Source organism: Salvia splendens, chromosome 21, assembly GCF_004379255.2.
Source record: "Salvia splendens isolate huo1 chromosome 21, SspV2, whole genome shotgun sequence".
NCBI classification, from domain to species: domain Eukaryota; kingdom Viridiplantae; phylum Streptophyta; class Magnoliopsida; order Lamiales; family Lamiaceae; genus Salvia; species Salvia splendens.
The window spans coordinates 6215303-6287391 of NC_056052.1; the positions used below are offsets into that span (position 1 = coordinate 6215303).

General features: G+C 39.1%; 4 protein-coding genes across 5 annotated transcripts; 1 reads left to right on the forward strand and 3 right to left on the reverse strand.

The window, feature by feature from the left end:
• Positions 1-2806: 2806 nt before the first annotated feature.
• On the reverse strand, positions 2807-5141 carry LOC121783794. Of its 2 annotated transcripts, none has more exons than XM_042181975.1 (4): positions 4986-5141; positions 4089-4373; positions 3906-4013; positions 2807-3250 (listed from the first exon to the last, which is right to left on the reverse strand). In XM_042181975.1, exons 2-4 carry the CDS (start codon positions 4176-4178, stop codon positions 2945-2947), a joined length of 504 nt encoding a protein of 167 aa, XP_042037909.1. In that variant the 5' UTR covers positions 4179-4373; positions 4986-5141; the 3' UTR covers positions 2807-2944. The 2 variants fall into 2 exon arrangements, with proteins under 2 accessions (XP_042037909.1, XP_042037908.1); XM_042181974.1 differs by having other exon boundaries at positions 4865-5104.
• Positions 5142-23965: 18824 nt separating this feature from the next.
• On the reverse strand, positions 23966-25595 carry LOC121783760 (thymidine kinase a-like). Its single transcript, XM_042181939.1, has 4 exons — positions 25323-25595; positions 25063-25207; positions 24528-24649; positions 23966-24410 (listed from the first exon to the last, which is right to left on the reverse strand). The coding sequence occupies exons 1-4, from the start codon at positions 25433-25435 to the stop codon at positions 24146-24148; spliced, it is 645 nt and encodes a 214-aa protein (XP_042037873.1). The 5' UTR covers positions 25436-25595; the 3' UTR covers positions 23966-24145.
• Positions 25596-26204: 609 nt separating this feature from the next.
• On the reverse strand, positions 26205-36082 carry LOC121785572 (protein disulfide isomerase-like 2-3). The gene is made up of 9 exons (XM_042184030.1): positions 35882-36082; positions 29687-29845; positions 29036-29149; positions 28456-28613; positions 27638-27737; positions 27130-27306; positions 26867-27012; positions 26628-26774; positions 26205-26542 (listed from the first exon to the last, which is right to left on the reverse strand). The coding sequence occupies exons 1-9, from the start codon at positions 36002-36004 to the stop codon at positions 26368-26370; spliced, it is 1299 nt and encodes a 432-aa protein (XP_042039964.1). The 5' UTR covers positions 36005-36082; the 3' UTR covers positions 26205-26367.
• A 1075-nt stretch (positions 36083-37157) lies between these two features.
• Positions 37158-39835, forward strand: LOC121783431. The gene is made up of 5 exons (XM_042181502.1): positions 37158-37528; positions 37682-37754; positions 37947-38011; positions 38530-38636; positions 39455-39835. The coding sequence occupies exons 1-5, from the start codon at positions 37388-37390 to the stop codon at positions 39657-39659; spliced, it is 591 nt and encodes a 196-aa protein (XP_042037436.1). The 5' UTR covers positions 37158-37387; the 3' UTR covers positions 39660-39835.
• Positions 39836-72089: the final 32254 nt, after the last annotated feature.

Consider the following 72089-nt stretch of genomic DNA (forward strand, 5'->3'; position numbering starts at 1 on the left):
AACCACATAGTTATCAAAACAACTACCAACTCAATTTTAAATATGCAATATTTTTATGGCAAAACACATCCTTAAGTCCTTATACTTTGATTGTTTATTTCAATAGATCTTTGTACAATTTTTCCGTTTTAGTAAGTCCTTATACTTTTATATTCGATATATTACAATCCTTAGTTAACGAAACCGTTAACTTTTTCTTTATAAAATAAAATATCATATATTAATTACTTAAATATATTCCACCTAATATCCTAATTGGAAAATATCAACATCATAAATATAAAAATAAAAATACAAAAACAAAAAAATTAAAAATAAAACCTAAAATGACGCACAAAGAAATTTGTTATTTGATTATAAGAGTTGGAACTCATCAATGAAGAGTGATATATGCGTAGGTTATTTAATTGAAGTTTGAATATTTATTAATTTAATATTTGGTTCCAATGATATAAATCCGTGAAATTCTTTTAAAGTTTGGGAATTTTTTAGGTTTTGTTTTTGTCTTTTTTTATACTTATGTTGATATTTTCCAATTAGGATATTAGGTGGAATATATTTAAATAATTAATATATGATGTGTTATTTTATAACGGAAAAGTTAACGGCTCCGTTAAATAAGGATTGAAATATATCAAATATAAAAGTATAAGGACTTATTAAAACGGAAAAATTGTATAAGAATTTATTAAAAATCGCAGCTCATCTTCTTCCTCGCTGACACAGAATAAGCTGGAAAAAAAGCTGGAAAAAACACCCCATCCCCAATTAAAATACATCTACTTATGCTTGGGGACAACAAACAACAAATTCAACAACAAATCCGCATGTCCCCCAAAAACTCAAACCCTAAATACAAATCCAAATCAAACCTAATCAAAGCACTTTTAATTAAAGATTTTACCTTCAGGATAAGGATCTTGAGACGGCGGCGGTCGATTTTGAGACGCAGGTGGTGGTGGCGGTCGAGTATCAGTCGGGGGTCGGTGTGTTTTCACTCGGAGGAGGTGGATTTTCAGTGGAAGGACCAGCTTCATTTGCATCTTTCTCGTTCTCCTTCTCCTTGTTGTTCCCCTTCTCCATTTAGGGTTTCTTTGTTCGTTGGGCTAGGGTTTCTTCGTTTGGGCGATAAGAAAGGGTTAGTCAAGTACAAGGCTTCGTCGAGAACTACTCTAATCCCTCGTCCAGGAATGGGATTTGCCGGCGATCGAAGTGAGGGGGAGGGAGATGGAGTGTGATTCGTCGTGGGAGGGAGATGGGAGAGTGAGAAGACGATTCGTTTTTGGCTAAGTGTTAGGGAATTTATTTTAATTTAATTTTGTTATTTTAATTTCATTTGTTTTTAGTATATTTATTGTTAATATATTTGTTTTGTTTTGTTTTATTAGGAGTAATAAATTAGAATAATAAATAATGATATAATTAGTGAGTTAAAAATCATAATTAAGAGCTTTAATCGGTCAAAATTGGGTTAAACCCGTTGACCGTTATAAAATTAACGAAATTGTAAACGGATGACCAATTGTGATCCGATTTGAAATGTATAGGACCAAAAATTCAAAAGATAAAGTTTAGGACCAAAATCGTAAAATGACCATATGTTTAGGACCAGTTTTGGTCTTTACTAGATTAAATTAGTCACTGAGGTGGAATTGTGATGGATAGTCACGGAATATAATGTGATATTGACATTCCGGACATTGTCCAAATTACGTTGTAACATGACTCACATAGCCCAGCTTCTGAGAAAAAGCAATAGAACAGAAGATAATAAATTGAAAATATGAGCTCTCATTTTATTATATAAATTAATACCACTGAGTCTTAAATATGAGCTGTTAGAGCATTCACTATAAGAGGCCGATCTCCAAGCCCTGAGATCAGCCCTTATCGGCAAACCATTGCGGGCAACGGGCCGAAGAACGACCCTCGCTTATTTCCCCATTTTGGCTGATTGACCGGCCTTGGCCGATGGGTGATAGCCGATGATTGGCCCCCAATTGCAGAAGAAGGGCCGATCATCGGCCTCAACGCATGAATTTTTATATATTTTTATGATTTTATTCCATAATTTATACCCTATAGTTACCCCATCTCATCCTTTCCATTTCCAACACTAACATCTCCTCTTCTCTCAATTTCTCCATTTTTTTCTCTCTCTAAAAATATAAATGTCTTCCGGTAGCGATCCTGATGACCCGAGTGTACTGTATAATACACTAACTAAAATCGATATTTATTAAAGGCCGTCATTTGCGCATTGCGCATGGATTGAACTAGTTATCATAATAAAAAGGACATTGTATTCATTGGCATCGTGCGCAAGGTGATGATTTTTAAAATTGATAGATATGGTGTGCTATAGTTTTTTATTATGTCACTAAAAAAACGTTGATTTGCAAGTACTTTGAGCATATATGCTCGCAAAACGTCATTTTGCAAGCACTTTGCGAGTAGAAAGGCTGCTACCCATTTCGCTTGTCGCAAAATTTGCGAGAACAATAGCAAGCACATGCGGAAAACTTGCAAGAACATTGACTAGTGCTCGCAAAATGGCTTGCAAAATCTGGTGGCCGTTGCAAGAATTTTTTGCTCGCCTTCCTCAATGTTGTCGCAAATTCAACTTTGGCGAGCATTCTTGTGCTTGCAAAAATATTTCCATTTTCTGACTTCATTTTGCAAGCACCGCTGTGCTCGCTGTTCAGCATTTATTCAAAAATACTTTTTATTAAATATTTGTAATTTTTTTAAAAATTAATATTAGGATTTATTTTTTCAAATCACAATATGAAATAACTCAATTGAATGACGAAAATTCAAATTTTACATAGATACAAAATATTGTTTCACACTTCAATTCAATCAGAACACAAATTAAGTTCAAATACTACTAGCCACTTGCTCAGTGCTGAGGCAATTCAAATTTAGTTCCCAAAATATTATTTCACTCTTGAAATTGCTGACGGAGGACTTTTACTAGCTCCCGCAATTCTTTGATCTCTTGATGCAATGGCTGTACTTGTCGCTCGAGAAGCTCATCAACCTGCTCAGTGCTGAGGCCAGACGAGCCGGAAGATGCAGAGCCCGCAGCTGAGCTGGTAGCAAATGGAAAATACAAGCTTGTCGCTTGCCCAGCTCCAGGAACCTGTTTCCTTTTCTTAACCCTCCCAAAAAGCTCGAGAAAGATTGCATCGTAATCTGGATCTTCCCCTTCAGCACGCAACTCTTCAGCCCTTGCCAAAACTCTCTCCTTCAAACAAACGTACAATAGCAAGCAATTAGCAAAAGATAATGTCTGCATAGTCTGTCTATTTGTGTTTCCAATTATTTGGTTTGTAATACTATCATCTATCATATTCTATTATATTTTTATATCTTTGAAAACCTAAATAATCTCATATTGGATGTTGTTTCAGTTTCAACTCAGGTTTAGGCTTGTGATTCAGGTAGAAGCATGCTACTCACTCTTCTTCTTTGGAATTGTGAGAGTGTCTGGTTGTTAGGTTGAAAAGTTACAGAAGTTATTGCTTCTAGGTGTGGTAGCAGTCAGTAGTTTTATGTTGTTTACCATAGATCTAAACATAATACTATCCCAAAACATGAACTGCATACACCAAGCTCACATTCAAGCAAATCATTCCAATAAACAACTTTTAATTAGAAATACTTCACATACACGACTTAGCATCTAATGAACAATATGTTCTCATGTGATATATAGTTTATACAGTCAATATACATGAAACTCAAATCTTAATATGCTAAAACTCTCTCCTTCAAACAAACAAACAAACGTACAATAGCAAGCAATTAACAAAAGATAATAAGCTAAACATGTTTTATAATGTCAATAAAATTCACCTAAACTGAATCAGGAAAGAAGTAAAACTCAAACAGCAAATTACCTCAATTTCTTTGGCTTGTTGTGAACATAACTCGTATGAGTCCTTTAGCCTATGAGTGTTCAGAAATAGGTCCCAAAATGGAGGGAGATTTCCATGGTTCTCTTTAGCCTGCAAACAATTTTAATAAAAATTTAACAATAATTAAAAATATAAACAATTGAAACTGAAAAATACAATTCTTACCATTTTTTTGGCTGTCACATCAAATGCAACACAACAATTAGCATGTGTGCCAATAGCCTTCTCTTTCCCTGTCTGCGATTGTTCGAACATCTTTTGGAAGCCTTTATAGCATCAGTCGTATTCCAAGCTTTACAATAGTCATTCCACACTGCCTCAGGGAAGTAGGTTGGTTTCTTCTTTTTTCTTTCTCATCTTGCTGATATAATCTCCATACCTAACTTTGCATTTTCTTTTAAATGCATCTAACGCGAGATTTTGATCATATTTCTCGACGTTAGCATTTTTCTGCACAAATAATAAAAGAAAAAGAGTGTTAGAACAATATGGACATGCATCGTCCTGATAACTTAAATAACATAGGGTAAACTCATACAATATGGACATGCATCGTCCTGATAACTTAAATAACATAGGGTAAACTCATATATTGCTGTAGAGACATTCATAATACAAAAGGAATGTCTTAAATAACATGTCCAGATTGCATTGTAGGGAGTCTATTCAGACAATGAAACGGCATTAAATGATTTCAGAGAAGATCAATTCCACCATTCAGAAATACATAAATCAAACATGTTTCTGCATTCAGAGTGCTCAAGCTTTACATATTAAGAAATCATTTTACTTTCCAAGCTTTTTTGATACACTTTGTTTATACACTTCATTGTGAGTTTGAGTTGGTTCTAAACTTCTATTATCGATGTGCAAGCATACGGAATCAAAAAATTAAACAGAATCACGCTTCAAAAAATTAAAATAGAATCACAAAAACTCACGGATCTGCCGATGAAATCATGGAACTCGCGCTTCAAAATCAAAAAATTAAACAGAACTCCCGATGAAAACACTTGTGGATCTACCAAATCGAAGACGAAACAAACCGGAATAGAAAAGCACCTTAGATTTTGGCAACTATGCGGGATTCATGGTCGAGATTTAGGGTTTTTTGTTTAGATTAAGAGAATGGAGAAAAGCACCTTAGATTTTGGCAACTATGCGGGATTCATGGTCGAGATTTAGGGTTTTTTGTTTAGATTAAGAGAAGGGTTTTTTCTATTTTTGTACTAGAATAGAGTTATCATTCCTCGTTCGTTCTAGAGTTTTTTTTTTTTCCGGGTTTGGGAGAGATGCATGACCCTCATGCGTTTCTTTTTAATGAGACGCATGACCCTTATGCGTCTTTTATAGAGACGCATGAGGGTCAAGCGTCTCTCTTTTTTTTGTTTTTTTATTAGACGACGCACGTGGCTCATGCTTCTTAGGGAGAGACGCATGAGCCTTATGCGTCTCTACGTTGCTTAAATCATCACATTCATGCGTCTCTAGTGCATGAGGCTAGTGGCCTATCTTATATTTATTATTGTAAGAGAAAATCGATGTCTCGAGCCCACCGCTGCATGTCTCTGTCCAAAACGTGGACTTATGATCAATACAACTCCCTTCCCACTTTCCAATACAACTTTCCACGCTGCATGTCTCTGTCCAAAAAGTTTTTGTCCCCTCCCTTCCCACTTTCCACGCGCTCTCTCCCTCAATTTTCCCATTTCTCAATACTCTTTTTTTAACTACTCATTCCGTTTTGAGCATAAATTTTGGAATAAACGTGGACTTATGATCAATACAACGTAGCCACATGCGTCGTCTAATAAAAAATGAAAAAAAAAGAGAGACGCGTGACCCTCTTGCGTCTCTATGAAAGACGCATAAGGGTCATGCGTCTCATTAAAAAGAGACGCATGAGGGTCATGCTTCTCTCCCAAACCCGGAACAAAAAAAACTTTAGAACAAACGAGGAATCTAAGTTCTATTCTAGAACAAAAAAAAAGAAAAAACCCATTAAGAGAATGGAGAAAAAGAAGTGGAAGGAAATTAATGGAGAAAGAGTTGCGGAAGGGTTTTGTGTACTGATATAATTATTAATTTCACATATATTTACTCATATTTCTTCCAAATATATACGTTTACATGATTTCAAAAATCCTGCTCCACTCAGTCACACGAAATCATATAATGTCTATTTAATAACAATAAAATGACTTTATAAAGCTACCAATATTATTTAATTCAATGAAATTAAAAAAGAAAAGCACTAAAATGAGGCCAACCTGGATGGAAAATCATCATCATCATCATCATCATCATCATCATCATCATCATCATCATCATCATCATCATCATCATCATCATCATCATCATCATCATCCTATGGCCTCTCTAAAAATTGGAATCATTGTGCCACTAGAATCACAACGTGCAGGGTGTATGAATCGCTCATCATCAAAAATTTCATGAACTTCCACTTCATCTTCTTGAAAAGCCGCATGTTCTTCTGCTTCTTTCATAGTGGTGTAACTAGAATCAAATTTCTTTGCTCGAACTTTAAGCACTGCTCGTCAATTTTCCTTATCTTTTTTCTTGCTCGGAAAAGGTACAAAGTAAACTTGAGATGCTTGTTTGGCTAAGACGAAGGGATCATATTTCGGGTACTCCTTCAGTGTATTCACTTCTACAATTTTATACTTCGGATGAACAATTGTACCACCACGTGGATGCGGAGTCAGATCAAACCATCCACAATTGAACAAAACAACTTTCTTAATCGGTCTTGCACAATATTTCATCCTCGTCATAATTGTAATTCGATCCTCTGATACATACCCCACTATTGACGGTAGATTTACTCTTCCCATAAGAGTCTATGTGGAATTTATATCCATTGACTATACAAACATTATAGCTTGTGACCTCGGTCAACGGTCCTTGTGACAGATAGTACAAATGACTATCACTAGGCAAGTTGTTTTGGCCCTATATACCAAAAACTTGGTGCATAAATTACATTTTTTGACAATTAAAAACATATAAAACTAAATATTATAGAAACCTTACATATTCATTGAACCATAATGCATAGTGATTTTCTAATTGTTGCTCTATCTGCGGCAAAGTTATTCCCGGATACAGCTCGCGCAATTGCTCGATGAACATACTGCATTATTAAAAGAAATCAATAACTAAGTAATAAATATTTAATTCAATAATCGATTATTAATGAAATCAAACTTACTGCTCAAATTCCTTCGCTTCTTGAGTATTAAGCAATATGTAAGTATGCGCTGCTTTGTACTCGGCTTCTAACAAAAATCGTGTTCGTCCCTTCCCAACACATATGGTATCATATGTGAAAATCTGAAGCATATCTTTGGGGTGAGTAGATCCTCCCCCGTCGTCATGATGAGGGACATCTCTACCTCGGCAACGAACTGACTCGAAGTAATGTGGGCAAAAATGAGATGCTTCCTCGGTCAAATACGCATTACATATTGATGCTTCTACAGCAGCATTGTTCTTTATATTTAACTTCAGTTTGCGCATGTACCGTTCAAATGGATACATCCATCGAAAATGCATTGGTCCAGCGATCAATGCCTCATATGCTAAGTGGACTAGAAGATGCTCCATTGAGTCAAAGAAAGACGGGAGGAATATCATCTCAAGCTTGCACAAGGTAACTACAATCTACTCACTGTATTTTGTCATATCAACCTCCCGTATCACTGTGGCAGTAAGATCTCTGAAAAAATTGCTCAACTCTGTCAAAGGTTCCCATACAGTGTGTGGGAGTAACTCACGAAGTCCAATCGGTAGCAATCGTTGCATAAACACGTGACAGTCGTGGCTTTTCATACCGTACAACTTGTGTTTCTTCATATCAATGCATCTTGATAAGTTAGAAACATAACCATCTGAGAATTTCAAAATGTTGAGCCACTTGAGCAATAAATTCATACTTTATTTGTCAAGCGTGAAATTAACCTTATGATATTTCCCACCATATGGCCAAAGTTCAAGTCGTATACCAAGCTCTTCCAAATCTCTTCTTGCATTGGCATTGCCCTTCGTCTTGCCTTCTACATTCATGATGGTATTGAAGATATTGTTAAAACATTCTTCTCTATGTGCATGACATCCAGGTTGTGACGAATCACATTTGTCTTCCAATACGGGAGATCCAAAAATATGCTTCGTTTATTCCATCCAAAAATCTTACTCAACTCGGAGTTTGATGTTTCTGCACCTTCATCAAACACTCTATGGAATTCAAATTGTTCCAAGTTATCAAGTATCTCTTCTCCTTTTAAGAACGGAGGAGGACTTCTTTTTGTCTTTGCGGAATCGGTGATTTCTATTGAGAAACCTCCTATGACAATCAAACCAAGTGGTTTTTCGTCCATGCTTCAGGGAGAAAGCTCATGAGTCCTCCATATAATATGGAAATGCACGGTGCCCAGATGTGCTCCATCTGGATAACATTGAATATGCGGGGAAGTCACTGATAGTCCACATCAATGCTGCGTGCAATTGAAAGTTCTATTTTCTTGATATATCATATACTGGAATTCCTTCAGTCCATAAATCTTTGAGCTCTGCAATCAGGGGCTGTAGAAATACATCAATTTTCCGTTTTGGATTCTTCGGACTAGGCACAATTACAGTGAGAAACATGTATGGATTTTTCATGCACATCTACGGAGGCAAATTGTATGGAGTTAAAATCACCGGCCATACTGAGTACTATGAACCAAATTGACCAAATGGTTGAAATCCATCTATGCTAAGTGCTAACCTGGCATTTCTTGATTCAGAAGCAAATATGGGATGTGTCTTGTCGAATGTTTTCCAGGCTGCAGAAACCGACGGATGACACATCTCCCCTGAAGTCTGGGCGTGCTCTGTGTGCCATTACATTGATTGAGTTGTAACTTCAGATGCATACAAACGTCTTAATCTTGGGCCCAGAGGAAAATAGTACATCTTCTTGAATGGACGGCTGCCATTACCCTTAAATCTAGCATGACCACAAACTTTGCAGTTGGTCCTATTTTAGTCTTCTTTTCAATAGATCATTCACCCTTTCGTGCAACAATGTATCTTGAGAACAGGCATATCTAAAGCCTGCATTTGTTTCTTGCACTTATAACAACCGTTAGGCATACGATTCGGTTTCGACAAACGCTCTTCCATAAACTGACACAACTCGTCAACAACTCGCTGAGACAATCGATGTTCAGACTTCATAGTCATTAGTCTAGCATTTGTTGACAACTCAGAATAATCAAACCCTCCCACAAATCAGACTTAGACGCTTCTAACATTTTATAGAACTGTTGCGACTCATTAATGGGGGGCTCTGGTATGTACGTAGCCGGAACATATTGCCAAGGCTCGTGATCACTTGATTGTCCCCACGCACCGTGCACCATATGCTGGTATGGATTTGATGGTGTGTCAAAATCCATGGATTATGTCTGTGACGATGCTCCGACATCGTAATGAAATCTCCAATCATAATAATTCCGAGTAAACCTCTTCTTCACAAGATGCTCCTTCGCCTTGTCCGTATGAAAATATTTGATATTATCATAGCGTGCACATGGACATCTAATTTTCGAGCCATCCATTCTAGAAGAGTGTTGAATAGCAAAATTTATAAACTCATCAAATCCATCAATAAAATCCTGATTGAATTCTCCAGTGGGAAATTTTCTCTTATACATCCACTCTCTTCCCGGAATAATATTCATTTTCACTATCCTATCATACAAAAAAAATCAAATCAAATCAAATAACATTTCAAATTATTTAACTCACAAATTATTTAATTTCATGTATCTGTATGAAAATATTTGATATTATCACAGCGTGCACATGGACATCTAATTTTCGAGCCATCCATTCTAGAAGAGTGTTGAATAGCAAATTTTATAAACTCATCAAATCCATCAATAAAATCCTGATTGAATTCTCCAGTGGGAAATTTTCTCTTATACATCCACTCGCTTCTCGGAATAATATTCATTTTCACTATCCTATCATACAAAAAAAATCAAATCAAATCAAATAACATTTCAAATTATTTAACTCACAAATTATTTAATTTCATGTATCTGTATAAATATATAATACAGAGAGTTCAAGACTTTTGCAAGTAATTAATTACACATTTTATCAGTATTTTTATTTGGAAGCAATATTTTTATTTGGAAGAAAATGGGTGATAAGGCTCGTTTCACGCATTGGTTTTTGGTGATATTACATGTTTTTTTGGGAAGATAATGCGCAAAATTGAGATAAGTGTGCAGATATTTGCTGGGTCAAGTAGATGCTGCAAGTTGACCGAGCAGATACAAAATGAGCAGAAAATGAGTAAAAAGTGTAAAAAATCGGCTAGTTCAAAGAGAATTATCAGGAGAGCAGGTGCGTGAAAAATCTGTCGGACCCAGGAACGCACACAAATTACTCGGGGCGGGGGAAATAGAGCAGAAAAAGTGAAGAAATGAGCAGATTTAAAAGATCCTATTTTAAGGGTACAAACGTCAAATCATGAAGAGCATACCCTAGGGATTCGAGCTTGAAGCCTCCCTATATAAAGGGACCAACATGAATGAAGAAGGAGCGCTTAACGCTATGGTAGTTAGGTAGGAAGTTCTCGGTAGCGCTTAACGCTACCATTCTCGTAGTTTAGGTAGGAAACTCTCATAGGCGCTTAACGCCACTGCTCTCTTAGCTTAGTTTAGTTGAGTTGTTGTTTTCTTAGCTTAGTTTAGATAGTTAAATGCTTTCTTAGCTTAGTTCAATGGTTTCGACGGTGGAATTGACGACTCCGCCTTTGGATCTCGACCTATTTCTGGTTTTATGAAGCTTCAGTGTTTATTTTCATGTTGATGATGCTATTTACTCATGTTTCTTGGATGCTTTTTGCAATTGAATGTTCGTTTGAAGCCGAGATCAGAGAGATCTAGTTGATTTGTTGGTTGTTGGTTTGATTCGGAGTTGAATCAGGGATTGGAAGTTATGGATCTGAATCTGTGTTGGTGGATCTGAAGTTCTCTGTTTCTATTCAGCATGATTATGGCTGTTTACTGTTCGATCTCGCATCTGCTCGACCCAGTAGCTTAGATCTGTTAGGTTAGGCTTTAATTTCATGTTTAAATTTAGATCTGAGATTGCTCTGTTTTCATGGTGTTTAATGCTCTGTTTTGTTCTGTATTTCCCGTTGGATTCATGAAGAGATGAAGTTTGCTGCTAGTTAGAATCAGATCTGCTTTAGTTTGTTAGTGGCAGCTTTCTTGTCAGTAGCTATTTAGGGAAATTTGTTCTGTTGCTTTTCTTACGCTCTGCTGTGTGGCTGTTTTAGGAAACTTATTTGCTTGACTCAGGAAATTTGGTAAATGATCTAAAGCTAATTTTCAGTTTCAATTCATGATTGCAATTACATTTGAAGCACCTTCAGTTCTCTGGATCCAGTAGATAGAATAGATCAGGTTTAAATTCTCAGGTCTAGTAGTTAAAACTCAACCCTTAATGAATGTGTGGCAGCAGCCGACCCATTTTCCGATTGTGTCGTAGAAACAATCTCGAGTAGGTCCCTAGTCTCTGTGGTTCGACCCCGCTCTTGCTGCTTATACTTCGTAATATTTATTGCATTAGTGGGAAAATTATAAATCTTGTTGAAAGGAGGAACACAAGCACACGACACACGTGCAAAATCTCTCTCTTCAATGGGTAAGTAGATGAAGCTTGTTAGTTACTTATAATAAAATGTTAACTCTAAGGGCTCATTTGATTGCCATGTTAGAAATAGCAAGATAGCTATCTTAAGATAGTATTTTCGGGCCGAAAGTAAGATAGTGTTAGATAGTATTTTTATGATGTTGTTTGATTAACAAGATAGTGTTTTATAAATAAGATGTAAAATGACAAAAATGTCCTTGTTACCAAATCTCTTCATTGTAAAATTTCCTTGCTTATTATCATCATCTTCACAGCCATGTTCTTGATTTCAATTCTCATGCCTTACCTTCGTCCAATCCCCAAGCAGCAATTGCTTTTCCATGAATCAAAATCCTAATGACTAAATAAAAGATTCAGCAAATGAACCCTAAAAAAGAGAACATTTCATTCTGAAATCTGACCAAGTTCCCAGAGCAAGTTCCAAATCACTAACTCAAGACCTTCCAAATAAATTGAACAAGTTCTAGGAGCAAGAAGAGGCCAAAACAAAAAGGTCATCATTGCCTCGAAGAAGAAGGCTTGACGGCAGAGATGATGCAACGAAGGCCGTGGGGAGGGTCCCTCACTACCGTCGGACGCACTAAACTCTAAACGAAGAAATGATCGGCACCTAGGGAGGTTCCAGTACGGAGAGTCAATGCGGAGCTCTCTGACAACACGGGCCACGGAGCGCGTGAGATGTCGGTGCAGAAGGGGAAAAAGAAGAGGTGCGCCTCGTCTGGATTGTGAGTAAGGAAGGGATTGTGGAGGAGGGAATTGTAGAAGAGAGAGAGAGACTAGTTGTAGAAGAGAGATATGAAACTTCAGAAGAGAGAGAAAGTGAGGGTGAAAGTAGGTGAGAGAAAGAGGCGTTGGAGAGAGAGTGAAAGGGGCAATAATGACTATCATGGATAAACAGTACACTATCACAGCATTTTGGTGGTATAGTGTAATCTCTAATTTATGGTTAGTCAACCAGGCCTCAGCGGGCTTTGACCAATTTTTTGGGCTTAGAGATAGTAATAACAACCCAACCAAACAGCATAAAAGCATAGATAAAAGGGACTATCAAGGCCTAACATGGCAATCAAACAAGGCCTAAATGTTGCCCGAGATTAGGTTATCACTATATGGCCTAATTCCAACTTCTACATAGCTAATGATGGAGTATTAATTCAATTATTCCAATATTTGTTTTAATTTTTTGCATTTCTTACCTTGAACAAAAATAATAAATTATTTAAACAATAGAATTAGAAGAGCAAATAAAAAATAAAAATTGTACCTTGTAATAATAGGAAAATGGCAAGCTTACCCAACCACGAGCAAATAAACACGTTCAAATCGAAAAAATCGCTAGGGAGAAGGAAGAAAAGAGAAGAAAGAAGAACTGAGAATGGGAAAGAATGAGAGATGCAACAGGTACAATCCGGATTAGATCTAATATTTGCGAGCACTATAAATTGTGCTAGCAAATATTCGAGCACAATTTATTGTTGATAACAAAACAGTGACCAAATTGCAAGCACAATTAGTTTACTCGCATGCGGTCGGTGATTGCGACAAAACATACTTTTGCTAGCACCGTGTGCTCGCAAATTAGCAGCATAATTAATTTGCTCGAAGTAGTTGTCGCAAAATTATTTGCAACCATCTATTTTGCATTTTGGTCACTTTTTTGATCGAAATTCTTCTAGAAATTGCAAGCACAACATGTGCTTAAAAATATGTGCTTGCAAACAAGCGTTTTTTTTAGTGTGTGCTCAACATTTCGCAATTATTGTAGGAAAGGTATTGCAAGCAATTGTATATTGAGTAGACAATTATTCATTGATTAAACTAAAATTTGTTTGACCAACTTAAAATTAATGGAGCATCCAAACAAAAAAATGTTTATTAGCTAAAATTGTAAATTAGTCGATCGAGTTAGTTATTCATTATTTAAAATCTAATTGAAAAAATATTTTGTGGAGACTTATAAGGCCACCCGCAACGCGTCACGCGGGTGGCCCGTATCCCGTCACTCAAGGACGGGACGGTGGCGTGACGCGTTGCCGCGCCCCGTCTCGTCCCCAGCCCGTCACCCATCCCGTTCCGAGGTGATGAAACGCGAGACGGCTCGCCACGCGCCGAGGCGACGTGGTGCGCTCCCAGGCCATGCGTGACACCCACTCGCCGTCCCGCGAGTGGGCATCGTCACGCTGACGCAATAATTCATTTTTTTTAAAATTTGAATTAAATAAAAAATAAAAAAATGTGAAACGGTAATATTTCCGTTAATAGCCGTTTTTCCTTTTTTTAATTATTTTTTATTTTTTTACTCTATAAATACTCATAATTCATCCTCGTTTCACACACAATTACACATCTATTCTTCCCAAATCATCTCCATTTCCTCTCCAATTTTCATCTAACATCTCATCGCAAAATGTCCGGCGACGGAAACTCCCGCGGTGGCGGCTCCAACGGGTGGGATCTCAATGCGTTCGGCGACTGGGGGAGCATGTACAACACATTGGGTGGTTCCTGTTCGTCGACGCCGGGGGTACCAACCACCTAATTTTGATGTTGATGCATACGCCCGTCCCTCCGCCCCGCGGTATTCGCAGGGATTATCCCAGATTCGGGAGGATTATCCGGTTCAACCCACTCCGGAAGAAGGCCGAGGCGGGGGAAGCTCCAGGGCGGAGGCCGAGGCGGACGAGGAGGAGGATCTAGGCCGGCATCCGTACAGCCCCAATGAAACGCTGGCGGTGTACAACGCCTGGATCAGCGTCTCGTACGATCCCATCGTCGGGAATCAACAACCCTGGAAGTGCTTCTGGGAAAAGGTCACCGAGGCCTACCACGAGATTAAGCCGAAAAAGACCTGCCGCCGCACATATAAGATGCTTCGCGCTCACTTTGACCGAGTCGATAGAGAGGTCAAACGATTCTGCGACATCCATAAGAATGAAGCGGCTCATTACCAAAGCGGAGCCACGGGAGCCCATTCTGAGGTCGGCTTTGCGGGTCTACTTCGATGACACCGGCAATCAATTCAAATATGTCGATGTTTGGGAGGTCGTCAAGGACGAGGAAAGGTGAGCCGGCGGTGTGCGGTCCAGCACGGGTTCGACGTCAAAGCGCACGAAGCACACGGCGAGTGGCCAATACTCGTCTGGTGACGGTGCGGGTAACGGGCCACAAGAGTTTGTCTCGCAGGAGGTTGAGACCCCGGCAGACGATGCCGGGGGATCCTCCCGTGGGCGCCGTCGGCCGCAAGGGAGAAATGCGGCGAAGGCTGCTAGAGGGAGGAGAGGCAGAGCCGAATTAAGCCAGGCGGGCTCGGGCTCGGGGGGGACCCCCCAAATCTATTATGGCCATGTACATGACCGCCACAATGGCGGACACTTCCCGCTTTACGCCCGCCCAACACCAAGCCTGGCTTAACGGAGTTGCATTTATGGTGGCACAACTTGGCATTCCGCCTCCTCATGGCTTCAGTGCACCTCCACCGCCTCCGGGGGATGATTCGCCGGCGGAGTAGTTTTTTTTATTTTCTGTAAAATTGAATTTTAAATTATGTCATTTTTATTTTTTTAGGATTTTAATTATGTCTTTTTTTTTTTGAATTTTAAGTTGTATTTTTTTATGTTGTAATTTTATTTTATTTTTAATGAAGTGTGTTTTTTTAATTGAATTTGGTTGGAAATAAAAATAAAAAATGAAATTGAATGAATAGTAATTTAAGGGACGGAGGGTTGCAGGTTCCGTCCCTTAGTTAAGGGATGGAGTAAAAAAGTACAGTGGGACCCGTAAATAATAATTTAAGGGACGGTATAGTGACAGCGTTGTGGATGGCCTAAACAAGATAAAATTGAAATGGACAATACTTTAAATTGTATCGTTGTCTGGTGAAGCTTTTACCTATAAATAATTATTTATTGCCGTATATTTCTATTACTAAAATTTTTAAATGGATAGTTAATTGTGTACGAATTAAATGTGGTGAAACTTAACCAATAATTGCTGGTGGAGTTAATAAAATTGAACTTAAAGGGTACAATTTTTTTTATTAACCGACTGTAGCACAAGAGTTTAGTAATGTAGTACAGTAATATTAGTTTGTGTAGCTGAATACACTCGCACCGGATCATAGTAAAGAGTCTTGAAAGTAACATAACCACATGCTTGGCGGAATTTTCCAGTCCCACCCACCATTGCCACCTCAGTCACCTGCTCACTTTGTTCATAAGAACCATGTACCTCTAATGTGCTAACTTTATACTCGCCATTGATAAAAATAATTGACACTATCATTTGAGTTTGGGATCCATCAAGGGACGATATGATATATATACCTCTGCTCCTAGCAATTGAGGTCGAGCCTTCCTCAATAATTGAGGTCGTCTGTGCAGAATGCGGCTCCAAATTTGGAGAAGTCAAGGGGCCCAGTTGATGGGACCGGTATCTCGACAGTGGTAGTATTTTGATCACCAGAATAATTTTGGTAGTAGAGTATCATTTCGGTCTTCTTGAGATGACCTAATTTTGCCCTTGAATGTGTAAAATTGGAGAGAAATAGAAGTAAAGAAAATGCAATTTTGATGGATGCCATGCAAGAAAATTTTGGGGACTCGAATGAAAGATTGTATTGATTTTGTGATTGTGTGATTTGGTTATTATTTTCAAGGAAGTATTTATAGCGTCGGTTCGAAAATTTAGTACATTAAAATGGTGGTTGTTTTGTATTTATGTTTTCAACATATTACGTATGCAGAGAATAATATCCAAACACAACATAAATATATGGATTTGATGGTTACAACATATATACATATATATTGCAGGAAAGCGACTGCAAGCAAATCCTAGTAAACTATATATAGGGAAATTTGAAAGGGGATATATGAACATAATAAAATGCTTTTTAGTTAGTGTTGGAAATTCGAGATCGGAGCAAGATCAAAAACGATTCAAGAACACAAGGATATAACGTGGTTCGGCCTTTCGAGCCTACGTCCACGGGAGAATCACGAAACACTTTATTTCTCACTATCGGGGTTTACAATCATACAACTCATGAGTACACTCAAGAATCAACAATCTATCTTCTCTCTAGAACTCACGTCAAGAAACGAAGATGATACTCACTTGATTCCTCACAAAGATAATGCACTCACTCTCTCAAGTTTCTGATCTTGTTATGAGCTCTCAGCTGGATCTCTCTCACTCCGTTTTCCAGATTTGGAGATGTTCTTCTCACTGACCTCTGCGGCAAGCATCAGCATTTATAGGAATCGTATCACTTCATGTGGTTGAAACTGCCGCTGCAAGTCTAACGGCTTAGTAGCCGTTGCACAACTAAATCTTGAACTCTTTCTTCTTGATCATGTGTTGCACACTCCACGCTCAGCTCCCATGCACCATCACTCGTTGTTATCATCTCAAAACTCCTAACAGTTAGGACACTAAATGAGTCGAGCTACATAATAATTATTTATATCTCGATTAAAGAATATAATTATTTGGCGAAACATGTAGATGAGCTAAGCTTGAAATTAACAATTATATCAATACTTACGTTCAAATACATCTTATTGCAATTATTTTAAAATAAAATTCAAATGTAAAAATGAATTTTTAAAAATAGAGTATAAAATTGTAAATAAATATAATTAAAATTTATGTTAAGATTAGAGGAGAATTATAATATAAGATTTGTAGTTGTTGGTCTTATTTGGGTCAGGGTTAGGTTGCGCGTGGGCCGGAGCTAGGTTTCTAATGGTCCTAGTAGGCCTTGGCCGGGCCTGGGCTTGAAAAATGGCCTAATTGGGGTCCATGTCAACCTATGAGCCCAGCCTAGCCCAGATTCGCTTTGTTTCGATGATGACCCGGTCTTGGATAGGCTTATACCGGGCTTGGGTCGTATTGGGCTGGGTCTAGCTGACCACCCCAGTTGACAAGTGTTGCTGTAACTTATTGTTTTTGGAGAGATTATAAGTTATTAAAGCTTATTTTATAAATTTATAAGCTATTGAAGCTTATTTTCTTTATTTATAAATTGTTTCAAACGTTATTTAGACACACTTTTGAATAACTTATAGTAATAGTACAAGTCAAGACAAGCTCTCAGAATCTAGTAATGTAGTACAGTTAAATTAGATCGGATGGTTGCATGACTGCGAACCGGATCAAAGTTAAGAGTCTCGAAAGTAGCGTAGCCACGCGCTAGGCGGAATTTCCCTGTGCCGCCCACCACTGGCACCTCCCTATACCCGGTCCGCGGGTCATTACCATATATCTCTATTGAGCTACCATTATACTTGCCACCAATAAAAACAATTGACAACATCACATGGGCAGAGGATCCATCCAATGATGAGATCACATTTAATCCTCGGCCTCTTGCAATTAGGGCTGAGCTATCCTCGAATCCTTCGGTGATTGGATCGTCCGCGCAAAACATAGCTCCGAACGTGGAGAAATTTAGACCACTCGATGGGGGCGGGCACTCAATCACGGTTGCGTTAGGGCCGCTGGAGTAATCTTGGAAGTAGACCGTTAGCTCTGTCTCCTTGATAGGGCCTAGCCTTGCATTTGAATATGTGAAAAGAGTGAGAAATAGTATTAATGCTAATGTGATTTTGTGGGATGCCATAGCCCAAAAATTGAGGAGACAAATGAGATTGTTTTGATTTGTAACTGAGTTTTGTGTGATTTAGTTATAACTTGTCATGATGTATTTATAGTTGGAGAGAATGAGAACATGTCAACTAAGCTGATCGTGGACTTTTTATTCAAATCTTCTCCATAGAGAACTCTACATAGTAATCCACAAATTGAACTAATAAAATATCCTTACAAGACAAAAAAAAAGTCTAGCATGACCCAATAGGTTACTTCTTCTAATTTCCAAATATTAATTAAAGATATATATATATAGGGGAGCGTTATTCTCCTATTCATCCCTTAGATCATTTATTCTTCTTAATATGGGCCGTTAGATCTCATTCATCAACGGTCCAGATGATCTGCATTATTACACTATAATGGTGCATTATTAGTCGGTGTGCATTATTCAACTGAAAATCTGCATTATTAAATGACACGTGGCACCAATCTAATCGTCGGATGACAAAATCATGGGGCTGAGATTAAAAAGAACAAAGAACAAAAGATACAAAAAGGAAATGAATACATCCATATATATATATATATATATAACTGTTATCATTGCAAGGATAATTAGAAACATGGTTCAGTCATAGTGGATATAATATTTAATTATGTGATTAATCCATTAACTATTGATAGTAATCACCGCTTTAAAATATAATTAGAAAAAATAAAATTTTCAACTTGTATTTTGAGTAATAAAATAAAATTTCATTGACGAGGTAAAATGAGTAATAATCAAATAGTGAATACTCCATAAATATCATTGACGAGGCAAAATTGACCAACTTATAAAGCTGAGGTGGCTATCCCAGAATTTCGCAGTGTGCCAAATGTGACTATTTCAATGTCACCTTGCACATAATATTTTCAACTTATATTTTGAGTAATAAAAAAACCGTTATTGACGAGGCAAAAGGTGTAATAATTAAATAAAGAATAGTACTTCATAAATATCATTGACTAGGCAAAATTGATTAACTAAGGCTGAGGTGGCATTCCAAGAATATTGCAGTGTGCCAATTTTGACTATTTCTATGTCAATTTAGCACACAAAATTGCATTCCAATGCATATAATTTGTAGGTGAAAATAAATTTAATTTCTTACAAATAAGTGAAGCCTGAGAAAATTTTGTATTTTATCTTTTTAATTATTTATTAATATTAAGTATAGATAATTTTATATTTTAACTTTTAATTAAATTACTACTAATATTAAGTACAAATGGTGGTGGAAAAAAGTATTAATGGCGCCATTGAGGATGAGATGCTCTTTCTAATTTCAAAGAAATAGGATATCCATTTGAAAAAGTGAATGAGATATTTGAATAATACACCATTATACAAGGCTGCAAATACATGCGTGCGTACGTACTACTCAACTGTCTAAAGTTATAAACATTTAACTGAAGTAAGTAGTAAAATCCTGAAAACGTTTACCTTTCAATCCATACGTATTTGTATATATGTAGTTTATATTTGTTCTTTTTTGGAGATGAACTTTTATGGAAGATTATTAGAGGTTTGTGTGTCAGAGTATTCTGATTTCCCAATTAAGAACATCATATTATTTAAACGTGAATGGTTTGATTTGATCCATCACCTCCAACTCTAAGACATTCATTCATAAGGACTTCGGATTGGTTTATAAAAATCACACACACATGTTATCCAAGTTTGAACCATTTGTATTATAGTGAATCGACCTAATCAAGTGTATTAGTATTATTCATATCCTAGCATGAACCAATCAAGAAATGATTGGTGGGAAGAATGCAAGGTCAAAGTGTATTATTAATATTTATTTTGATATTGTTGAAATTTTTTTTTATTCTGCACTAGCTTTTCATTACATATTTTAGATATGGATTGCCGCGTTCTCTTACAGGATATGCTCAAACATAGACAACGCATACAACTTCTGGTGATAGGAAGAATTCCTACTATGCTTGATAGTAGGATTCCACTTCAAAAGAATTCCTATCAGTGTTTGTAATTAGGTACTTCCTCTCTCCCGCTCTAAGTGACACATTTTCCTTTCTGAAATTTTCTATTCTAAATAACGTTATTTCTGAAAATGAAAACATCACTCTCTATACTCTTCCATCTCTCTTACTTTATTTTCTCCACTTAACTTAAAAAAAACATTACATAAAATCTTGTGCCAGAAAATAAATATTCCGCAAGTGAAACGGAGGGAGTACTAATTATTAATTTCACATTATTCATCAATAATTGGCTAATATTTGGATGTTATAGGAAAATACACGGCTGAAATCGATTATTTAATTTCTGCTAATTTTCACGACAAATTTTGTCTTAATTTAAATGATGTGGAAGATTAATTAGTTGTCAATTAGTTCATTACGTGAACACTTATTTGGAAATATTGGACATGCAGACAGAGAAAAAAAATTGTGGGGAAGAGAAAGATCAAAGAATTGCAGAGTGAATTCAAGTTGGGTTAGAAGATCGTGATATTATTTATCAAATTCGAAGTTCGTAGAATAAAAATAAAATTTTTTATAGCTAATTCCGTAATATTAGGCATCAATAACTCTATTTTAAAATTTGCTAATTCGTTTAACAAAATTTTTTATTCAAATCTTCTCCATAGAGCTCTAGTAATCGACAAATTAAACTAATAAAAATATCCTAAAAAACTCGGTCATGATTCAAATAGGTTATTTCTTCTAATTTCCAAAATTTATTTGGAGACATTATAATGGTTTATCATTGCAAGGATAATTAGAGATATGGTCCAGTCATTGTGGATATAACATTGTACTATGTGATTAATCGATAAATTATTGATAGCAACATAATATTTTCAAATTATATTTTTGAGTAATAAAAAGGAACGTCATTGAATATGTAAAAGGAGTAATGATCAAATAATGATTAATGAATACTCAATAAATATCACGTGGCAAATTTGACTCTTTCAATGTCAACTTGGCATACAAAATTGCATCTAATCAAATGCCCATTGATGTATATATTTTGCATGTGAAATCAAAATTATTGCATATTTAAATTGATTTTCTTGTAAATAAGTTAAGTTGAGCTTGAAAAATTTTTATTTTAACTTTTTCGATATTTATTAATATTAAGTTTTGATGCACTTTTTATCAACACTAAATAAACCTGCAAGTATACAGAGTATATATAGTATAGCTAAAGGTCAGTACCGGATATCGAACACAAGGAAAACAGACACAAATTGTCTACCTTCTACTAAGAGTCTTCTACTATTTGGAGAAACAAAAGTTTTGAGATTTTTGAAAATAAAAACTTGTAAAAAAATGAAAACAACTAAATGCAGATAAATCACAGAGATGTAAACAGATGAGATAAGAAAATTCCACGGATGTGCTTTCACAGTTATGGTTATACAAATTCCAACTACAACACTCTAGCACAGTTCATACTTCAATAGAACAAGTTACATAAGTTTTGTCCATGCGGCACAAACGTAGATTACATACACTAACGACATCAATCCTAGATTTGTAACTCCCAAAAGCTCATAAGACCCTCAAGATGTCCTCACTTTCAATTAACATTGCCGTTTTAAATGAAGCTAATTGTAGTGTCAACCAAGCTCTTCTAACTCACCAACCTCCTCTCACGATTATGTAGCAAGTCAATAGATCATCACAGAATGTGTCACTCAAACGTGGGGCAATTATCCAACACTTAGAATAGAAGCGAGTAATAAACAAAACGTATATTAAATAAACAGACACTGTATAACAAAAGTTGTTACTAACACATCCCTAGAAGTCTATGAATTTAGTTACACATGATAGGATAATCTAAAGACATAGTTTTAAGGGAAATCAAAGAAAACATAAAGTCTAAAGCAAATAAAACCCAAAGGTAGTATCCTTGTAGAGTTGTAGTCTTTATCTTCTCTTGAATCCTCCTTCAAAACCCTTGCACATGATGAACCAAGTAGAACTCTCAAATATTATGCTCTGGAATTATGCAGCAAAAAGAAGATCCTTGTTGGTGAAGTTTGAGGGGGTATTTATTGCCACAATTTCGTGTACCACAAATATGGCAAATATTCAGCACAGTATAGAAAATCTTGGGAAGAAAGTAGGTCAAATCTGTGCACCGCGTTTTCCCAGCGGGTCGCTGCACTTTGTTTCAGCGGTCGCTGACAATCATCCTGTAGCTACTGGATCTCTTAGAGCGGTCAATGCGCACACCCCAGCGGTCGTTGGGCGTGTTCTTCTTTTCAACACAACTTTCCCGGAGCGGACCATTATCTGTTCAGCGGTCGCTGGATGTGTTGCGGCGGACCGCTGGGCCTCTTGAAAGCTCCAGATTTCCAACTTTGACTTCTAGCTATCTTTTTAGGCTCTATTTTGCACATTTCTCACAAAACACGTCAAACTACCAAAATAGATCAAATATGCAAATAATGGACATGTAATGTAACTTTGACACTCAAAACCGACTAAATAATGGAATTAAAATAGTGCAAAAACCGAGCGTATCAAGTATACATAATTTTATATTTTAACTTTTTAATTATTTATTAATACTCCATCTGTCTTATTAAAAATTAAACGTTTTCTTCCATTAAAATGAAACGTCTCCTAAAATGGAAACAACTCCTTCTCTACTTTTTCATTACTCTTACTTTACTCTCTCTTCATTAACTCACAAAACAACATTACATAAAATCTTGTGCCGAAAATCAAATGTTTCATATTTATTGGGATGGATGGAGTACTTATTTGTGGATGACACGAGTTTTAATAAAAAAATCAATAAAATATGAGAAAGGACAAAAAAAACTATTTTATATCGTTGCAGCAAGATCTGCCCCTCCGTTGCCAACTGCGCTACGCCCCTGCGGGCAAAAAAAAAAAAACTACTCCCTCCGTCCCGCACTACTCGCATATTTCCTTTTGGGCACGGAGATTAAGGAATGAGTGATAGACAAAGTCAACAATTACGGCTGTAGGTATAAATTGTTACTAAAAATGGAAAGAGTGCAAATAACTTGGGACGCCCAGAAAGGAAATAAGTGCAAGTAGTGCAGGACGGAGGGAGTATTTTATATCATTTTCCTCAAACGAGTGCGAAAAAGAAACGTCTCGCTTATGATGGGGCGGAGATAGTAATTATATTTCCTTGTTTTCTTATGAATTTGATACTTTTTCTTATATCCACCTTATATTTTCATTTTCTAATTTTAATTTGTGTTAATTTACATTGTTGATTTTTTTTAATGATGTTAATGGGTATATAGAGTAGTAGTAATATAGAACAACCACTATTTAAATGCAAGACTAGAAAACATGAATTTAGTTCACTGCAAAAGAGATTTAGTTCACTATAAAGGTGTTTTAGTTCACAATACGAATTTGAAAATCAGAGTAAACCAAAATACCATTATAGTGAACAAAATCTTTCACACGCTCTTATAGTGAATTAAATTCATATTCTCTAATTATGCATATAAAATTAGTTATACGTTGAGTATCTCCATGTCTATATTATCTATAAGAAGTATAGAATATTTGCTAGTAATAAATAAATAAATAATATTAACTTGTAGACCAATTAGCCTGTTAGGCTAACCCGAAAACTATTGCTATAGAAATTGACAACAGAAAATAGAGATAAAGTGTCACATATCACATAAATAATTAAAGTGAAATAATAGTACGAATCTTCAATTACAAATGAGTTCACAACATTTTCATAATAACTGGATGATGAAGAAGTGAACGAGTTTAAACATATGCTACTAAAACTATACATCACTAACAAGTAACAACAGAGCCATAGATAGATCCTAAACAGCACAAGCCAACACTTCTCAACATTTCTGCAATTCTTCAACCGCGGCATCACCAAACTTGCTTCCTGATGCAGCTTCCACGGAAGCACCACGTTGCTCATTGCCATAGTGCAGGCGACAGACGGGCATGTAAACATCAGCACCACCGATGAGCTCAGTTTGCTGGTCACCCGTCTTCCTGAGAGTGAAGAAAGCACGTTTGCCACAGAGCTCGCACCGTGCAGTAAGCTTTGTGACAGTATCAGCAAGCGGGATGATATCTAGCACTGATCCAAAACTCCTCCTATTGGGATACCATAGCGTTTGTGATTTAGATCAAGAATCAATCATCTATTCACAAACAGAACAAACTAGCATGGATGGCATAATGTAACTGGTATAGATTACACATTTCAACTACCTCAAGTAATCACCATCAAGGCCAGCAACTACAACAGTTTTCCCATCAAGATCAGCTGCCGCACAGCAGAATTCGTACAGGTCACCGAAAAATTGCGCTTCATCAATGCCAATCACATCTACCTGCTCGAATGAATCAAGCAATTTAGCTCAAATGATGGAAATTACAAGGGATTAGTGCAAAGTAAAGAGGATTATGTTTAAAGCAACCATCAAAATCAAGATGCAATGCTGCAAAACAGTAGTATATGTTTCTCTGACCTGCTTGAATATAACACAACCATATGGCCAAACAATGCATAATTTAGTCAGCAAATCCAACAAACTCTAATTCTGGCTCAATCCCTATTTCATTTCCTTTCCACTAGCAACAAACAGAGCAAACAACAAAATGAAATCAAGCATGGAAATTATCAGGCAATTTTGATATGAATTCAAATTCAACAAATATGAAAAGCACATAGTGAATAAAGTGAACAAATACGCGAAAGTAAAGTCACGAAATTAGCGTATGAAAAAATAAGAATATGAATTACTTTTTGATATGCGTTGGCTCCAATTTTGAGCTTGAACGACAAGAGATCCGGCAGCGGCCAACAAGGGAACTTGGTGCCATCATGCGTCACCACTGCATCCACCGCGTATCGAGTATCCTTACTCGACTTTATCATTGCCACAGTCCTGCAAATCGATTCGAATCATGAAATCTGATCGGATCTCAATTCCACAATAATCAGAATCTGCATACTGCAAATTTCCCTAATTCAAAAATCTGAATCAGAAGACTCGTAAATACCTGCCGGAATCAGACTCCGCGGTGATGCGACGGAGGAGAGCGGTTGATTTACCGGCGAACATAGGTCCGACGATGACGTGGACCTCGCCTGGGCGGCGGTAGGGGGCAGCCATGACTAGGATCGGGATCGGGAAGTGTAGAAGAGTGGTTGTGTAGACGTTGAAAGTGGTGGATTTTTCTGAACTCAAATTATATATTTGACGATTGAAGGTTTAAATTTTAGGGTTGGAACCAAAAAAGAGTGATAAATTTGAAATGAAAATCGAAATTTGAGAGGGAAATTTGAATCGCAGAAGGAAGCGTGCAGTGTACAGATCTTATTAATCCACCCGCGCCTTCCTCATTTTTGAATCGTACCTAACATTATTTGAATTTTTCTAAGTAATTAATCAATTTTATTCGGTACGAGTTTCCAATTTTCAACTGTAAATATTTTTAATTGAACATCAACATACAATTTAGACTATAGTAGTGTTATGTCTGAAATCGATTTGTAGATCAAATTTCTAATATATTCTGCACACCAGTATTCATAATCATAATATTTCATCCATTCTACAAAGTCTATACCACTTGAAATCTTACTAAAAATAGACATTAAATAGACTTATAAATCTCCTCAGTGTGGGACCCTTATTTCACTATACACTTCCATTTAATAAGTACAAATTCAAACAATTTTTTAAAACCCATTCCCGTTCAACTTGGGACAAATTTTGTAGAACATAATAATAATAATAATAATAATAATAATAATAATAATAATAATAATAATAATATACACTTTCACCAGATATGGTTAAGATATGATATTGTCGCATACTTGATATTCAATAAATTTAGTTCAAAAAACTCATTTTTCAGTTTATAAACTCGCAATCGTACGTGTAAGTAATTTAAATTTAAATTTAAATTTAAATTTCAACAAACGTAGATCACCTTGAAACATTCATTTATCAACCAATAATAACACTACTCTGTAACATCAAAACTGTTTTCTAATTAAGAGAATTCTTGTTTCTCTCACAAGCTTAAAAGAATTGAACTAAAGCTCATCTTTGCTGGCAGTGTCCTCTCCCATCAGTTCTTCGAGCGAGAACTCGTCTTCCTCGATTATCTCGCCGTCTTTGCCATCCCACGGTTCGGTCTTCACCAGCTCCGGGTCAGCGGCTAGAGGCAGAGTGCCCTTTCCACCTCGTCCGGCTTCTTTGACAAACTCTCTGAGAACACAAATGAGGTTTTACTTCGTTTGCAGTGTCAAATGAAGCAAGAAAACAGAGAGATAGTGTGGAGAGAAGAGCTCACGATATCTGGTCACGTTCAAATGCGCTCTTGAGTGGGGCGTAGGCTTTCTTCTTCAAGTTGAGTGCCACTAGAGCGGGATAACCGTAGCCTCCGACGCCAACGTGCTGCTCAAAATTGGGCTGCTTCCCCGCAGCAGCCCAGAGAAAACTGTGGCATTTGTCAAACTCGAGTCAATCGCGTGAGAGATAAACGTTAAGTCAAAACTGAGAATATGATATTTTATAGAGCTTTTCTCTTGCCTGTAAGGACTCTTTCTAAACTTCTCTGCAACCGATAGCATAATCTCGAGGTATCTGTTTCTACCCTCCGCCTTCGAGTCCAATATGTCGGGGAGGAAGGCTACGAAGCAGATGGCAGCTAAGCCACACTTCTCTTCAATAACGTCCTATACGAATATACAACATCATTACAGTTTCAGAGATCACAATTTGAATGAATCGCCCTAGGAAAGTGAGATTGGGGGTTAGGGGTGGGGGAGACGGGAAGGGATGACGGATCATACTGGGCTAGTCAATTCAGTCACTTCAGGAGGGGCAGCATTTGCTTCCAGCTGCTCCAGAGCGAAAGATTCAATTGCTGACGCAGTTCTTGCACCTTCATATGGAACGGGGCTGTCTTTGTCGGCTCCAAACACAAAAATAGTGGGAAAACCTTGGACATTATACCTGCTCATCAAAGACTGGCAGCTCTGACTAGTTAGAAATGGGAAAAGACCTTTATCTTTGCATTAATAACAAGAAAGAAAGGATCGAGCTACAACATTTATACTTCTCATGGTTTTTGCAATTCCTAGTACAGTCTGAAAAGTGACACTTATCTCTAATGCATACAGCATGAGACATCATTCAAGCATGCCAAACATTGCTAAAACTAGGCTTTGCGAATATTTGCAGAAATAGTTAAACTGAATGTGGACGAGAAAGTGAAGTTAGCACTGAACTTATGCTCACTCTGTAGAATAAAACATTGAGATAACCAGCGTGACCAGTGCTTAATGGCAGGTGGCTTACCTTATCTGCATCACAGTCAACATGGCCCAACTTCACCTGACCCTTGAGACTGTTAGCTGCCTTCTTCCACTCAGGAGCAAGCTTCTTGCAGTGACCACACCTTCACAACAGCAAATTGAATGACAATCAAATATATAAACAACAGCAAATTGAATGAGAAACAAATATTTGAAAAACAAAATCACCTAATAGCTAAATTAAACATCACAATATTATTATTACTATATCAGAAGAAGTGTGGATTTCAATCTAATTAATTAGTTGGCCATCTTTGATTATATATTGTTCAGAAAATCCCTTTACTCAGACGAACTAAATTCGACCTTGATCGAACAATTAACATCAATTTTGATTTTTGAGACAACAAGTCACTTGCAATTATCTATACTCCCATCACCCTTCTTCATGGCTGCACCACAACCCAAACTATATTTTACCAAATCACATAATCTCAAAGTCTGTTTTGATGGTGACCAGCTCTGCATTAAATATCCTTATCTGTTTCAAGATTGCCCACCCAGCTTCCACTTTCTGTCAACCTGTCCCAGTAGTCTACAAATCTCAAGATAACTTTCTTCAGAATATGCTCTATCAATCAATATTCCTGACCAAACCCATTCCCATATACAGGTCCCATTCTCGCCATAACCTCAACAGCCCCCTGCCCTGCCAAAAATAAGACTTTGTACCTCCATCCCAACCACTATTCAGTACTACATAGACTATCATAGAGAAATGCGGGATAAAATCCACACAAAAGTCACAGGTTTAACCTATAAGGATTTACACAAAAAGGACATTTGGAGAGCACAACTCACCAAGGAGCAAAGAACTCCACAACCCATAGTTCCTTGCTTTTGAGTACCAATTCATCAAAGTTGCGTGAGTTCAGTTCAACTGATGCACTTGGTTCTGATTTCTGACTTGATCCTCCTCCTGATTTCCCATCCAGACGTTCTTTCAGGAGTGTTTTGACCTTATGGAAAGAAAACAAAAGAAAAGAAAATTTTTGTTAACCCTGCTCAACAATAATGACTCGGTGACAAGGCAGAGATAGTGCAAAGTGCCTGACTAAGAACTTAATGGAACTTGACTTGTTATATTGACTAAATGGTTACCCAAACAAAGAAGTATGCGCAAATGTATAGAATAATGTTTCATCAGAAGGATGGTAAACAATTCTTATTGCAGACATCTGACTATAACTTTTTCAGTAAGGACGTAAGAACCATATCACTTTCAGATGACCCTTAAAACACAATTCCCCACCAAGGATGTAGGTGGTGATAATCAAGACAAAGGCAATGCACACAGTCACAAACAACCATAAGAATAGAGATTAGAGAAAAAGGAAAAGGAGAACCAATAAATTTAAGGATTAGAAACCACAAAATTCACCTGTTTCAACGCAAATTCAACAATAGGCTTGGCATCTCTAGCTCCTTGATAATCTGCAGGGGGTTTTCCTGGTGCAAAGACCTTGATGGTAGGAAATCCTTTAATCCCATATTCCTACATAACACAAGGGACCAAAGAATCTTTAAATTAATGGACAACAGGACAAATAAAGCCTTGTCAATGTGAGCAATAAAACACATCTTTGAATCTTAAATAAATAGAATACTTTCCTTTCATGCGAAATTATTTTAAAGGAAAGATTGAAATAAACAGTGGTGATCAAATTTCAAAATCCATTTTATACCCATTAAGTCACATACAGAAATTCGAGTGGTTTAAACTCCTGTTAGCTTCAGATCTATGAGCAACCTTGCAGCATATTCACCATTCTTTAAATGTCATTCTAAGACCACACAATACTTACACGAAAACATCTCTAAATGCTCTTAGTCCACAAAGCGATCAATCAATAGATTACATGCAACTAAGAACTCAACATCTTATGGAATACGCATTAGTACTATGTATATGAGTATATCAGTTTGAAAGTAATGAAGTAGAGACAGCACCACTAGAAGTTCTTCATGAAATCAAGCCTATAAATAAACAAATGGGATATGGAATGCCACCAATTGTTTGACAAAGAAATACCTGAGCTAGTGACTGGTGAGCATCGGCATCTAAAGCCGCCACAGTTGCCACACCTTTCAAGACAGTAGCCGCCTTCTCCCACGCAGGTGTCAGGGCTTTACAATGACCACACCATGGTGCGAAAAACTCAACTAAAACTATACCATTTGAATTGAGTACCTGCGCGACACAAATAAACAGAACCTCAGAAATACTACGCCACCAATATCTCCATATGAAAAAAACAGAGCAGTCAAGCATAAAAGTTACTATCAATTTTATCTCAGCCAGAACCGATTTACTAAACCAAGGCAAGTCTGGCCACCTTCTCAATGTAGTTGAAAACTTAATCAACTCTGGCCAATCACACACTCACAACATGAATCAAAGGCTAAAAAATCAGCATTGTGATCTAAAGTAAAGACCACTCGCTTCCACATCAATGCAAAGAAAATCAACTAATTAGCAAATTACAATATCTGAACTTCAGCTAGATCAATAAATGTTATTTGAGCTGAGGATGTGATCAGATCATGAGCTGGAAAAAGAGTTTTGAAGAGAAGAGGCTGAATATCTCATTCATCACTAATAGTGTTCAGCAGCCGTTAGATCTAATTTAATATTGAGATTGAGTCTTAGCCGTAGGATTTACGGATGTTGACTAAGATAGACTATTTTGTTTGATTTTAGTTAGCTGGGATATTTTCATCTCCCTCCCTTGTATATTTTCTTCCAAGAAGATTGAATAAGACGATTCATTCACTTCCCACAATATTCTCTCTCAATTCTCACACACAAATCACACTCTGCCATTAACAATTGGCGCCATATGTGGGAAATCGCCGACGAAAAGTTAATCGAGTTCGAATTGAGGAATCGGATCCACGATTAAAGATGGCTTCTCGTTTCGAAGCTGAGAAATTCACGGGCAAGAACGACTTCTGCCTTTGGAGGATGAAGATGCGGGCTATGTTGATTCAACAAGGCTTTTCATCGGCGTTGGCATCCGAGAGCGATGAAGCGAAGGAGAAGGAGGTTCTTGACGAGAAAAGTCGACAAAAGAAGGATGAAATTGAGGCAAAAGCTCACAGTGCTGTGGTGCTGTGCCTAGGAGATAAAGTTATGAGAGAAGGGTCGAAAGAAAAAATTGCAGCTAGCATCTTGAAGAAATTGGAGGAGCTATATATGACGAAATCGTTTGCAAATCGGTTGTTCATGAAGCAGCGCCTATATTCCTACAAATTCTCGGAGGAGAAAGGGATATTGGAGCAGATGGAGGATTTCAACAAGGCGATCGATGACTTCTCGTTTCAAAGCTGAGAAATTCACGGGCAAGAACGACATCTTAGGAGGATGAAGATGCGGGCTATGTTGATTCAACAAGGGCTTTCATCGGCGTTGGCATCCGAGAGCGATGAAGCGAAGGAGAAGGAGGATCATGACGAGAAAAGTCGACAAAAGAATGATGAAATTGAGGCAAAAGCTCACAGTGTTGTTGTGCTGTGCCTAGGAGATAAAGTGATGAGAGAAGTGTCAAAAGAAAAAAGTGCTGCTAGCATCTTGAAGAAATTGGAGGAGCTATATATGACGAAATCGCTTGCAAATCGGTTGTTCATGAAGCAGCGCCTATATTCCTACAAATTTTCAGAGGAGAAAGGGATATTGGAGCAGATGGAGGATTTCAACAAGGCGATCGATGACCTTGAAACATCGACGTCTCGTTGGAAGATGAGGACAAGGCGAATCTTCTGTTGAATGCGCTCCCAAAGTCTTATGATCAGATGCGTGATGCGATTCTATATGGTCGTGACAAATCGATCACTCTTCTTGAAATTCAGTTAGCTATGAGGGCCAAGGAATTGCAGAAAGAAGCGATGAATGCCGGGGATTCCATGGTTGAGAGCTTGAGTGTAAAGAAGTTCAAGAAGAAATTTGGGAAGAAGGATCAGGAGAATTTCAAGGGCTCAGCAAGTGACAAGAAAGAAACACGGTTGTGTCACTGGTGCAAGAAGCCGGGGCACTTGAAGAAAGATTGCTTTGCGTGGAAACGAAAGCAAGCTAGAGAAGGAGGTAAGGCTGTTAATTCGGCAGAATGCATAGAGGATAATGAAATCCCTGAGGCCTTGAATGTAATGGAAAGTGGTGATTGGGGTCACTGGATCATGGATTCAAGATCTAGTTTTCACATGACTTCAACATTGGGCTGGTTTGAGGAGATCTATGAGACTGTTGGTTCTGTGATCCTAGGTAACAACCAAGTTTGCTGTGTGAAAGGGGTAGGCACCATGAGGATGAAGTTGGAAGATGGGAGTGTAAAATTACTAAATGATTTCATTGGGTGTGCTTGAGAAAAAAGGGTGCATGATTGTCATTGTTGAGGGCAAAATGGTTGTTAGCAGAGGAGGGAAAACACTAATGCAAGCAGAAAGAAAGGACAGTCTCTATTACATGAAGGCTTCTGTTGTAAAGGGCCAAAATGAACTACATTATGTGACTGAGGATGATTTTTTCAGATTATGGCACACAAGACTTGGTCACCCAGCTGCAGGCAGCATCAAGGAACAGGAACTGGTGAAAATGGGAGTGATCAAGGAAGTTGAGACTAAAGATCAGCCTCCTTGTGAAGAATGTGTCTTGGGAAAATCCAAGAAATTGCCCTACCCAATAGGTAAACACACATCTACAAAACATCTAGATTATAAACATAGTGATTTATGGGGCCGGCTCAAGAAAAATCAGTAAGGGGAGGAAGATACTACATGACGGTTATTGATGACTACTATTTACACCCGAGCTATGCACGGGACATAAGAGTTCCGCGTAATGAATTCAAAATATAATAAATATATAGAAAATAAGAATTCAAAAAAGCAATGTGAAGATTTAAAAAAATAGAAATGTACTTATCTTGTCTTACTCTAAATGAAGAATTTACTACTCCCTAATTAATGAAACAATTATGCAATTCTAATTTATAATCTAAGTGGAGTAAAAACAATAAAATTAATGACAAAAAGATGTGTGACTAATAATCAAAGAATATAAGTTAATTAGAATAAGATATGAAATAAAGAAAATATGTGTGAGTAAAGATGTTTATTGACAATGTTATGCACGTCATTAATCCAAATAAAAGGTAAATTAATATATAAATTTAATAGCTTAATTTTGAAAAACATTGAAAAACATTGAAAAACATATATGGAATATTAAACATACCCACATTAAATATATGAATAATGTAAATCACAAAAATTTAAAACTTCTTTGAGAAGTCAAGTTAGAAAATTCGTATTGCCCAATAATCACATTTAGTTGACTATTTATTTCTTCTGTTTAATTTCAGAACATAGCATAACTTGATATACATGACCAAAGACTAAGTGAATTTTTTATACTGGAAAGAAATAAATTTCTTGCCTCCCACCACATATACGTATAAAAAGTAAATTATCACTTGAAACAACGATAATATTTTATGCATCTTGTTTGTTTTGAATAATGTGACAATTTACACTACTCTTTATATTAAGAAGTACAAACTTTGTAAGTTAGATTTAATTTTAAATATATATAATTTCATCTTATTCTGTAGTTTAATCTATAAACTTAATAGTATTTTTTAATTAAATAGAGGCAAATTAATATATAAGAATTAAAAACTTTAATTGAGTATAGGATGAAAATTGTAAACATTACATATTTGTTCGTTTAGCTCGTGAATTAATTCGGAAAAAATAGTATTGCAATAAAGGATTAAATCTCAATTTTAACTTAAATAAATGGAAGACAAACTAAACTCTCTAGCACAATTCCAATTTTAACCCAAATATAAAGCTAATTATTATATAAATTTATTAACTTAATTATAAAAAAATTAATGGTAGTGCACTATCTAATGTGTTTTAGCGTTTTATTGGACCATTATTTGTCTAATTGTTTTTGCCTTCAAAAAATATTTTTAGATAAAAGACACTTCATCTTTTTATTTTCCCTCCAAAAAAGGTATCAAAGTCTTTTCATCAAACTTGCACTTTAGATTATGATAGATTTCTCTAGGAAAATTTGGTTATACATTTTGAAAGATAAATCACAGGCCTTCAGTACAGTAAATTCAAGGAGTGGTGTTCTGAGGTTGAAAGGGAAAAGGGGTGTGTGCTTGGGTGTTTAAGGACTGATAATGGACTTGAGTTCTTGTCCAAAGAGTTTGATGAGTTTTGCAAATTTAAAGGGATTAAAAGGCATCAAACTATCCCATTGAATCCCCAACAAAATAGGGTGGCTGAAAGGGCCAATAGGACCATCATGGAGAGAGTGAGGTGTATGCTCTTGGCTTCTGGAATGGAGAAAAGGACCAGATTTCTTGTGGTATGGGAATCATGTTGATTATTCCAGATTGAGAACTTTTGCTTGCAAGGCCTTTGCACATGTCAAACAGGGAAAATTGGAGGCCAGGGCTTTGAGGTGTGTGATGTTGGACTATCAATCTGGTGTCAAGGGGTATAGGTTATGGTGCATTGAACCTGGAAATGAGAAGGTGTTGACAAACAGAGATGTGATTTTCTGGGAGAAAGATCTGCCTTTTAAGTCAACAAATAATGTTCCTATCAGAGAGAACAATGCCTCTGAAATTGAGGTGGAGGTTCAAGAATCTGAAAAGGAGCATCAGGATAGTAGCTGATAAACCAAGTAGCTCACCTAGCCATCAGCCTAATGTATCAGAGGATCTAAGTGATTACATGTTGGCCAAAGATAGAGTCAGAAGAGTCTCCAAACCACCAGCTAAGTTTTCAGATTGTGAGATGCTCTATTTTGCTCTATTTGTAAAGCATTCGTCAATCAGAATCTTGCTAGCAATTGTCGCCAAGAGAGATTGGGAATTAGAGCAGTTAGATGTTAAAACTGCATTTTTGCATGGTGACCTAGAGGAGACCATCTATATGGCTCAGGCCTGAGGGCTTCTCTAGACCAGGGCATGAAGATAAAGTGTGCTTATTGAAAAGGAGCATATATGGGCTCAAGCAGGCAGTGGCATAGAAAGTTTAATATGCACATGCTTGATAGTGGTTTTTTCATATCAAAATTTGATGAGTGTGTATGTTAAGAAGGAAGGTGGAGCTGTTGTGGCATACCTTTTGCTTTATGTAGACGATATGTTGGTGGCTGGGGTATCAAACTATGGAAGGGAGCACTGGTCTGCCTTGAAGAGGTTGTTGAGATACCTAAAAGGAGCTGCAGATGTTGGGATTGTGTTTAAGGGTAAGCAAGAATATGAAGGTGATGCATTCAGAGGTTTTTCTGACTCATATTTTGCTGGTAACATAGATAACCGCAGATCTCAGTCAGGCTATGTGTTCACTCTTTATGGATCCGTCATTAGTTGGAAGTCAAGTCTTCAAAGTGTGGTTGCATTGTCCACAACTGAGGCTGAGTTTATGTCTCTCCCAGCAGCGGTGAAAGAAAGTGCTTGGTTGAAGGGCATTTTGAATGATTTTGGTGTGCAGCAGGAGGCCATAGCTATTGGGTGTGACAACAACAGCGCTCTATGTTTGGCTATACAACAGGTTTATCACGAGAGGAGTAAGCACATTGATGTGCGGATGCATTTTATCAGGGAGAAGATAGAAGAAGGGGAGGTTAAAGTGTTCAAGGTCCACACCTCAGAAAATCCGGCTGATATGCTAACTAAGCCGCTGCAAAAGGGAATGCTTGAAACTTGCATGAAGTTGATTAACTTGTGCAAGCTGGATTCTGACAGAAAATGATAGATCAAGGTGGAGAATTGTTATTTGAGCTGAAGATGTGATCAGATCATGAGCTGGAAAAAGAGTTTTGGAGAGAAGAGGCTGAATATCTCATTCATCACTACTAGTGTACAGCAGCCGTTAGATCTCATTTAATATTGAGATTGAGTCATAGCCGTAGGATTTAAGGATGTTGACTAAGATAGACTATTCTGTTTGATTTTAGTTAGCTGGGATATTTTTAATCTCCCGACGATTCATTCACTTCCCACAATATTCTCTCTCAATTCTCACACAAAAATCACACACTGCCATTAACAATATAGCTGGCGTATAAAGTGATTAATCTAAACGAATCGATTTTCACCAAAACAAACAAGGAGAATGAGCTGAAACAGTCTTCAACAAACGTTACACCTAAAAACAGAGGAAATAACTCAGAAAACAGAGAAATTGAGGCAAATTCGCGTACCTTGGACTTGAAATTGTTAGGGTTTAGCTGAACAACAGGGGAGGAAGGTCCGTACAGTGCATAAACGCCGAGATTCCCGGCCAATGAGAGAAGGAGAAGTGCGATCAACGGCGATTTCTCCATTTTTTGGATTTCTTTTTTCACACTTTCGAATTGGGAGAGATTTGGTTTTTCGCGGAGTAAAAAAAACCTGCTGCTACTGGTGTTACGCTAGCTTGGCCAATGGCAAAGTTCCACGTCATCTTAATACTAATTTTATTTTGTTTTTGGTCATTATTGTCTTATCCAACTTTAAGTCTATGTTTAAATATTTTATCTTGTGATAGTAGTACTCTATAAACTTTTTTATGCATTAGCTATGTCTACGAAAGCATATAGTAAAATATTTTGGATGAAATATAAGTTAAAGAATCCAAATAATACTACCTTTGTTAATAGTGAACATTACGAATTTTATTACTTTAATTGATGATAAATAAGAGAGATAAAACAAATGATAAAAATATTATTAGTAAATAAAGATTTATTTAATTAAAGAGATAAATTTCTCATATATAGAGAATAATTTTGGTGAATAACACAAACTGGAAATATGGAATTATTTCCATGGTTCTATCCGTCGACGAAAAATAGTTCTCATGGTTGACGACAGGAGTTTTAATGAATGATTGGTAAAGTGCGAAGGAGAAAAAAGAAAAATAATTGAAGTACAAGAGAGAGAAAATAATTGTTGATGTGATAAGTACATTTGTATAAATAGTACTCCCTCCGTCCCACATAATTTGGGACACTTTGACTGGGCACGGGTTTTAAGAAATGTAATGAAAAGTGAGTTGAAAAAGTTAGTGGAATGTGGGTCCTACTTTTATATATTAGTTTTATAATTAAATATGAGTATGATTGAGTTAGTGGAATGTGGGGTTCACTACCAAAAATGGTAAAAGTAAAATGGGTCAAATTATGTGGGACTTCCCGAAATAGAAAACTGGGTCAAATTATGTGGGACGGAGGGAGTACTATTTCCTTATCTTTGATTATATGTTCCACTTTTTTATTTGGAATACCTAGAATTAAATTGACCTTATTATAAGACAAATTTGAAAAAGTATATATTACTTTTTATTTTTTAAAATTTGTGTGGAGTCAAAGTAATAGATATATTTGTGGAGGGAGAAATTATACATTTTTGAAGTTGATCACAAAAGTATTTATCAAAAACTCAAAATGATAAAAGGCGGCCAAATAATACTAATATTCTAGTAAGAAGTAAGGGGTGAAAATGTGATTTGCATAAAATTAACCACTCTGCGTTAGAATTTCCAATGTTTGGAGTGTCTCAAGAATCTGAATTTCATGATAATTTCGGCACTTTAATTCACTGCTCTTCCCATCCCCAAATTCTCACGAAAACCCTTTTGCTCCCATAATCGATTCAAAATTGAAAACCAGAAATTCATCTTTAGAAAAAATAACAAGAAAAATCGATACCAAAAGCAAGGTTTTAGAATGAGAGGAGGATTTTATAGAAGTATGCCGCGATTGAGGGCGTCGGGCACCTCGATTATGAACTCTATCGCAGTATCTCAGCTGAGAAGAAAAGCTATGGATTCTATGTCTTCTGCTCAGCTCACTTATTCTACCATAAGGGTGAATGCAAAGATTCCTCTTTTTTATGCGTTTTGCCGATAAAGATTTTGGTTTTTATGTATGGAATGAAAGTTGGATTATTTTAGGGGACTTTTTTTTTTGTTGATGTTTGATTTTGGGGGGTTTGTTTTAATTTTGGTTTTGATGTTTCAGGATTTATTTGAGAGGCATAAGGTGGTATTTACAGTCTCCACTTCCATTGCATCAGTTGTTACAGCTTGGGCAGGTATGATTCTCCCCTTTTCTTTCACACTGAACACACACACACACACATAGAGAGGGAGGGAGATTATATGATCTGAGTATTAATATGTGGGGTGGTTAGAAAATTTGAAGATGATGATTATCCAGTTTGAGTTTCTTTTAGCACTTTGCTGTTTGTTGGATTTGCTCAACAAAGATGGGGATGTTGATGTAGGTTATTCTTTACGCCAGTTGCATCAGTCGAGAGTCGAGCAAAAGCTTGAATCAATTGAGAAAGCTGTAAGCATTTTCAGCTTTGTTTGAGTCCACCTTATGTTGACATGTTTATCAGTATGTGATAATGTGTTTCATATATTTGAAGTTTCTTGTGCTTTGGGTGTGAGTGTAGAGTTGAGAGAATTTTAGATTGATTCGTATCATTCTGAAGCATGATGGTGGTTATTGATGGATGTCTCTCTTTATTGTTTTCCTTCTCAACTAATAATCTTGTTGTGCTGGTAATCTACTGTGTCCTTACATTTTGTGATTGAAAATCGTCTTAAAATTTAAATTGTTTGATTGGATTTAAAGAAGAGCTTGATGCCAGAGCTCCTGGTTATGGATTCTTGAAGCAAATAAACCAAAGAATTATTCATGATGTTTTAATCATTATCATGTTTATTTTTGTCTGATTGTTTGTAAGTCGGGATACAATAGACCATTACAGCTTCGTCTTTGCTTGCTTGTACTCAAATTTACTACTTGCCCCCTGTACTTTTTATTTCTACTGATATGAGAACATGGATTTTATTTGGCAGATGAAAAGCAATTATCAGATGGAAGATCCCGAGTTGAGGAAACTAGTCTCAGGATCTGTTAGTCTGCCAGCTTGTCTTGCAACTGCTGGAACTGGTTTGATTATCGGGTCAGTGATCGCGGATTTCTATTTATGTTAGCTTTGATTTACAGTCTTTATTTAACTTTTGAACAAGATCGATAATTTCTGATTCTCAATGAGAAATTCCTTTATTAAAGTAGCTGGAAACACATAGGGAGGGTTTAGTTGCATTTATAACACAAACTAGCTTACCTTATTTCCTCAAGTCTAATTAGCAAACAAAGCCTGTTCCGGTTTGGCCAGACTGAAAAGTGGATGTGTTGCTAATTGCATACCGTATATTATAAAGGTTGTAATTTTGGTGCAACAACTTAGAAAAAATATTGAAAAGTGGTGATAATAGATGCAGATAACCCCAACCTAAAACGAAGCAAGAAGCGTAGCAGATGGCCTTGAAGGAACATGAACTGCTCAAGAATCTTTAAACTTGAGATGCATGATGCGTCGCTCTTTGCATCATTGAATCATGAAGAGAAAAATGCATCCCATAAAACAACTACAGCTCTCATCTGAATTTCTATTCATCAAGTTTCCTCTTTTGTTATGTTGAATTTGGAGATGTTCCACAGCTGATGCTTGGTTGAGTGATACATTGCTATAGTAATTGTACGCGCTTTTATTAGTTAGAAGAAAGGTGTGAGCTATGAATTAGTGTAAACTGAACCATTCATTCTGTTTAGGATGTGAGAGAAAACATATATTTTCACTATTTTTCCACTCCTCTGTCATTTTCTGGAGGCTGGATAGTTTTCTCCAGACAGCATGGAAAAAATGAGGGCACCCAGTGAAATGCATAAGGATTTTCTCTCGTTTTCTCGCTAAATATGCTATGTTTAACGTTGCAGGTTAGGTTTGGGATGGCGAGGTGGAGTGAGGTATGCGAACAGGAGGTTCCAGAGGGAACAGATGAAGCTGCTCGGGCAGCTGAAGCCAGGAAGATGGCCGTTGAAGCTCTTTAAAAGGCCGATTCTGAGACGAAGACTTCAAGAAAATGCCGATAAGATTTCAGAGCCTATACAGAAGGATGCATTAGCTCAACATTCTAACTGATCAAAGCCTCACGGCCATTGGAAAACTGAGCCCCCTTTTTTTCTATTTACATATATTATGTTATTTGTACAAGAGTGAACGGCAAAAAAGGCCCTAACTTTTCGCCGTGTAACAGTATAGGCTCCTAACATTTAAAAATCTCATCACAGGTATCTAACAAAATATATAATCACAAATCGTGTATATTTTGCCATTTTTTAGATGAAAATGCTCAAATAGGCCGAAGGGCAGTTTCGACTATTTACCCACTAAACCTGCATGTGTAAGTCCTAAGTCCTGTCTTGTCAAACAGAATAATAATCATATTTCCATTCTCCTATTTTCTTTCATCATTCCCTCCCTCTCTAAATGATTTGCATTCGACACTGCCGTATACACACTCTGTTTCTTTCATCTTTCATTGTCGCCGGCTTTCATATTTCCCTCTTTAAACATAATAGGCGATTTTATTTTGTTCGGCATCTGGGAATTTAGGGGATTTCATTTGTTGGCAGAAAGTTCAGCATCTGGAATTTAGGGGATTTCATTTCTTCGGCATATGGAATTTAGGGGATTTCATCTGGATTTCGCTGAATTTAGGGTATCCACAAGGGTTTAGGCGATTTCATATGGAATTTTATTTTGCCATTGTTGGTTGATTTTTTTTGTTGTAGGGTTACTGTCGGGCATCTGAAAAACTATTTTGCAATTCTTGGTCGAATGTAATGGTTGTAGGGTTACAATCGGGGCATCTGTAAAATTTTGCAATTCTTGGTTGAAGTTTACAGTTGGGCGGAATTATGATTTCAGTTTTTGTGCTATGTGCTATGTGCTATGTGCTATCTTTCGGCGAAATTGCATTGTTGATTTGAATTTTGTACTATCGAATTGAATTCAGGTCGTGTTGCAATGTCGCCTTCTTCTTCTTCTTCTTCTTCTTCTTCTCAATCTTTCGGTTCAAGCTTCAGTTGGAATTGGCCTCGTCCCGAAACTGTGAATTGTAATCACGATCTTGAGGCTGAACTTGTGACATCTAGGACGGCTGCTAAACCGGGTAGACGTTACTATCGCTGCCCAATATGGAAGGTTAAAATCATGTATTTTGTTCGTTTTTCTATTAATTTTGTTGGCAGAAAGATTAATGAGAAAGTAATATGCAGGAAGATGATTGCAAGTTTTTTCGATGGGTTGATGTGAGCCTATCCCCAAGCCAAGACAGTTACTTTCAGAGAGTGAAACTTGAGCGAGACCAATTCGAATATGAACTTCGAGCCAAATCGCTACTTGAAGGTGTTCTGCAAGAAAAATTGCGCATGAAAACTGTGGAGTTTGAAGCCTTGAAGTTACAACTGGGCATGAAAACTGAAGACTGTGACGCATTGGCGCTAACAATTGGTAAAACGGCAACAACTCTCCGAAAGTTAAAAATCACAATCTTGTTCTTATGTATTGTAATTTTTCTACTGTTATAACAAAGCTATATCGTGTTCACTCCTTCGTTATCTTCTGATGTTGATTGATTACGCTTTGTTTTCATCTATGCCTGAAATCACGAATGAGGTTACTCAACTATGACTGAAATCACAAACTATGTAAACCAATGAATTCGTAATATGAGGTGAAAAGCTGCTCATCTCGACACATGTGTGCCAACGAGATAAAATGGTTCATCTCATCATCTTCATCATCAGTCGGCGGTCCCTCGTTATGGAGATGGCAGCCGTCCGGAACGTACTCAAACGATGGAATGTATACCTCCTCTTGAGGTTCTACTCCCGGCCCATCATGTACTTCCGGTCCACCCTGTACTTCAGGTCCAGCTTGCACTTCCGGTCCACCCTGCACTTCAGGCCCATCATGCACTTCATGGCCAGCTTGTTCCACATCACGTTCAAGTCCGGACATTAGCAATTCATCCGGAATCTCCTCGATAATGGGAACTTCTGACTGCAGTTGACATTGACGTTCGGCTGAAAAATCCAGGGTCGGGTTGTACAGACTATCGTCAACATGTTGAACATCTTGACTATGAATAGATTGCCCCATCTGATTTAACATAAAATCACAAATGAACACCATACATACAAACATAAATCACAACTCTAGTACAAAGGTGTGCACTAACCTCTGCCACGATATCAGGGTCTACAATTGCTCCATCTTCATGCTGCCCAATCTGACCAAAAGATGAATCACATATGAATACCAAACATAAATAACAAATCACAAACATAGACCACAGTGGTGTACTAACCTCTGCAGGGTCTACAACTTCTTCAACCTCAACCTCAGGTTGTATAACGCGTTCACCATGTCTAACTTGTTCAATTCCATCTTCTACCTCAACCTCAACTCCATATTCGCAAGCATGGACCTCTCCTTGTCCAATAACTCCATCGACTGCATCATCTTCTTCAACCTCCACCACAACAGCTTCGGCTTGTTCTGTACTACATGATGCAAATGCATCCATCAAATTCTTACGTGCTGCCTCATCTTCCCTATTCCATTCGCAACGTTTGTCTTCTAAAATTTTGGTCAAATACTCTTCAAACTCGACATCCCTAGGGTACCACTCAAGCATCAATAATGGTGCCGATGGTTTCCTCTGCTCCTCGTGCTGATGTTTCTTCCTTTTCGGTTTACTCTTCGGCACAATTGGTTCCGGTTCGTCAAGCTCTTCAATGACCACAGTGGGTTTTTTACAAGCGTTCACAAATTTTAGAAACTCCTCCGCTTCTTCCTTTCGCTTCTTGAGCAAGGCGGCTGCCTCTGTCATCTCCACGAGATAAATGTGAACTAGCTTTGTGCTAGTAGCCACGACTTCGAGAAAAGGGGCCAGATGTGGATCGTCAGTAATGGGCAGCAATGAACCTCCTATTTCCACGCCCGTACATCCATAAATGTACCTTGGATGAACGTAATAGAACTCACAGATGGTTTTCCTATTGTACCCCAACCGCAACACCATGCTGGAAAGATCTAAGAGCTCGAATTGGCGAATCCAGCAAAAGTCAAAGAATGTCAATTGCCCCCTGATAAGTCGTATTCTAGGCCTTGGTTACTGGTCAGTATGATGTGCAAAATTGATTATATCTGCAAAACAGTTGCTCAAAGTGTGCAGGTTAAGTGTTCTAGCCAGTAGGGAAGTTTCGGAATGTTCAGGTGAAAAAGGGCGCCAACATGATCTCATACTGATCAGTATTCGGGCTGAAACAGCTTGAGATGGAGAAGACGGATAGCTGGGACGGATTACCCACAATTGAGGGCAAAGAAGTCAACTTGCAATGAGGATTTACCCTAAAATCAAGGGTAAGCCTCCCTATAAAAGAAAGCCAAGAAGGAGAGAGAAAGGAGGACGATACACATTCACTCATTCACCACCATCTTTGGGTAGAGAGTTCTCTCGGTAATACCAGTCTTTCAGCCGTGTCCCGCTTCTTGCCTCGCCGCAGCCATGATCACCTGACGCCCAGATGTTCCCGGAGTACCAGTCATCCTTATTCCAGCCAGCAAGATCATAGTTTAGGAGTTCCATCGCCCGGAGTGGCAAAACACTTTTATTTCGCTTTCGTAGTTAAATTGCTTGTTTTTCCTTACGTTGGATCTTTGTTGCTTTTGGATATTTTCTGCTTTTGAAGTACTTGTTGAAGATCCGAACGTGTTTATGCTATGAAGTTGTTTTCTGTTCAGTTTACTTCGCCGATCTCTTTTCCGTCTGCCTAGTTAGCTTAGATCTAGAGTTTCTGGTCGATTTGAGTATCGAATCGTGTGTTTCCAGTTAGTAGTTTATTTCTTCGAGTTAGCATAATCTGTTACTTTTATTTCATAGAGGTTTGTGTCATGCAAGGTGCAGTTATGTGTTTCTTGTCTTCTTCCATGCTGATCAGTAGACGGGATTTCAGTTTCGATGTTTGATTTTCGATTTGGAATTTTTGATTGTAGATCTGTGTTCGTGAGTTATTAATCTGTGTTTTTATGGTGCTGAATCTGGTTTGCTTTTCTGATTTTAGTTTGTGTTTGTTGAAGAAGATGATGTCCATGTCCAAGTTTGGGACCACTTTTGCTTTTTAGATGCCTTTTGCTTTTTGTCCTTCACTTTTAGTACACCCTGCAGATCTGTCAGCCTAGTCACCACAACTACCACTTATTCTCTGCTTTTCTGTTTAGCCTTTTATAGAAACCTAGTACTTTCCGCATATTTTCTGTTACACCGCATCCACCATAATTCCACGTACACCACTACATGTCGACCACCATTCACCCTTCCTAGTCAGTAGGACACCATCTTAATTTCCCGTCTAAGTAGAGACTCAACCCAAGCGTGGTAGCTAACCAAACCATCCAGAATATCACCACAATAGTTTTAACGCACCATCCCTGTGGGATTCGACCCCTACCTTCACTATACTACCCAGTAGAAGAGGGTTGAGGAATCTTTGAAACCAAGGTCTAGGCTTAGTTAGGATCTCTATCCTGACCAGTAGGATATATCCTTGCTTGAACGACACCTACGCACCCTGCCGTACCTTTCAAATGGCGCCGTTGCCGGGGATGGATGGCGTTATTAGTTACTTTTGTGTGTGATACTTTGGTGTATATATTGTGTATAATTTTCCTTTTTCTTTTCATTTCAGTTTATGAGCAGTAGCTCGTCTCCTGATCAGTGGAGGCCGAAAATACTCAAGCGAGGAACTATACTCGTAACCACTCGTTCTGGCCTGTCGACCACCTTGTCTGACCTAGGCACGAGTAGTGACGAAGAGAAGGGCACCATAGAGGGACCAATACCAGAAGAGAAACCACTGTTGGAAGCCAACCCAAGGGAAATGGCCAATCAGGGAGATGAAGACCCGGAGATCGGGACGCTGAACGCACATACTGAAGGAGAGCCCCCGCAAGCCATAGTCGTTACTCCAGGGCAAACCGCCTGCGATGTGAAGCCTCATGTGATCGCGATCCTACCTACATACTGTGGGAAGAGCTACGAAGGGCCGTATGAGTTTCTTCATGAGTTTTGTAAAATTTGTAGGGCGCAGAGGAGACCGGCAGGAGCGACTGAGGATGATTATAGGCTGAAGGCTTTGCCATTTGTGCTCAAGGGGGAAGCTAACACCTGATTCATGCGCCTGTCCCCCAACTCTATTGAGACTTGGGCCGATTTCAAGTCAGCATTCCTGGGCGAGTTTTTTCCGCCATCCAAGACAAGCGCGCTGAAGAGGGAAATAACTAATGTGAAGCAAGGGTATGATGAACCCTTGAGTGATTATTGGACAAGATACATGGGTCTTTTGGAATCATGTCCCAACCATCGCATGGCGGACATTGAAGTACATCATACTTTCTACGAAGGTATGAACGCGGTAACCAAGGACCTGGCAAATTCATCGTCAGGAGGAAGCTTCACGCAATTACGGGTCAGCGAAGCGAAGAGAGTCCTAAGGAAGCTACTGAATGCAAAGAAAGAGTATGACCATTCAAGGGAAGGATACAACCGAGAGCGAGCTGCTGTTGCCTCGCTTACTGATCAGGAAAATAAGCTGGAGCAGAAAATGGATTTGAAAATAGATGAGCTGAAGAAGTCACTTCTGAGTGCGATCGAGAAGAGCACTCCACCACCTTCCCCAGCTGGGAATTACAAGAATGCAGAGCAGGGAAATCAAGGACCGAACTATGATCAGCCTAATGACTTAGGGAATATGGAGCAAGTTAATGCTGCGGGGTACTTCAATTCTAGTGGGCATTGGATTCAAGGTAGACAACGGGATGCACCATGGAGGGATCATCCAAACTTCCGATGGGGTGACGGAAGCCAAAATCAGAACCAAGGTCAGAACCAGTATAACCCCCATCCGAACCAAAACCATAACCGTGGACCAGCAAACCCAGACTACCACCCCAACTGGTCAGGAAGAAACCAACAATCCCAAAACCAAAACCCACAAAACCAGAACCTGGACCCTGTCTATGTGCCGCCCCACCAGAGAAACTTCCAAAATTTCCAAAATCAGCCGAACCCAGGACCCCAACACCATCAGAACCAAAATCAATTCCAAGGCCAGCACCAGAATCAATATCCTCAAGATCAGTACACCCCTCCTACCCAGTATAACCAATACCCGCCTAATCAAGGCCAGCAAAACTCCCAGAACTATCAACACCAAGGGCCGAGTCATTTCCAAAATTCGAACAGGCCAAGGAGATCCTTTGAGGACATGATGGGTGAAATGCTAGCGTCACAACAGAGCATCAAAGGAGAATTGCAATCCCATAATGAGGTCGTGCAGGGGATGCAAAATGCCCAGAAGGAACATAAGGCGAACATGGATATGATGAATAGGCAGTTAGCTCAACTGGCAGTTCGGTGGGTGATTTGAAGGGAAATGCGGGGAAACTCCCATCTACAGTCCAAATGCCCGAAAAGGCAAATGTGAGTAAGGTTACGTTGAGGTCAGGAACTACTTTTGACACGCCTCAACCGAAACGACCTAGTGGAGGACCCAATGGAACGAAGATAGGAGGCGATACCATTCAGCGGAAGAATTAGGGAGACCTATGCCTCGTTCGCAGGATCCATTCTTCTTGGATGATACACCAAGTGTAAGAGGTGAACCCGACACCCTACTGACCAGGAAGGAACCTCCTCAAGAAGAAGAGCCCAGAATGGAGGCCCAGACCCAGGAACTACCCAAGAAAGACTCCAACAAGGTTGCTGAGGGACCAGTAGGGGAGAAAAAAGGGGAGAAACCATTCCCATTCCGATTTGTTACAAAGAGGAAGAAAGAGAACCCGATTGACTACTTGTCGATTTTTGGGAAATTGGATGTCACCATACCATTCCTCCAAGCCGTGAAGCTACCCCCTCTCGGGAAATTCATAAAGGACTTCATAGCCGGGAGAGCCCAGAAGGATGGCAAGATTATGGTGGAATGGATAGCGTCAGCGATAGTGCAAGAGAAGTTACCACCCAAGAGAGCCGACCCAGGTATGTTCACCCTACCCATAACTGTAGGAGATGTGAAGGTCGAACATGCAATGTGTGATTTGGGGGCATCTATAAATGTCATGCCATTGTCTATCTATAACCGGTTGAAAGGAGCGAGGCTGTCAAATACTAGGGTGTTGATCCAACTGGCTGATAGGTCGTGCATAAGTCCTGAGGGAGTTTTAGAAAATGTGTTAGTAAGAGTGCATGATTTTACATACCCTGCTGATTTTTATGTGATCAAAATGAGTGAGCATGAAGCGAGGGAGTCTAGTGGAGTCTTGTTAGGAAGACCTTTTCTGAGAACGGCCAAGACAATAGTGGATATGGCTGAGGGGACTATTTGCATTGATTTTCATGGGGAGAAGTTTACCTTCGATATAAATGATGCCATGAAGAAACCCATCGATTCTGAAAATCAATGCTATGTTGATGTGATTGACCCCCTAGTCCAAGATTTTCTTGAGACCGAACTATTGCAGGAGAAACTCCAGGCTTTAGATGTTTATGAACAGGCTGACATAGAAGCTGCTGCATGGTGTGATCTGATCAGTAGCCAAGGGTTGACTGATGAAGAAATAGAAGTAGCGATCAAGGAATTCTGTCAGAAATCGGAGTTCATTGGAGCCGCAGGGGCTCAGCTACCAGTCAGTATATAAGAACCATCAGAGGGAGATTTAGAAAAAGAAGGAAAGACTGAGAAAAACCCTCTACCCGAAGACACACTTCCACCCCAAGTTGAGCTGAAGAAGTTGCCACCGAATTTGAAGTATGCCTTCCTCGGAGGTGAGGACTCATATCCAGTGATCATCAGTAGCAGTCTTACAAGGGAACAGGAGGCTAGGCTGCTGACTGTGCTGAGTAAGAACAAGAAGGCGATTGGATGGAGTCTTACAGATTTAGTGGAGATAAGCCCCGACGTCTGCATGCACCATATTAGGCTGGAAGAAGGAGCGAAAGCACATAGAGATGCTCAAAGGAAGGTAAACCCGAACATGCGAGAGGAAATATTGAAGGAAATCTTGAAGTTGTTGTCGCTAGGAATTATCTATTCAGTGCCGGACAGTGAGTGGGTCAGTCCGATTCACATGGTTCCAAAGAAGTCGGGCATCCAAGTAGTTCAGAATGAGAGGAATGAGCTGATCCCAACGAGGCTAGTCACGGGTTGGCGAATGTGCATCGATTACCGTAAACTGAACAATGCGACCAGGAAGGACCATTTTCCCCTGTCGTTCATCGACCAAATGTTGGAGAGATTAGTTGGGAAGAAGTTTTTCTGCTTTCTAGATGGGTACAGCGGGTATTTCCAAATTTACGTAGATCCTGAGGACCAGGACAAGACCACTTTCACTTGCCCGTTTGGAACCTATGCATACCGTCACATGCCTTTCGGCCTATGCAACGCTCCAGGTACGTTTCAACGATGTATGATGAGCATATTTTCCGATTTGATTGAGGATTGCATAGAGATATTCATGGATGACTTCACGGTTTCGGAGACTCGTTCGACTCTTGCCTTCACCATTTTGATATAGTTTTGGAAAGGTGTCAAGCAAAGAGTTTGGTTTTGAACTTTGAGAAGTGTCATTTTATGGTCACCGAAGGGATAGTTTTAGGACACGTGGTCTCAGAAAGAGGTATCCAAGTGGATCGAGCCAAGGTAGATGTTATATCCAAATTACCATTCCCTACTGATCAGAAGGGAATAAGGGGTTTTCTGGGGCACGCCGGATTTTATCGAAGATTTATCAAGGATTTCTCTAAGATCGCCCAGCCCCTTACCAGATTACTTCAGAATGACGTGGAGTTCATTTTTGATGAGCAATGCAAGGCTGCTTTCAACCTTCTCAAGGAAAAGCTGATATCCGCACCTATCATAAGGGCTCCTGACTGGAACCATCCTTTCGAAGTAATGTGCGACGCCGGCGATTTTGCGGTAGGAGCCGTGCTGGGTCAGAAGATCGATGGGAAGAGGTACGTAATATTTATGCGTCCAAAACTCTGAATCAAGCCCAGCGGAATTACGATACCACTGAAAAAGAGATGCTGGCAGTGGTGTATTCTTTTGAGAAGTTCCGGCCATATTTGCTGGGATCCAAAGTCATAGTGTATACTGACCATGCAGCGATTAAGTATCTGATTGCCAAGAAAGAATCCAAACCACGCTTGATCCGATGGGTACTCTTGTTACAAGAATTTGATTGGGAGGTGGAAGATAACAGAGGAGTCGAGAACAAGGTGGCAGACCATTTGAGTAGAATAGTGCAAGATGGGAACAGCGAAGAAGTGCATGACAAGTTTCCGGAGGAACATTTGTGCGAGCTGATTTTTGCGCCCAGAAAAATTGATTGGGAAGAAGTGTTCAAACTTACTGGTCAGAATGACACAGCAAAAGGGAAAGAGAAGGTAGGGCAAGAGCCATGGTATGCGGACCTGGCCAACTACCTAGTGACTGGAGAGCTTCCAGAAGTACCGAGTGTTACCAAAGCACAAAGAATGAAGATCAGGAGTGAAGCAAAATACTACTTTTGGGACGACCCCTATCTGTGGAGGGTAGGGTCCGATTAAGTGATAAGGAGGTGCATTCCTGACTGGGAGCAGCGGGATGTTTTAACCCACTGCCATTCGTTAGCATGTGGAAGGCACTTCGGGTCCAAGAAGACGGCAAGGAAGATTCTGGATAGCGGCTTTTACTGGCCAACTCTCAACAAAGATGCGTACGAGTTCTGCAGGAGCTGTGAGCGTTGCCAAACTGACCGGTGGAATATCTGCCCGGGATAAAATGCCGCAAGTACCTATAATAGTTTGCGAGCTATTCAACATATGGGGAATGGACTTCATGGGGCCATTTCCTTCATCCTATGGGAATCTGTATATCCTAGTTGCTGTAGACTACGTCTCCAAATGGGTAGAAGCCAAGGCCACAAGCACGTGTGAAGCCAAGAAGGTAGCCAAGTTCTTAAAGAGTCATATTTTCAGCCGATTCGGTGTGCCCAGGGCGATCATATCCGATCAAGGTACGCACTTCTGTAACCGTACAATTGAATCCTTGATGAAAAAGTACGGTGTGCACCATAGACTATCCAGCCCTTACCATCCGCAAGCGAATGGTCAAGCGGAGATTTCTAACCGCGAGATAAAGAAAATTTTGGAGAAGACTGTGAACACTTCTAGGAAGGATTGGAGTGTAAGGTTAGAGGATGCTCTCTGGGCGTATCGAACAGCCTACAAAACCCCCATAGGCATGTCCCCTTACCGGATCGTTTTTGGGAAGATGTGCCACTTGCCGGTTGGGATCGAGCATCGAGCATACTGGGCAGTACAGAAAGTGAATATGGATGCTACAGCCTGTGAAGAGGAAAGGAAGCTGCAACTGCAGGAGCTTGAGGAACTTAGATTGGAGTCATTCGACTCAGCCATGTGGTACAAAGAGCGAACTAAATTGTGGCATGATCGAAATCTAAGAACTAAGGAGCTCCACGTTGGCCAGAAAGTACTACTCTTCCAGTCAAGATTGAAGCTGATACCAGGAAAGCTCAAGTCCAAATGGACAGGACCTTACATCATAACTGCACTCCGTTCCAATGGGGCAGTGGAAATTTCAGGGAGTTTTTCTAACTCTGAACCTTTCATAGTAAATGGACATAGGTTGAAAATATTCAGGGATAATAGCGAGGTGGGTGTAGTGGATGAAATTCCACTACAACCACTTACATCGGTTTCATACTGATCAGTAAGATAGGAATTAGGAGTTCCACGTGGCTAGTTTCTTTTGAAAATAGTTTGCATATACTGGCCAAGTAGAATTCGAAATTGCCAAAGGAAGATGTAAATATTGTAAATACGTAGTTAATCTTTGCATGCAAGATAATTTCTAAAAATCCAAAAATATTTTCGGGCCTTAATTTTAATTTGGAGTACACATTGACCAAAGGATTACTTATCTGGTGCTATTTCAGATTTTATTTAAGGGCCCATTTGATTTATTTTCCTTATTAGGTAAGTATAGGGGGGATTATGGAGAGGACGAAAATTTGAATCAAAGTTGGTGCAGCTTTTGCATGGTGGCAGCGGCTAGGATGGCGCGTGAGCAGAGAGGAGGGACACGCTGACCAATCAGAGGCCAGCAATTTCAACCGCCTCCCATCTGAAGCGTCGCGACCGGCAACCCCTGATAACCGGTTACAACCACCTGCAACTGCTCTCTCTCACCCAAATTAAACTCACCGTCCCAACCCTTTTCCCTCACAAACCCTCATTTTCAAATTCGCTTTCAAGAAATTCTTATCCACCTCTCTCACGGAAACATCATTCTCAACCCCAACTCTCTCCAAGATATCAAACTCTCTCATCATTCTCATTCGATTTCCGATCATGGGGAAGAAAGCGTTCGCCAAGAAAATCAAACCGCGCCGCCAAGAAACCCAGGAGGCACAACCACAGCAAAATCCACCACCACCAGCACCGACCGCTCAGCCACCACCTATGATTTCCATGGATGCCATGATGGCATTTCTTCGTCAACAGGACCCCACTCGGGACTGGACGGCGGCATTGGCTGGTTTCGGTCAAATGGGGGGCGTAGGAACCGCACCCAGTGAAATTCCACCTGCACCGGTCAGTCACGCAGAAGTACAATCGGAGGAGGGATCTCCCTCGGCGACCGCGCCATCGGAGACCTCGGTACCAGATTCGGCGGAGCTCGACGCTGTCGCCGCCCATTACGACTCCGACCCTGAGGAGCGTAAGAAAAGGGCCAGCGGGAGTGGCAAAACGAAGAGGGCGCCAGAGGAGGAGCCGGTGTCTCATGAGGTGGAAAGGGAGGACATAGGTCTGAACGAATCAGCCCAGAAGCGGTCGTTGATGACAGATGAGGAGTTTGACTTCATCTTGAACGAAGTAGGCCAAGCAGCGGAAGCTACTGCCTCGAAGGCTGAGGGTCTAGACCTTGCTTCGAAGGCGGTAGGCATGACCAAGGAAACAGGAACAGAGACAGCAGAACCAGAGGTAGAAGCATCCACCATAGTGGCACCTCAGGTAGTAAAGCCGATTCCCATCAGACGGAAACTGGTAGTGAAGACAGACTCCAAGGCAGAGTCGGCCAAACCGCAAAGGGTATCGCAGCGATGCCTGGGCAGATGGGCAGCTAGCAAGGCGAAGCCGAACACAGAGGCAGATCCCGTGGAGATCTCGAGTGAAGAAGAAAGGACCACTCCCACAAAACCTGGGGAGGAGCCTTTACTCGTTACCAACCCAGAGGATACTGCAATGGAAACCGGAGCGGTATCTCCAACACTGAGTGGCCAAGGTGAAGAGGCTGACGGGATGGCTGAGGGTCTGGACCTCGCATCCAGGTCAGTAGGCCACAAGGAGACCAGTCCTACTATCCAGGATCCACTTTCAACACAAGCTGAGAAGGAACCCGAAGAAGAGAAAGCCATAGATGACGGTGAGGAAGTTAGATACCGTGAAGAGAGAAAACGAAAGGGGAAGGCCCCTATGAAGAAGAAGCCCAGCAACAAGAAGCCACGTAGAGTAAACACTGGCATAGTCATTACTGAGTCAGTTCAGCGAGTCCAGGAACACCGGAGGGAGCGAAGTGATAGCGAATACGCTGCCAGCGAGGATTCAGCCTCCGACAGCGATATCTCTTTGGAGGAAGAGGAGTACGCAGAACAACAGCTTCAGAATGATCATCGAGAGTTAGTCCACCCACCGGTGGAGAGACTGAGGTACCGGCGCTGGACAGTGGACCTTACTGATGATCTGGTGGAGGAGATGAAGCTTTTCGACTCGAAGGAGCTACAGAAAGCTTTCGATAGCAAGGATGAATGGAGTAAGCAGGTGAAGAGCGGAAAGGTACTTCACATTCCTTCTTTAGATGAGTTAGGTGCCCGCGAGCAGTTTCTATCTTATTTGAACGCGTTAGGATTCGAATGGTTGTTGGAGAATGGGGATCCGAGTGTCCCGGTTAGATTAGCGAAGAAGTTTTTCACGACCTTTAGGTTTAAGGTCACCACTGATCTAGATGAAGAATGTATCAGTTTTAGGCTGTTTGGCGGAGAGATACGGATGAGCTTGATTGAGTGGACCGTGCGTCTGGGAATGTGCAGTTTAGAGGAGGCCATAGGGCCTGAGTGGAGAAGTAGGGAGCGGGGAAGTCGAACTCCGCTGTTAGGACATCGATGACGGAGTTATATCTTCTCTGGTGCGCCAAGCAGGGAAGGAAGTTGCATCTGGGTTTTTGGACCGCCTACCAATGCCATCTAATTGCCACCCACCCAGCGAGGAACCTCACTCTCTGCCATGTCTTGGGAGTGTTCGTCAGAAACAACGTCATCATCACGGAGGCCGAAAATTTATCCAACCAGATCATGGTGGATCCTCCTGGTCTTTTTGATACACCTTTGTTCGTCCGAACGAACACCGTTTACATGAGACAGGGCGCACCCCAATTCTACGCAATGGGAGAAGAAGCTATACCGACTGGGAGATCAGCAGCAGCAGCCAGGGAGGAATCAACGCAAGAGCAACGTCAAGAAAGGATAGAGAAGGCTGTGGACGAGATAGCGGAGGAAAACAGACAGATGAGATCAGAAATGACACGGTTAGCATCAATAATGGAAGGGATCCTGAAGGAGTCTGCAGGACAGACGAGGCAGAGTCAGAAGCAAGAAGCTTTGGAGACGATTGTTACCAGGCTAGGAGAGGAAAACCAACGGTTGATAACAGAAATGGCCAGGATGGGGTCCATGATAGACGAGATATTGATGGAGTTAACACAATGAGGCCAAGAGGAAGCTGTTGAACCAAGTGGCCATGGAGGCCGAGCTAATGAACCACGAGTATCAGAAGAGGTATTAACCGAGACAAAAGAAGCAGAGCAGAAACTAGAGGCGGAACAAGAGGAAGGAGATGCCGAAGAGTCGGCAGAATCTGGGAACAAGCAATCCGAGAATGAAGAGGAGAAACCGGTAGAACCACCTGCACCACAACCTGCCCCGCGAAGGAGCAGGAGGAACAAGTGACCACCCCACCTACTGACCAGTTAGTTTTCTTTTTATTTTCAGTTTTTAGTTTTTCGTATTTTAATTGTGTTTTGTTTTTTTTTAGGTAGTATAATTTCTGTTTGTGCGCAAACCCCATTCATAACACTTAGCCTATTTTATAGTCTAAGTGTGAGAAGTTAAGGGTTTGTCTTTTTGGCGCATGTGTTTGTGTTTTCTGCTTTCTTTTTTTTTCGTAAGCATGTTGGCTCACACTTAGCCCATTGCATGGCCTAAGTGTGAGGAGTTTTGTATATATGTGTGTTTTGTTTGTTGGTTTCTGTTTAGGTTTTCAAACTCTCCCACTTAACCCATTCCATAGTCTAAGTGTGAGAAGTTTTAGTTTTAATATGTTGTTTTTGTCTGTTTGTCTATGTGTCCATCATACTGGCCATTACCTTTTCCACTTCACAGCCCTATCTGAGGGCAGACACTTGTGAAGTGGGAGGGGGGACGCAATGGCCAATATGATGTATGTGTATATGTGTGGTCTGTGTTTGTGCTTGTGTTACTGTCCTGTTAGATATAGTTTTTTTTTAATTTTGTGTGTTGATTGGGCTTAAAACTCAACTGTCTTGAGCTGACGGTGAGGGGAATTGAGGGAAATAAGACATGCTGAAAAAATAGAAACCACCCCCCTTAGTACCTCCTAGCCAGGATAGATGATGTGAGTATGAGAGAAAAGCCCATACTTAGAGCCAAACACGAAAGTCCTCTTTAAATGTGAGTTAAAAGCCTAAAGTGGAACCACTTTCCACATGTTTAGAAAAGAAAAGAGCGGCTGCCACAAATTGTCTAGGGTGAAGTGACTGCGTGTAGCAACACTGAAGGCAGTAGGAACCCCCCCCAAAAAAAAGAGAGAAAAGATGAAGGAAAATGGTCAGAAAAACTCGGCCACAAAATATTGAAGAAGGAATAAGGGTGGCGAAGCCACAAGAAGCTACTGACCAGTTGGAGATCAAAGCCAGAAGCATCAGCCAAGAAAAGCAACTAATCAGAGGCCCAAGTGCACACAGTTCCCCCGCATCAATAAAATAGAAATTTTGAACCTTAGAGCCTTAGGAACATCCACCCAAAACATTACAAGCCAAAAGCCCCGTTACAAGCCTGTAAGTCCTTCAGTAGCTGCTCGTGAGATCTAAGTCCGAAGCAACTGTGGTTGAGCATAATGAGAGAATGCAGTCCTAACATTCCTGGTGAGGTATGAGTGACTGAGTGAACCTAGTGTTCGGCCGAGAGTGTGGGCGATCTTGACAAGCGGATATACTGACTAGGAAAGAAAAGGGGGGCGGCAGAAGTTCAAGGCTGTCTAAGGCCGGATTGCACCTGATCCCGAGGGGAAGGACGGTTGAAAATATAGCCCAATCTTTGTGTTTAGTCTTTCTGTGTTCGTTTATGTGTTTTCTTTTCTGTGCTTGTTTTTGTGTTTTTCGTTTTCTCTTTCCGTTGTAGTCTAGGGTCTAGTTTAGGATTGAGTCGGTCAGGGGAGTAACCAGGCTAGAATTCGACTTATTTCTTTTTGTTTGTTCTTCACGCTTGAGGACAAGCATGTGGTAAGTGTGAGCAGTTTGATAAGTCGTATTCTAGGCCTTGGTTACTGGTCAGTATGATGTGCAAAATTGATTATATCTGCAAAACAGTTGCTCAAAGTGTGCAGGTTAAGTGTTCTAGCTAGTAAGGAAGTTTCGGAATGTTCAGGTGAAAAAGGGCGCCAACATGATCTCATACTGATCAGTATTCGGGCTGAAACGGCTTGAGATGGAGAAGACGGATAGCTGGGACGGATTACCCACAATTGAGGGCAAAGAAGTCAACTTGCAATGAGGATTTACCCTAAAATCAAGGGTAAGCCTCCCTATAAAAGGAAGCCAAGAAGGAGAGAGAAAGGAGGACGATACACATTCACTCATTCACCACCATCTTTGGGTAGAGAGTTCTCTCGGTAATACCAGTCTTTCAGCCGTGTCCCGCTTCTTGCCTCGCCGCAGCCATGATCACCTGACGCCCAGATGTTCCCGGAGTACCAGTCATCCTTATTCCAGCCAGCAAGATCATAGTTTAGGAGTTCCATCGCCCGGAGTAGCAAAACACTTTTATTTCGCTTTCGTAGTTAAATTGCTTGTTTTTCCTTACGTTGGATCTTTGTTGCTTTTGGATATTTTCTGCTTTTGAAGTACTTGTTGAAGATCCGAACGTGTTTATGCTATGAAGTTGTTTTCTGTTCAGTTTACTTCGCCGATCTCTTTTCCTTCTGCCTAGTTAGCTTAGATCTAGAGTTTCTGGTCGTTTTGAGTATCGAATCGTGTGTTTCCAGTTAGTAGTTTATTTCTTCGAGTTAGCATAATCTGTTACTTTTATTTCATAGAGGTTTGTGTCATGCAAGGTGCAGTTATGTGTTTCTTGTCTTCTTCCATGCTGATCAGTAGACGGGATTTCAGTTTCGATGTTTGATTTTCGATTTGGAATTTTTTATTGTAGATCTGTGTTCGTGAGTTATTAATCTGTATTTTTATGGTGCTGAATCTGGTTTGCTTTTCTGATTTTAGTTTGTGTTTGTTGAAGAAGATGATGTTCATGTCCAAGTTTGGGACCACTTTTGCTTTTTAGATGCCTTTTGCTTTTTGTCCTTCACTTTTAGTACACCCTGCAGATCTGTCAGCCTAGTCACCACAACTACCACTTATTCTCTGCTTTTCTGTTTAGCCTTTTATAGAAACCTAGTACTTTCCGCATATTTTCTGTTACACCGCATCCACCATAATTCCACGTACACCACTACATGTCGACCACCATTCACCCTTCCTAGTCAGTAGGACACCATCTTAATTTTCCGTCTAAGTAGAGACTCAACCCAAGCGTGGTAGCTAACCAAACCATCCAGAATATCACCACAATAGTTTTAACGCACCATCCATGTGGGATTCGACCCCTACCTTCACTATACTACCCAGTAGAAGAGGGTTGAGGAATCTTTGAAACCAGGGTCTAGGCTTAGTTAGGATCTCTATCCTGACCAGTAGGATATATCCTTGCTTGAACGACACCTACGCACCCTGCCGTACCTTTCACCCCCCAACATACTTCTTCTGTCCATTGATTTCGAAGATTGACCCTCCGTGATGAAAAGCGACGGAAAACATCCTGACACGGTCCCCTGTTAGGGTTTGTATAGAGTTAGAAAAATTCCAAATTTAAACCAACAAATTTCACATATAAAGTCCTATATCACAGTCAAAACAATTTCCCAATGCGACGACATGAAAATAATTTCACAAAACCTCCCAGTTTTCGGAGCCCTAAATCACAGTCAAAACCGCTTGCTTGGAATCTTAAATTTGAACTTACTATATTCTTTTTCTGGAATAAAGAAATCCAGCCGAGGATCGCGAATGCTCCATGTTTCTGGGTCTACGTCAATTATCTCCGGTCCTCGACCCCTTCTACCGTATCTAGGTGATGGTGAATAAGACGATGGTGTTGGCGGCTTCTTTTTGCACCTTGAAGAACTACGGGTGGAGGACGCTCCAGCAGAACTTCGTCTCCGTTTTGGAGGCATTGATGAAAATGGCGTGAAAGGCAGCGGCGTTTTCCGAGAATGAGTAGAAAATTGTGGTGAGATAGGGTTATGCCAGACGAAAATGATGAAGTGAAAGTGGATTGGAGGGAAATAAGAAAGAGAAGCAACCGCCTAAGTGTTTTGGCGAATTGGCAAAATTTTAGAAATTGCAATGCAGGTCTGAAGCGTGGGAAGACAATAGGGGACAAAAGACATGCTTTTCTGTCACATCAATTGCTTTTCGCCATCCCGTCAACAGTACATGCAGCAGCCAATGCAGTGGCGGCCATACAAAAGGGCGATTTTGCCCTTCCAAGCCTTGAGGGTGTTATGGTCCGAAAAAACACGATTTGTGATTATATAGTTTGTTAGATACTTGTGATGAGATTTTTAAATGTTAGGGGTCTCTGCTGTTACAAAGCGAAAAGTTTGGGTCATTTTGTGCAGTTCACTCTCTGTAAAAAATCGTTTATGTGCATCAATGTTGAGAACTGAGGTCCTTATTGTATCTCTTAGTTTAAAAATATTTATTTTATGTTGATTATTGTATGATACTCCTTATCTTGTAATTTTGAAATTATTTCATATTTTATTTGATTTTGTAATGAAGCTTGTGAGTTTAAGTTTTATATGACGCATTTAATTGTGAAAGTAATGCGATTTTAATTTTTTTAATACTTCCTTCGTCCCATAATAGATATCACACTTAATGAAAACACGAGATTTTATGAGATGTTGTTATGTGTGTTAAATGGAGAGATAAAATAAATGTTTATACACTGATGTAAGCGATAACTATTTTTTAAAATGAAACGTGACATCGAAGAGTGTGACATTTATTGTGAAATAGATAGTGAATAAAATAAGAAAGAGATTAAGAAAAAATGAGTAAAATGGAAGATAGAATAAAATAGTTAAGAAAGTATGAAAAAAAAGAGAGAAAAAGTGAGTGAAGGAGAGAAAAGATAGATAAATGGTAGGGAATAAATTGTAAATAAGTGGAAATATAAGGGTAAAGATTTGAGAGAAACTTTTATTTTTTAAATAAAACTCCTTTTTATGGACACATTCAAAATTGAAAAATGACTTTTTTTTTGGATTAATACTTCATTTCCCAAATTTATAGCTCTAGAAAATTCTCGAACAAATCATACAACTATAAGTTTTATTTCAGACATTCGTATTTGGAAGTTTAGTTAAATATCAACCCAAATTTACCATTAAATCTAAAATTGTCTCATCAACATAACAATTACTATTTAACTTTACGGCTTTTACAACATTCACTAATTATAGCGTTGTTATTTTGAATTATACCTACTATGTGGCAGTAAGAGATTGAAAGTACAATATAAGCATCAGCAGTGGCGGACGTCACAACGGAATTCCCACCGGCGTGCGGGAATTCTGTGGCGGACGTCCGCCATTGTGTGTGGCATGCACGAATACGGAATTCCTTCGAGGAACTCGCAGTTCCTCGGCATTCCTCGGGGAATTCCGTGCGGACGTCCACCATTGCGTTGACTCCTACGGACGTCTGCGCGGAATTCCCGTTTATTGCATTAAATGTTTTTTTAAAATTTCTATAAATACGCCTCGTTGAACTTCATTTCATTCGCACCACTTGTATTAACGAGTATCTCTCTCTAAAAATGCATTTCTTTCGAAGAACAATGGAGCACCACGATAGCGATTCCCCCGCCTCGAGCGAGTCACCGACGCCGCATTTTCCCATCGGCGGGAGTACGCCGATGTTCGCTGCGATGCCTCAAATGCCGGGGATGATGCCCCAATCTCAAATGCCACCGGGGATGATGCCCCAGATGCCGGGAATGACGCCCCAGATGCCGGGGATGATGATGCCCGGGATGATCCAGGGATCGCCTGTCGCTGCGGGGGGAGTAGGCAGGGGGTCCCCCAATCGTTGGTGGACAACGTCTATCGGCCTTATATGGACCTACTGCCGACGGACAACCCGGCGAGTTATCCTCTCGAGACTAAGTTCACTGGCAATGACACGTTCTCGCTCGAGGAGTTGGGTCTTTCTCCGATCCGGGATTCTCCCACCGACGCATCACCGGCGACAGTGAGGAGGGGGAGGACCGGGCGAGGGAGGGGCAGGGGACAGGGCGTCCCGGTGTACGGTGGTGAGGTGGGGGCCGCTGAGGTGGGGGAGGGATCCAGTGGGAACAGGAGGACCGTCTGGATCATGGACGAGTGCGTCGCGCTGGCGAAGGCGTGGATCAGTGTAGTGGAGGATCCATACGTCGGGGCGAACCAGCACATCGGCCGGGATGTGATGGCGCATTAGCCAAAGCTACCTCCAGTACAAACCGCCAGGGGGGAAGCCTCACAACTCAGAGCAATGTCGGAAACAGTGGATCGGTTGAAGAGGAAGCTCAGCCGATTTGCCGGCATTTACACAAACAACCTCCGCTCGGCAACCAGCTACATGTCTGCCGAGGATGTGAAGCTGTTGTCTCATCAGCAGTTCCCCGACGCTGACAAGGGCTTTGGGGAATTCAAATATTGGTCGGTGTATCTTTTGGTGCAGTCCTCGCCCAAGTTCAATGCGGGTCTTGAATCTAGCTGGCTGAAGCAGACGAAGATCAGCGCATCCGGAGAGTACAGTAGCAGTGCTGGTTCCGCGGAACTCCCCCCCGCCGAGGCAGAGTTCCCCACACCCACATCGTCGGCCCGCCGCCGTCGCCCAGTCGGGCAATAGTCCGCGGCACTGATGTCGAGGGGAAGCACCAGGGGATCTACCGAGGCCCAATCGGCAGCACCCCCAAAATGATCCCGAGAACCCCTCATTCGCCCGCATCGCGGCACATGAAACCTTATTACGTGCGATGATTGAATGGCGCCAAGCGACCGACCCCCACTTCAAGCGGAAGCTTAAACCCCTCCTCAACAGTTTGCGGCACGATTTGGGGTTCGACGAGATGTCGGATAGAAACGTCGAGGGGGGCGGCGGCGGGGACGGCGAGGGGACTGGCGACGGGGAATTCGAGGAGTGAGAAGTCGGTTTTTATTTTAATAATAATGTACTTTTTTTTAGTAATTATGTATTTTTTTATAATGAAGTATGTTTGCATTTTCTCCGTATTCGCGTCGAAATTTTAATTCCGTAAATTGTTTAATTCCGGAAATGGTTTAATTTGTGCATTTGTGAATTTTTTTTATTGTGGGAAGTCCATCGGGAATTCGGCGGGGAATTCCACCACTGTGCAGTGGGAAGTCCGTATGACGTGGCAGTGCAGTGTTTTTGGGAATTCCGCGGGGAATTCCACCGGGAGCTCCGTGCCACTGCTGATGCTCTAAGGGCATCCATAATGGCACGGAATTCCCGGCGGAATTCCCCGTGGAATTCCCAAAAACACCTCATGCCATGTCATACGGACTTCCCACTGCACTGCCACGTCATAAGGAATTCCCACTGCACAGTGGCGGACTTCCCCAAGGACATACCGAAGGACTTCCCACAATTAAAAAAATCACAAATTCACAAATTAAACAATTTCCGGAAGTAAGAAATTTACGGAATTAAATAGTCGACACGAATACGGAGAAAATGCAACCACTTTATTTCAAAAAAACATACTTCATTAAAAAAATACATAATTAATAAAAAAAATTACATTATTAAAATGCAAAAAACGGGAATTCCACGCGAACGTCCGCGGGGAGTCAACGCAATGGCGGACGTCCACGAGGCGTCGCGACAGAATTCCGCGTAAACGCCGCGGAACTGCGGTGGCCTCGGCGGAATTCCGTATCCGTGCCAGCCATGCACAATGGCGGACGTCCGCCGCGGAATTCCGGCACGCTGGTCGGAATTCCGCCAGGACGGGCGCCATTGTGGATGCTGGATGGAATGCCACTTGTGCTCCCCAATATAATGTCATAACTATCCAAATGACCATTAGAGCAGTACAAATAAAAATCTTTAAGCGAATAAAATTATATTCAATCGAATTATTAAATTAAATCTAATTCTTAGTTAATTGTTCAACTGAATCTACATTCAATTGAATTATGCAGTTCAAATGAATCAAAAATAATCTTATCTCTAATTCTCAATCAATTGTTCAATTGAACTGAGCAATTCAAACTAGTCTATTACCACTAATTTTTATATTCTATTTTTTTTAATTCGCCATTTTCATTATGATCGATCGTTTTTCTTTAATTGAGTTTACTAATATGCTTATTCATATATTTTTTTAATTTATAATTAAGTTTCATAATTATATAATTAAATTTATTTATCGATAGATTTTGTCAATCTATAATTTAATTTATAGAATTATAGATAACTTATTAAGAGAAAAATCTTAGTGAAATGACAGATAATTGTGCATAAAATATTTAGGGCATGTAGTGCCATGTACAAGTCATCAATATACTTCACTAATAATACATGTCCTAGATCGAAGAATATATAAAATAAATAGCATTAACTTATTGAGTATTCCAAAAGAAACACAATAATTTCTATGTTTACAAAGTGACTAACCCCGATCTAACCACAAAGCAATCATAGCTCAACTATGGAATTTCCAAACATTCATCTTACATAATATGGGGAGACTCTCTCAAGGCTATAGGGACACTCTTTTAACTCAGCTTTAGCCTATTTATACAAACATTCATCTTACATTCATCTTACAAATGATACAAATTAAATACCCTATTTTAGATGTGGAGGATTGGGATACGAAAGGTCACTCAAACTAGGGTTGGAAAATGAAAAGACACTCAAAATAGTTCAAAAACCCACCTTTTGGAGTCTTCCCGGACACAAAACTCCCAGTCGGGCATTTTCATGCATCAGAATGCCCGCCCTCTGCTAACTTTATGGAGACTTCGTTACTGCACGGCTTTCGTAAAACACCCATAACTTTCTCATTCGGGCTCAGATTTAGGTGTGCAAGGTACTCATGCAAAGAGCTCTTTCGACTATGAAAATAATGGTGGTATTAGAAGAGCATCTGGACATCATACGGATAGGTAACTTTCTGTTTGAACCAACTCCAGCTCTGATTTGGTTCATTGACATAAAATAGAGAGTGATGTTTTTATTTTAATAAATATTTTATTTTAAGTGGACTATTCTAAAAATGAAAATATCACAAATCAGCCTTCGCTATCAACAACCCTGTGTGGACTTCGGTTGAACATTTGGTGTGCACAAACAAAATCAACTTTAAACCCCAAGCAATAATGTACTCCTACTTCACAATTTCTTGGAAAGGAAACTAGGTAATCCTGCAAAATTAAGGAGAAGATTATACGAGATCAAGGCAAAAATCAAGGCAGAGATATTGTAGGGATTTGATTGATACAGTTTACCTTGTATAGGATTTCCTAGTCTATGAAAGAATGTACTCGTCATTGTGAATAATAAGATCGAAATTACCCAATTCTACAAATTTAATATTTGAACTACCCTAATAGTCCTTGATCTTGTCGAAAAATGCACTAATGATCCTTAAAAAAATATTTCCAGCCTTTTTGGTCCCTAAAAATCACATTTTATGTACATGTCGTTTTTTTATAGCCCTCTGAATTCGAAAAATCCCCAAAGTGCCATGGAGGGCATTTTTGGTCTTTGACAATCACAGTTTTGGTACCTCTTCAATCTTGCAATTTTTTTGTTCATATATAAAAGCACCTTTTCGAGCAGAAAAAATTTGCGTTTCTGGTACTAATTGATTTTATATTTTTACAACATAAAACATTTTCTTTTGAATTATAATTCACTTAAAATTTTTCAATAATTACATAATAATGTGTAGATTGAGCTTTATATAATAAAACAGTTACTTTAGTTTACTTTAATATTTTTATTATAAATGTTACTTGCAAGAGTTCGCTTTAATTTATGCTAAATATAATTCAGTTAAGTTTTAGTTATTATACTTAAAAATATTTTTTCACTATGCTATATTTTAATTAACGTAATTAAAATATTTAATTTTTACTTAAGTATAGTAACATTTTTTAAGTAAAAAATTACTATTTTCACTATAATATTTTTTTCTTCTTAAATTTAAAAAAAATAAAAATAAATTCCACATGCAAAAAGAATTTTCTATAATTTACTTTAATATTTTTTTAAAAAAAGAAGTTACTAGTATTTGATTAAAAATTTTTCTTCGTATAGACTGAGTTTTATAATGAATAATATTATTTTAAAAATAAATTAAGTATAATTAAACTATTTTAAGGCTTTATTTATTTTTAAACAGATAATGACAATAAACTACTTTAAGTAACTAAAAATACAAAAATAGTATACCAGTATTTAAGGTCCAAAATGTCCTCAAACATTAAAAATTCACATTTTTGGTGCCTAGGCTTACTTTCGTCTTATCGTACCAAAAATGTTATAAAGTTTTTTAGAGGACTATTGATGCATTTTTTGACAAGATCAGAGACTATTAGGGTAGTTCACTCTAATATCTAAAATCAGCATGTTACCAGTTGAGCCATAATAAAATAAATTTTGTTTGTAAATACTAGTAGTTAGTAAATACTGATGTGTGCTTTTCAATTTAATATCTACGTTTCAATAAATAGTTGGTAAATTAAAATTGATATATGTATACTTAGCACTATATATGCTAAAAATGTGTGGTTTGATTATTGATATATTAGAGATGTTCCCAAATAAAATGATGTACATGTACTTATGTATCACAAAAAAAGTTCGGACTCTACAATTGAGTAAAATCGAGGAGTACAGCCTGTATTTGGATTTATATGTACCTTAATTAATTAATATATATATTAATTAGTGTGCTATATATATAAATATATATATATATATGATTGTATTATATACCAAACTAGTTTAAAACACTAAACGCCAAACACATCATTATATAATAACGCGAAGTTCATTACAACTTTATTTGTAGTTCATTATAGGGAATTCTGAGATTTAAAAACAATGACTGTTGGAATATATGAAATATATTGGAGGAGTATTTTAGTTTGGAGGAAATATTTGAGGGGACAATGGGTGGAATATGTGGGAAATGTTTTAGGAGAAATTGGTGATGTGGGAAAACAAGGGAACACTCTTTATTTCTCAAATTCTCTCAACCTCTCAACTTTTTCAACTTATACAAAATGTTACAACTCACCCCTATTTATAGGCATCCCAACTCATTCTAGAATTCTCTACTTAATTCTTTTTATATTCTAAATATCTAGAATTTTCTCCTAAAATATCTATTATTTTAATGCCTACTAATTCTAGAGAATTCTACATAATATCTATTCTAGAGAATTCTTGATAATATCTAGATATTTATCATATCTAGATAGTTCTACTACAAAATCAAGTTTAATTATTTTATTCCAACACCCCCCCCTTAAACTTGATTTGTCATTCCGAGCAATGTCCTGATCTTGATAAAGTCTTCATGATTGAGCGGCTTTGTGAAAATATCGGCAACTTGATCATGCGATTTCACATACTCGACTTGAATCTCTTGATTTGCAATGCATTCTCTGATGTAGTGGTAGCGGTTGTGGAATACTGGATTCTTGGAGAGCGCAATGGCCGACTTGTTATCCACACAAATAGTTGTTGGCTCCTTTTGTGGCCACCCGAGCTCCGATAGTAAACTCCTGAGCCAAATTGCATGACAAACACTGAAGGTGGCAGCCACATATTCGGCTTCGCAGGTTGATAATGTGACAATGGGCTGCTTTTTAGACATCCAAGTGAAGGCAGTGTCTCCCATATAGAACACATATCCACTTGTACTCTTTCGGTCATCAGTGTCTCCAGCCCAATCACTATCACTGTAGCCAACAAGTCTATAATCATTAGTAGCTGAATATAATAGGCCATAGTCAATCGTACCTTTGATATATCGGAGTATTCTCTTCGCTACCTTGAAGTGGGTAGTGGTTGGATTCTCTATGTAGCGACTTACGAGCCCTGTAGCGTACAATATATCCGGCCTTGTGCAAGTTAAGTACCGTAGGCTTCCAACCAAGCTCTTGTATAGTGTCGGATCCACCTTTTCTCCTTTGTCGTTCTTAGATAGCTTGACCCCGCACTCTACCGGCGTGTTGATTGGCTTGCAATCCTCCATTTTGAATTTCTTCAAAATCTCCTTTGCATAGTGTTCTTGTGTGATGAATACTCCATCTTCAAGTTGCTTCACTTCCACACCGAGGTAGTATGCCATCAGCCCAATGTCCGTCATCTCGAATTCGTCAGTCATGGCCTTCTTGAATTCCTCGAACATGCTTGGATTGTTTCCTGTGAAAATGAGATCATCCACATACAAGCACACTATTAAGACATCATTTCCTTTACTTTTCACATAGAGTGCATGTTCATGTGGGCATTTGGTGAAGCCGTTATCTTCAAGATACTTGTCGATCCTGCTATTCCATGCCCTTGGTGCTTGCTTTAGCCCGTACAAGGCTTTCTTCAACTTTAGAACTTTATCTTCTTGGCCATTCACCACGTAGCCATCAGGTTGCTTGATGTAGACTTCTTTATCAAGGAATCCATTCAAGAAAGCCGACTTTACATCCATTTGATAGATCTTCCATCTATTTTGAGCTGCAGGAGAGAGTATTAGTCTAATAGTTTCTAGGCGAGCAACGGGAGCAAATACCTCATCATAGTCGATTCCGGCTCTTTTACTATATCCTTTTGCGACGAGTCTTGCTTTATATCTTTCAACTTCACCATTGGAATTCTTCTTAATTTTATATACACACTTAACTCCAATGGCCTTGTGTCCCTTTGGTAGTGTCACCAACTCCCACGTATCATTCTTCTCTATAGCCTTAATCTCTTCATCCATTGCGACTCGCCAATTTTTACTTTCTGCAGCTTCTTTATAGTTGACTGGTTCACAATTAGCAAATAAGCAGAATAAGGTAAGATCTTCTAACCTTTCAGTGTCGTCATACACTTCAGCCAAATTTCGTGCGCGTTGTGTGGCTCTTTCGTTCAAGAAAGATGGCGGCGAGCCTCCAACAGATGTAGCAGGAGATGCAGGTGGAGTTGTTTGTTCTTGTTGCTCCTTTCTTATTTGCTCGTCTATTCTTGGATCTCCAAATGGAGGTATGGAAGTGGTGTCATTGTCCGAGCCGAAATCCCATACTCCTTCTTCATCGAACTCCACGTCTCGGCTAATCATTATTTTCTGCGAAGTTGGATCATATAGCTTATAGCCTTTAGTGTTAGAGTCGTACCCGATGAAGATGAATGGCTTGCTTTTGTCATCGAGTTTACTCCTCGTTTGATCTGGTACATGCGCATAAGCTTTGCTCCCGAACACTCTCAAGTGAGCGATCCCTGGCTTTCTTCCGTTCCAAGCTTCTTGAGGAGTCATTCCCCACACACTTCTAGTTGGAGACCGATTAGACAGGTATACAGCGCACGCCACCGCTTCTGCCCATAGCTCCTTGGGCAAATTCTTCGTCTTTAGCATACTCCGAGTCATCTCAACGATAGTCTTGTTCTTTCGTTCGGCCACTCCATTCTGCTGGGGGGATCTTGGAACCGTTAATTGCCGCCGAATTCCTCTTTCTTTACAAAATTCTTGAAACTCCCAGGATGTGAATTCTCCACCTCGATCGGTCCTTAATGCTTTGATCTCTAGACCGCTTTCCTTTTCGACGACAGCCTTGAACCTCTTGAAAGCATCAAATGCTTCTGATTTCTGCTTCAAGAAATATACCCACGTCTTTCTTGAAAAATCATCGATAAATAGGAGGAAATAATTATTTTTACCGAGGGAACTTGGCTTGATTGGTCCACACACGTCTGCATGGATTAACTCCAATGGTTTCTGAGCTCTCGAACTTGACTCCTTTGGGAATGGCTTTCTGAAGTGCTTCCCAACTAAGCATCCTTCACAGAGTTGATCGGGGTGCTTGATGGGCGGTAATCCTCGTACCATTTCTTTATTTGATAGCAATTTTAAGCTACCAAAATTCAGGTGCCCAAATCGAAGATGCCACAACCAAGACTTATCTTTGTAGCATGCTTGAAGACACTTCACCACATCATTTTGCACATTTAATAAAAACATTCTATTCTTGGACATTGGCACTTGGGCGATCAAATTATTTTTGCCATCTCTTATTGAAAGGCTATAATCCTCCATATGAATATTATAACCTTTTTCTAAGAGTTGTCCAAGACTCAAAATATTATTTTTCATATTGGGCACGTAATATACGTTAGAAATAAAATCATGAGCTCCATTCTTCAAACGAATTAGTATCTTGCCTTTCCCTTTAACTGGAATTTTAGATTCATCACCAAAGGAGACGTTACCACTTACTGATTCATCAAGCTCCACGAACATGCTTCTGTTCCCGCACATATGATTGCTCGCTCCTGTGTCGAGGTACCACGTATCATCTTTTCTCCCAGCTTCTCCTTTATAAGCTAGAAGGACACAACCATTTTCTTCATTCGTATTCTCCACGTAATTAGCCTTCTCTTCAACTTTTGATTTTGCATCTCTGCACTCGGAAGCATAGTGCCCATATCTATGACAATTGTAACACTTTATTGAAGATTTATCGTACCTTGACTGTGGGGAACTCCTTCATCATCCCTTATTTGGGAACTCCTTTCTTTCTTCATTGTTCGAAAAATATCCTCGTCCACGAGCATATCCTCTGCCACGACCGCGCTCTTGTCTTTGTCCGCGACCTCTTCCTTGTCGACCACCACCACTGCCCGAACTTTCTTCTTTCTCCTTTGGGCTCACTTGCAACTTTAAAAGTTGCTCCACAATTTCCTGTTTCTTCTTTTGTTTCTCCTCATATGCTTGTAGCGATCCCAATAAGTGATCGATACTCATTTCCTCTAAATCTTTTGTTTCTTCAATTGTAACTACTATATGCTCAAAATTAGGAGTTAGAGAACGCAATATTTTTTCCATAATTCTAACATCCTCCAATTTTTCACCATTTCTTTTCATTTGATTTGACACCGCCAAGACTCTTGAAAAGTAATCCGAAATTGATTCGGACTCTTTCATATGCAAAGATTCAAATTCTCCTCTTAAAGTTTGGAGACGTACCTTCTTTACTCGATCCGCTCCAATACACGAGATTTGGAGCTTCTTCCACGCTTCTTTGGCGGTGCTTGCACTCGAGATCTTCTCGAAATCGTCGTCCCCTAGAGCTTGGTAGATGAGATAGAGAGCCTTCTTGTCTCTCTTTCTCGCATCTCGCAATCTATCCCTTTGTTGTTGGGATAGAGCGGTCTCATCTTGTGGCTCCTCATAGCCACTCTCCACGATCTCCCAAACGTCATGGGCTCCCAATAACGCTTTCATCTTAATACTCCAATTATCGAAATTGCTCTTATTGAGCATGGGGACTTGGAACGACGGCAAGTTAGCCATGCTATAGGTAGGAACTTATGGCTCTGGTACCACTTTGTTGGAATATAGGAAATATATTGGAGGAGTATTTTAGTTTGGAGGAAATATTTGAGGGGACAATGGGTGGAATATGTGGGAAATGTTTTAGGAGAAATTGGTGATGTGGGAAAACAAGGGAACACTCTTTATTTCTCAAATTCTCTCAACCTCTCAACTTTTTCAACTTATACAAAATGTTACAACTCACCCCTATTTATAGGCATCCCAACTCATTCTAGAATTCTCTACTTAATTCTTTTTATATTCTAAATATCTAGAATTTTCTCCTAAAATATCTAGATTATTTTAATGCCTACTAATTCTAGAGAATTCTACATAATATCTATTCTAGAGAATTCTTGATAATATCTAGATATTTATCATATCTAGATAGTTCTACTACAAAATCAAGTTTAATTATTTTATTCCAACAATGACATCATCATGCATAGTTTAGAAATCTGAAGTTCATTATAAGTTTGTTATTAGTTCATTATAATGAACTCCAGGTTATCATATAATGATGTTGTTCGACTTTTAAGGTTTAAGAGTGGTTTGGTATTGATCACAATTATATATATATATATATATATATGTATATATATATATATATATATATATATAGGATTGTGATCAAGATAGAACCATTCTTAAACGTAGAACAAATGCCAAACGGAGGTCGTTAGATCTTTTAATCCAATGGTGTTGATTTGCACAACAACTTCCCATTACAACCAAAACTATTATTAATGGGTGAATGCAGAGAAGTGAAAAAATAAAGCATGCATGGACTCTTCTTCGTTTCATTCATTCTTCCATCAACATGTGAGTTTTTTCACATGTTGAGTCCGGAATGTCGTGAAAACATAGTCTAATATGTATGATTTTTAATCTTGACCGTCATTTTTTCCTCATCCAATGAATAAAATATGTAGATTTCTAGGTTCTACACTTAAGAATGGTTCTATCTTTAACGCAATTCGCCTTCGGGATAGGATTCGCCTTCGGGATAGTATCAATGAAAATCCCCCCATCACGCCTCGTAGATATATATGGGGGAATTGACTGGTCGAATCCCTGCACGATCGAATGTGAAGGAAGGTACGCCTGAAACGGAAACATGAGGCAATAACGTATGCAAATGGCTCACAAATGACAGATGATCACGTTATGTTACATTCAAACGAGAGAAATCGACTTACCTGGAAGGCAGCTTCGTTGGAAGGGAAAGAGAAAGAGTTCGGGGCGGCGGAAGTTGAGGCTTGTAGGAAAGGGACCAAAATACCGCCATACAATTGAAAACCATCCTGGTCGGCTCCGTCGGTGTCCAGCAGAGGAAGCAATTCCTCAAAAACCATCCCTTCATCATCAGACACCTCGGACTGAAATGGGTTTTGAGACATTTTCTTTAGGGTGGGTTTTGGAACGAAATTGTGTGTATTCTTGTCGGAACTTCTAATACTTATTGGCAAATAATGTTCTAGGTAACATGGTCCACTAGAACCCCCAAATATTTTGAGATTTGATTATGTACATGACATATTTATACTTGTAGTACTTTGTTCAGTCGTTTTATTTACCTACAGGCTACATGCTATAATCATAATTTAAAAACTCTAATCCTAGTACAATCGGGTATTATTTTAATCTATGGTAGTACTTCTTTTCTAAATTAAAAATTAAAAGAACAAAATATGAAAAATTGTTGTGGCTAAAAGTGGGAATGCCTTATTACAGGTCGTGGCTAAAACTAAAAATGCTTAACGTTGCAGAAAATATGGATTGTAGCTGATTATGTGGCTGATTTTAAGGTCTTTATTGCTAATACCCTAAGGGGGTGTTCGGTTGTCAAGATTAAATCTCATGATTAAATATGTATCATGTTTGGTTCATAAGATTGAACCCTTCAACTTAATCCTAGATGGATAGTCTCATGATAATTAGTCATAGCCTCCCTCTCTAACTAAAATAATCCCACAACTTAATCCTAGATGGATAGTCTCATGATATTAGTCATGACAACCGAACGCCACCTAAGCATACTACTCCGTACTTGAGATAATTGTATGTGTATAACAGTATAAGTTACTCCCTTCATCCTATTAAAATAAAATATTTCTAAAATGGAAACAACACTATCGCTATTTTTTCTTCTCTTACTTTAATCTTTCTTCATTAATTCATGAAACAACTCTGTATAAAATCCTATACCGAAAATAAATATTTTATACTCCCTCTGTCACACTCTAAGTAAAGCATTTCTATTTCAGCACGGGATTTTATGTAGTGCTGTCTTGTGAGTTAAGTGGAGAGAATAAAGGAAAATAGAAGGAAAAAGTAAAGAGTGAAAGATGTTTCTATTTTAGAAATGTGTCATTTAGAATGAGACATCCCACAAAAAAAAATTATTCCATTAAAATAGAACGGAAAAAGTATTCATTAAGACTGAAAAAAATATAAAATATCATGCCAAAAACAAACATTCTATATTTAATAGAACTGTGAGAATATTATAGTACACACATTTGCAGTGCATGTGTCCTAATGGAAAATAAAAAAAAACATCCTAAGAGCATCTCCAGCGGCGGACGTCCGGCTCGGACGTCGGCGGCGGGCGACCGAACGTCGGCGACGGGCGACCGGACGTCCGCCATTGTGGAAAATAAGGTCGGATACGCCCATGCAGGTAGGACGTCGCACGTCCTCGAGTATCCGCGGGACGTCCGAGTCGACGGGCGCCATTGTGGGGGGGGGGGTCGGACGTCCGGTCGGACGTTCGGTTTTTTATTTTTGATTTTTTTTATTGCGGGAAGTCCTAGTGGGAAGGGCGATGGGAAGGGCGGATTATGCAGGGGAAGTCCTAGTGACGTGGCAGTGGGATGGGAAGTCCTAGTGACTTGGGAGGATGTATTTTTGGGAATAAATTCTCTATAGTAGGCCCCACAGTTTTACTTTACAGAAAATAAACTATATTTATATTTGTATCCTCAATTAAATTTATAAATTAATACTTATATTTGTAAATACTTTAACTATTCCAAAAATGAATTGCGGATTAGATGAAATCATTAATTTTGTTTATTAAAACAATAAATATATAGTAAGATTTATTAGATAACTTTACTAAGTAAACTTATAAAATTTATATCCAATCCCCTCAAGCTCATTTTAATTTCATTATATTAATAATATTGGTAAGAGTAAGTATTATAAAAAAAATACTACTCTCTCTGTCCCAGCATAAGTTTGATACGTCTCAATCTAAGTAAGACTTTTCTTTTTTTAGCAATAATTAACTCACTCATCTCTCCTACTTTATCCTTTTATATTTCCTACTTTATCATTTCTTTTACTTTATTCTCTATATCTCTTTCTTACTTTATTTTCTCTAATACATTATTATTTTTCTCTTTCTTACCTTACTATTAATATTGT

Excerpts from the sequence above, each read along its gene's own strand:
- LOC121785572 (XM_042184030.1), bottom strand. The coding sequence starts at position 36,004 with ATGGAGAAATCGCCGTTGATCGCACTTCTCCTTCTCTCATTGGCCGGG. Across the intron at positions 28,614-29,035 it reads TTGAATTTGCGTTGAAACAG|GTCAAAACACTCCTGAAAGA; the intron begins GTGAATTTTGTG and ends TCTTTCCATAAG. Across the intron at positions 27,013-27,129 it reads TGACTGAATTGACTAGCCCA|GACGTTATTGAAGAGAAGTG; the intron begins GTATGATCCGTC and ends ATATTCGTATAG.
- LOC121783431 (XM_042181502.1), top strand. The coding sequence starts at position 37,388 with ATGAGAGGAGGATTTTATAGAAGTATGCCGCGATTGAGGGCGTCGGGC. Across the intron at positions 37,755-37,946 it reads AGTTGTTACAGCTTGGGCAG|GTTATTCTTTACGCCAGTTG; the intron begins GTATGATTCTCC and ends ATGTTGATGTAG. Across the intron at positions 38,637-39,454 it reads GGAACTGGTTTGATTATCGG|GTTAGGTTTGGGATGGCGAG; the intron begins GTCAGTGATCGC and ends TTAACGTTGCAG.
- LOC121783794 (XM_042181975.1), bottom strand. The coding sequence starts at position 4,178 with ATGTTCGAACAATCGCAGACAGGGAAAGAGAAGGCTATTGGCACACAT. Across the intron at positions 4,014-4,088 it reads ATGTGACAGCCAAAAAAATG|GCTAAAGAGAACCATGGAAA; the intron begins GTAAGAATTGTA and ends AATTGTTTGCAG. Across the intron at positions 3,251-3,905 it reads AACAAGCCAAAGAAATTGAG|GAGAGAGTTTTGGCAAGGGC; the intron begins GTAATTTGCTGT and ends GTTTGTTTGAAG.
- LOC121783760 (XM_042181939.1), bottom strand. The coding sequence starts at position 25,435 with ATGGCTGCCCCCTACCGCCGCCCAGGCGAGGTCCACGTCATCGTCGGA. Across the intron at positions 24,650-25,062 it reads GAGCCAACGCATATCAAAAA|GTAGATGTGATTGGCATTGA; the intron begins GTAATTCATATT and ends TCATTCGAGCAG. Across the intron at positions 24,411-24,527 it reads CTTGATGGTGATTACTTGAG|GAGGAGTTTTGGATCAGTGC; the intron begins GTAGTTGAAATG and ends GTATCCCAATAG.